Raw genomic sequence first — 72,089 nt, forward strand, 5'->3', positions numbered from 1 at the left:
CAACAGGCTCTTTATCACAACATAAAGTATATCATTTCTTTGTGGTGACATTTAAAAGCACCTTTACATTATCCATAGATGCTCTTATATAAACATACAAATATAATAGGGCTACAAAATTATTTATAATACAAATTTTTTTGTAACAAAATTGTCAGATGAGACATTAACTAAATTACAGTTTAATCACATAATAATGAAAATTGCTACTCTGAGAAAAAAATAAAAAATAATATGAAACAAGTAAAAGATTATTATATAAATTTCTCATTCTATGTATGGAAAAGCTACAAATGAACAAAATGGATACAGGCAGTGTTCGACTTACAACCCAGGTCGGGACTGCGCAAGGGTCATAACACGATTTGGTCTTAAGTTGAGGAGGCTATATGTACAGTTGAAATGGTGCACATTGAGATGGTAGTGCTGCTGGAAGCTGGTGCGCACTGTTGTATGCCCAGCTGGACAATGTTTATGGTGCCAGACACGGAGCAGTCGTGGCTAATGATTGTGGTCCTAAAGTAGAATGGTCATAAGTTGTGTAGGTCGTAAATCAATCAATACCTGTACTATAATAGTGATACCACCAGAGAAATGAGTAGGAGACATTAACAAATTTATTTAGTTATTAGATAAATCAAGATTATTATAATTTACATGGCTGATACTTATGTTATTTGCATGTGGAACATATGTAGAAATATAGGTGTCATATGCAATGACATAATTAAACTATTTATATATATTATACACTTTATAGCATGTCATATAATCTAGCACACCTAGAGAATAATTATTACATACCACACCAGAAAGTAAGTCATACATAAAAATGTACATAATCAATACATGGCCATTGTTGTGATTAACAATAAAGAAATATATTTTAAAGCATTTTATATGGCTTTATGTAAATAGGCTTCTAAATAGTGCATGCTTCTGAGAGGAAATAAAAGTTTACTGCTGACATTTTAAATGCCAAATAATAAATATCTCTATATCAGATGGGAAAAAGAAAAGGCACATATACCATAATTTGAAAATCTTTATTTCTGCTTAGTAGAACATAATGTCCTTGAGACAACCTCATTTGATAATAGAGTAAATAAGTTTAAATATGAACTATACATTTTCCACAAGTATATTGCAAATATCCTCTTTCAAGCCAGGAATAATTCATCATTCTTTTCAATTAATTGAACCATTCATTAATAAAGATTTTTTATTTAGAATAACGTATCAGCATGAGGGAGTAAAGTAGAACATGAAAGGACAGTAAAAGAAAAACTGTTATCAAAAGTGGAAGGAAATGTGGAGGAGGAAAATAAAAGGTTAAAGTTTATGTTGTAGATATTTTGAACTTTTTTTATTATTTATAACTCGCATTTCTTTCAATAATTTTTAAGAAAATGGGTAATCTAGTATCTTCCATGTACAGGCATATTTGTATAAATTATTTTTCTTTTCACTCTAATGTTGTTTACCTCGATTCCACCCCTCTCAGGGGCAATGGAATCTTACTCTCTCACCCAGGCAGGAGTGCAATGGTGTAATCTGAGCTCACTAGAACCTATGTTTTCTGGGTTCAAGTGATTCTTCTGCCTCAGCCTGTCAAGTAGCTGGGATTACAGGTCCATGCCATCACAACCAGCTAATTTTGTATGTGTAGTAGAAATGGGGTTTTACCATGTTAACCAGGGTGGTCTCAAAATTCTGACCCCAGGTGATCCACTTACCTGAGCCTCCCAAAGAGCTGGGATTAGAGGCATAAGCTGACACACCCACCCTACTGCAAAAATTTTGTAAAATATTGATTACAATTTTTAAATAGTAAAATTAGGTGTGTTTTTACAACACTCAGATTACTAGTTTTAATATTGTCAGGAATTTTATTTATTTCTTGAGTTTTGTGGCTAATATCTTTTTTTTTTTCCTTCCTTAGTCCCTTTGTTTCAGGAGATAAAGTCAATTAAAGCTAAATTAGCTCCAGAGAATGGCACAAAATTACTTCATGAACTGTCACTGGGATTAAATCTTTGGCCCTGCAGGAGTGTTTATTGTCCTGCTAGTGCTACTAATTGCTCTGGTTGTTACTAATTCTTTGTATAGATTAGACTTTGAAGTTTCAATTTTTTTTTCATATGTTTGTAAACCACCCTGCAATTTACAGAATAAATACATATATATATATATATATATATATATATTCAGAGTATACATATATATGTAGTCTCACTCTTTTGCCCTGGCTAGATGCAGGGCACAATTTTGGCTCACTGAACTCTGCCTTCTACAATCAAGGAATTCTTTGCCTCAGCCTTCTGAGTAATCATTAAAGGCATCTGCTATCATTCCCAACTAACTTTTGTATTTGTAGTAGAGGTGGGGTTTCACCATCTTGGCCAGGCTTGTCTCAAACTCCTGACCTCATGATCCACATACTTGGCCTCCCAAAGTGCTGGCATTACAGGCAAACACTACCACTTCCAGTTAATTTTGTATTTTTATGTGTTTAATAAAGGGTAACACTTATCACCAGCGACTCCCACTTCTATAAAACAATATAATTGTGTATACATGTTAATATCTTTGAACTATAAATACAGAACTGGCTCAAATTAGTTCTTCCAAAATTTATGATATTAATAAAAATCAGTGTATTGGAAATAAATTGCATAGCTACATTTTGATATTCCAAGTGACAGCTACAAATTCAAAGATGTCTGGAGAATCTACCATTAAAAAGTTAAATCCCTTCAGTTGACAAACTTTATGAGATTACTTTCAAGGCTTTCTGTCTTATGCTACTCTTCTTTCTCAATTTAGGTTTACATATTTACCCCCCCCATAATGATTTAAGATGTCTATTAAGCTGAATGAGAAAAAAATTTTAAAAGCCTAGTATACAATATGTTCTCAAAAAGAACAGAAAATATGACTGATTTATTTCCATTTGCATTTTATAAAATTACTATTATCTTACAACCAATGACAATCACTTAGTAACAGTTTCAAAGTTATGAAAGCAAAATAAAACTAAAGAGGGAAGCTTTTCCATTCAAGAAACAATAATTATGACGTTCTCAATCTTGTTATCCAACTATTTATATTAAATTTTCTTGTTGGAAACAGTGAAAGAGAAACATTTGTGTCACTAATGTCACATAGTTTCTAAAAGAAGAACGTGCCAAAAACTAACACAACCTTATTTCTATTTAAGTCTTTGTTGAAAAAAAAAAATAGGGTAATGTGATCAACAATTGCCCCCCATAATAATAAAGTGTATGGTACATGACATCCAGAATATGTCATTACATTTTTGATAAATAACAAACATATACAAGGCAGAGTCTGCCTCACCACGGTAGAGAAGAGTTGAGAAGAAAATGCTAAAAGTAAAGTTTATATGGGGTCTGTTGTCAAGGACCATTTCTCCTTCCAATGGTGAAACTCCTGTAATTTCTTCATCAGTCTCTTCTAAAGGTGTCCCCATTCTCAGGGTTCTGCTAATTCAAACTCTTGCCAGTGAATCCAGCAGAATTCAGTATACAATCACAAAAGAATACAATGAGATTCCATATAATTCACTCTTCCTAGGAAATGGTAACACATAAATATGGATCACTACTGACAATAGAAAAATCTATGTCTGATTTACAGAATATTCAACCAAAATCTCTAACTTAAGATATTATCCCTTCAGAAAACATTTTAAAGAAATAAAAAATCAAAATTCTCTGAGGCATTAACCGCCTCTTAACACCAAGATCATAGTCCTATCTCCAAGTGGTGTGAAAGAAATATTCATTTCCTATGTGTTTTCTTTTTGTGCCTTTTAATCAATGTCGGCAGCTGACATCCACTAAAACGAAGCAGCACAAAATCTAAGCCAATTGTACTCATGATGACACTATGAAAAGTATCCAGAAGACATTCCAGATCAGAAAGAATACATAATAGTGATCCCTTTAATTTCCACCTATTTTTAGATGTTGGTAATTTTACATATAAATTATGTTCTTTTGTTTTTGTTTTTGTTTTTACTTGATTTAACTCTGAAGTTATTAATCAAGTCATTGGAATTTACATGGATAAAGATTCAGACTGCATGGTAATAGTAGATTAAGAGTTGGTTTTCTGGATGAAAGAAGCTAATTTAAAGTTGTCTTTAGACAAACTGCCAGAAAAATTACATCTATGAAGATCAATTATTCATTATGTATGACAACAATATAAAACAAAATGAATAATAAAGAAAATAAAAGGCAACAGTACTTTCAAATCAAGTAAATATTAGAACAGAAGTCTTAGGCAGAATATTTTTTGACTAAAAATTCTGTTAATATATTGGAAATGCATAAAATGAGTAATAATCTAATGCAAATTTTAAGAAACAAAAGATACTATTTCCATAGAAGATGCTGGTCGTTTGGTAAAATATATCAATGGGAAAAGTAAAAGTAGTAGTTAAAATAAAAATGGAGACAAGAAGGAAGTCATCATCTATTTTATTATTATTTGATAAGATGTCCTTTTCTTGAATTCTCTTTGCATTGTTTCTATTCTCAGAATTTATCGTAAATATTCTTTCCTCCATATTTTTGGTTAAATTTCATGCTGTAGATTATTAAAATCTTCAAATTTTGTTGTTTGTTGCTGTGATCTAAATCACACTGTTTTTCACTATTATTATAATTCTTTTTGTATTGTATTTTAGGTTTCGGGGTACCTGTGAAGGACAGGCAAGATTGTTTCATAAGTACAGATACGGCAGTGCGATTTGCTGCCTTCCTCCTCATTACATTTTAAGATATGTCCGACCCATCTATATGGTCAATTTTTTTTTTTTTATTTTTCCTCATCACTCTCCTTGTATCCTTATCAAACATGTATAAAAATTCCACATTTTATGATACAAAACAGAAACTGTCTTTTATGATACCAATCTTTTTCTCCTTTTAATTTCCAAAGTGAATTTCTACTAGCTATTTCCTTTCCATCAGTTATTATTCTTTCTTAGGTTTTTATCTCACAAGAGTGAACTCACAGTCCTTTCTCACAAGGTAATCCATGACATCCTCATTGTTAAATTTAAAATGTTAAACAACTGTGAAACATATTTACCATTCATAATATGCTCTAATTTAAATTTCCACTTAACCAGTGAGACTTTCATCTAAAACAGTCCACACAAACTATTCTATTTAACATCATCAGCTTATTTTGTGCAAATATAATAGTTTCTTTTTAAATTAGTTGTCATTGTTTGGGGGAAAAAAATGCAATCTACCCATAAGGCAAAGGGCTAATATCCAGAATCTATGGAGAATTTTTTTTTTTTAAATTACAAGAAAAAACAAAGAATCCATTCAAAAATTTGGCAAAGGATATGAACAGACATTTCTCAAAAGAACTCATTTATGTAGCAAACAAACATATAAAAAATGCTCATCAACACTGGTCATTAGAGAAATGCAAATAAAAACCACATTGGGATACCGTCTCATGCCAGTTAGAATGGTGGTCATTAAAAAATCAGGAAGCAACAGACGTTGGAGAGGATGTGGAGAAATAGGAACACTTTTACACTGTTGGTATCATTGTAAATTAATTCAACCCTTGTGTAAGACAGTGTGGCAATTCCTCATAGAGTTAGAAAAAGAAATATTATTTGACCAAGCAATGCCATTACAAGTTATATACTCAACAAATTATGAATCATTCCATTAAAAATATGTATGCACACGTATGTTTATTGTGGCACTGTTAAATCCCCATCATTAAGAATTGGATAAAGAAAATGTGGCACATATACATCATGGAATACTATGCAGTCATAGAAAAGACCATTTCACTTGGTTAAATATAACCATTATTTCTTAGTCTGTCTTTTACTTGAATTGTTCCTGATGTATTTAATCTCAATCTCCTGGTTATCTCTTTCTGTACGATGCATTTATGAATGGTACTATGAGTTCCAAACTTATATCTCCAGTCAGTCTTCCTCTCTTTCTCTTTCTTTTTGTTCTTTTTTTCTTTCTTTTCTCTTTTTTTCTTTCTTTTCTTTTCTTTCTTTCTTTCCTTCTTTTTTCTTTCTTTTCTACTTTTCTTTTTTCTTTTCTTCTTCCTTCCTTTTTTATTCCTTTCTTCCTTCCTTCTTCCCTCCCTTCCTCCTTCCCTCCCTCCCTTCCTTTCTTTCTTCCTTTCTTCCTTCCTTCTTTTCTTCCTTCCTTCCTTGCCTTTCTTCCTCTTTCTCTCTTTCTCTCTCTGTTTCTTTTCTTTCTTTCTTTCTTTCTTTATTTCTATTTTTCTCTTTCTTCCTACTTTCTTACTTTCCTTTCTTCCTTTATAGGTGTCTCACTCTATCTCCTAGCTGGAGTGCAATGGCATGATCTAGGCTCATTGCAACCTCTGCCTACTGTATTTAAACAAGTCTTCTGTCTCAGCTTCCCCAATAGCTGGGACTACATGCCCTCATCACCACACTTAGATAATTTACATGCTTTCAGTATAGACAAGGTTTAATAAAGAAGTCACCTGGAATTATTAGAGACTTACCTGAAGGTGTAGTTCCAATGTGGAGGGGTTTTATTCAATTCATGAATATTAGATATCTTTTCTTTGATTTCAGTGTTCTTCAATTTATTTCAACAGCATTTTAGAGTTATTAGATTATAACTTTTGCACATTTGTTGAATTTACTCCCAAGTATTTTATTCGTGTGCTCTCTTTTCAAAATGTTTTCTTAATCTCATTTTATTTTTGGTTCATCAACATGGTCTTGATCTCTTGACCTTGTGATCTGCCCACATTGGCTTCCAAAGTGCTGGGATTACAGGTGTGAGCCTGCCTGGCCCAAGCACCAGACTGTTTTCTCAAAAAAAAAAAAAAAAATCTCCCTTTATTTCCCAACAAGTAATTGGATGAGGGTCCAAATTTTCCATACATTTATCAACATCTGTTATTTATTTCTGATTGCAGTCCATTCTACTCAATATAAATTAGTATTTCATCGTGATTTGATTTTTATCTTTTCTGAAAGCTAATTATCTTCTCTTATCCTTAGCTCTATGGTGTATCAATATTTTTCTCCCATAATGTCTTTTGTCTTTTAACTTCGTTCATAATTTCTTTGAAGCACAGATGATTAGTTTTGTTGAAGTTAAATTTTAGCTGGTCTTATTGTGTTTTTGTTACATATCAAAGAAATAATTGCCTAATCAAAGTTGCATACATCTACATGTTGTTCTAAAGCTTTGATTTTATAGTGTTTAGCTTCTGAATGTATATTTATAATATATTTTGAGATAACAGTGATGTAATTATGAGACAGGTGTCAACTTCTTGTGAATATCCAAGTATCTCAGCTCCATTTTTTCAGATTTTGACTGTTTCTCCCACATTGAATTATCTTGGCACCATTGTTGAAAATCAATTGATGATTAGTGAGAAAGCTTCTTTCTGACCTCTCAGTTCTATTCCATTGTTGTAACTATTGAGGCTTTGTTATAATTTTTAAAATGCAAAGTGTGAGTATTGTTTTAGTTATTCTGATTCCTATGAAATTCCATAATAATAATAGAACCGGCATGGTAGTTTTTGTAAATCACACCTAGCTTTGATAGAGACTTAATTGAAGCTCTAGATCAATGGTGGAGCGTTGTCATCCAATCTATGAATATTAGATTTTTTCATTTATTTCATGTTAGATGTGGGATTTTCATAGATGCCTTTTGTCAGGCTATTTTCTGCTATCCTTTCCTCTTTTCCTCCCTCCCTCCCTTTTCCGTTTTCTCCCTCCCAACCTCTCTCCCTCCCTCCCTTTCTGTCTTTATAGCTAATTCCCTTTCTTGGTTTTTCATTTCTTTCTTCTTCCTTTTTCTTTTTCGGGTGTGTGTGTGTGTATGTGTGTGTGTGTGTGTGTGTGTGTGTGTTTCTGAGATGAAGTTTCACTCTTGTTGCCCTTGTGAGAGTGCAATAGCATGATTTTGGCTCACCAAAACTTCGCCTCCTGGATTCGAGCTATTCTCCTGCCTCAGCCTCCAGAGTAGCTGGGATTACAGGAAGGCACCCACCTCATCCAGCTAATATTGCATTTTTTGCAGTGACAGGGATTCTTAGGTTTGTCAGGCTGGTCTCAAACTCCAGACTACAGGTGATCAACACACCTGGGCCTCTCAAATGCTGAGATTACAGGCATGAGCCATGATGACTACCCTGAGGTATTTTCTTTCCATTTCCACTTTGTTGAGTGTTTTCTTAAATCATAAAAGTTTGTTTGGTTTTATAAAATATTTCATATCTGTTAAGATTATCATATGGTTATTTTTCTTATTTCTATCAGTATTGCACAACTGATTCTTGAATGTTAAGCTAACCTTGGAACACTAAGTTAAATCCTAGTGGGTTATGACATATATGCCTTGCAATATATTGCTGGATTTGATTTGCAAGTATTTCCTTGAGAATATTGATTTCTATTAATAAGAGATATTGGTCTGTAACATTCTTTCTTCTTAACAATCTCTTTCTAGATTTGTTATCAGAGTAATACTTGCCTCGTGCAACACTCATATGTATCAAAAAGATTTGTTAACTGTTAATTGCAAAGTACTTCTCTTAATTACTAAATGTCTGTATACTGATTAGTCTAGCTGAGGAATATATGAAACACCTCTCACTATAATTGGTATTTTTCACTTCAGTTAAAACCCATGAAATTTACTTCAGATATATTTTGGGACAATGCTACTGAGGCATTTAAATCTGTAACTGTTATGCTATTTTTATTTTTATTTTTTATATTTTGTGTTTTGTCTGTCACATCTTCTGCTATTTGTTATTGTACCTCTATTTTGCTTGCATTTTTTTGTAAAGTTCTCTTTTGTCTAATAAAATGTTAGTGGCTTATCTTTTCAGATAGGTATTTGTTAATTTTCTCTAAAACTTTGTTTTTAATATTTCATTATGATTATTCCCCAGGTATAATTTTCTCAATGTAATGTTAGAGTATTTTATATTTTAATGCATAACTTTAAACAGTTTACATCTAATATAATTATTCTCTAATCTAGATAAATAGTATCTGATCAGGCAGCTTTTTATTTACCCTAGATTTCTTTGTCTCTGGCTTTTTTTCTCTTTCTGTGTGTTTCTAAAATTTTCTTTCCCCACCTCAATCTTTTTTTCCGGTTGTATTGATTTAGTTTTCTTACATTTTTATTATTGCCTTTGAAATCAATCTCCATACGTCTACCTTTTCGTTAGTTAACTATTGACATGCTTTTTCTAAAAAAGTAAAATCTATTACTAACCCCCTTGAAAAACATACAACATTTGCATATCTTTTCTTGAGATTTACAGCTTTGTAATTTTCTCCTTGTAGTTTAGGAAAATAAGTGTAAATGTATAAATCTCAAAATAAAAAATAAGCTTTTAAAAATGTATTGAAAAACATATTTTTTATTTTGTGTTTTTAAAAATATGTTGAAATATGTTGGAAAACATTTTTACTAAATGATAACTTGTATGGAATAATATTATGTGTACCAATTATTTTCATATGTTTTTGTTGCCAGTTTTATACATTTTTTTTCTTCTGGTATGTCCTGTAAATTTATATAAAAGCTTTCTACTCTAGGTCAATTTTTATTAACTCATCTTTCATGTATGGTCAGCAGGTAAAATGTAGAATTTCCAGTTACATTTTTATTTTAAATAGGCAACAAATAAAATGTTAGTGTAATTATATTCTCAATATTGTATTGAATAGCCTATGCTAAAAATAAATTATTTGTTATTTGTCGACACATTTCAAATTAAATTATCACATTATATTCTCATATTTTGCCACTACAACTGGCAAGCTTACTTTCAGATCTACTTAGAACATCACTTATTCTGACTATATTGGTACTGAATATCCTGTATAAAAACTAAACAAAGAAATTCATCTGAGATCCTTTAGTATATGCTTTATTTTTCAATGATGTATAATATTCTATTTAAACAATTCATTTTTGTCCTCTACCCACCTGTTTTTGCCTTTAGATTCCAGTTTTTCATCTCAGAGAACACCTAAACCTACTTATTAGGAAGACTCTTAGGACTCAACTTTTTATCCTTGACTGTGACTCTTAAGAGCATTTTCTTTTGGGCTGTTCCTTAGTGTGTGTAACATCCATCAATGTATTGGCAATGACATCTGTGAGGTGATAAAACCATCTTAAGTTTTTAAAGGCCACATTATTCTTAGGAGGGCAGTTTTATGTTAACCTTTCCAGGTTTTTAAGAACTTAATTTCAATATAGTATTTCATGCCAGTTTCTGCTTCTTAGTTTGTTATATCTTGTAGGTAATATGAAAAATCTGACCTCAGTCTTGAATGTCACACACAATAGAGGTTGAGATATAAATTTGTCCTCATTCCTTTGTATCAAAACCTTATTCTGTGTTAGATCCTACTACCTGTGGGCAATGGTTTTCTGTATTGACTCTCAGATTACAGCTAAATTTCTGAACAAGGCTTTCTTTCACCAAATATTTAGGTAGGAAGACCAGCCCCAATGGATACAGACATGGTCTTTTGCCTGGAAATTATTCAACTTTACTCCTCAGTAGACTATTTCCATAGACTACCAAGTTTAACCTCAAAATAATATTACTGATGTTCTAACCTTAGAGAGGTTTTCTATTTGATAATCAGTTTGATATTTTATAAAATAATCATTCTTACTCTTGGAATCTTTGGATTTTATGAGTTGGTTTTGCAACTGTTTGTTTTGTCCCAGAGAATCTAAAATAAGGCTTGATTTCTATTAAATTATTTGTTATTTAACAAATAAAACCTGTGAATAAGGTGTTATTACTATATTCCTTTTGAAGTTGAAAAATAACATACTTTTTACTTATATTTTCTGAAAGAATTGTCAACTTTACTTTTTTTTTCTACAAGTGTATGGCAGGTATTTTCTTTCTTCATTCGCCTATATTATTTATGGGTAATAAATCATTAACTCCTTTACATATATTCTAAAGACTTTTCTTGACATAAAATTTTTATAAAAATTTATTTTATAAAGTCACTTTATTATAGGCAATTATATCCTATCATTTTCTGTAATGATATCTTTCCATGTTCTGCTTTATGGGATTTTGTTTGCATGGTACTTTGAAAGACTTTTTAAATTTTTGACTTCCTAGGACTTTTAGTTCCAATGCCATACACCAGTTTTTACTCTTAACAACTGAAACACTGCAGACACAGAAAGAAACAAAGACTCTAAAAGATAGAAAGAGGAAGATAATTGTCAACAGACTCTAGGGCTTGAAGCATAATACTATGGTAAATTTACTGGTTTTACTTATTGCCTTCCATATATCCCAGGTGATGGATTGTAGTGGCTTTCATTCTGAATCTCCAATAGGCACAGACAAAAAAAGCTTCAAGTGAAACCTGTTTTTTCTCAGTCAAAGGACCAAGACAGGATGACATAAACACATACCACCACACAAGACCTCTTTAGGGGCAATAACGAAGCTACTTGAGACAAAAATCAACAAAAAACTCCAACTGCTGTTTCTGTGGGGCCATGTACAAAGACAAGCTTATCTCAGGTCAGTGATGCTCTGAGTCCTTGTAAAGGCAGAATAGGTAGCTAATCTTCTATCTATCACATGGAGGAAACAGATGACAATATTCTCATTCTCTAAGCTGTGTTAGCAGAGTCTAGTTACAAGTTGACCAACCAAGTCCAACAAACAATAGTATTTAAAGAACCAGAGCTAAGTAGGGCTAATTACTCGTGTTTCTGTCTGATCAACCCATTAACCTATTCTGTCTGTGGACTCCAGTGCAGAATTAAGCATCTGTCACTACTCAACCTGCTAGAAATTGAACAGAAGTGAATCTAACTAGTCAGCACTCTGCTATTTCACCATGCCAAAGGTCAGCAGGACAACAAATTAGCAACAGTATCATCTACAACTGCTCCAAAGAATATAACATGCTTTGATATATATTGAAACAAAACAAGAGCAAAGACCTGAAACCAACCCAAATGCCCATCACTGATAACCTGGATTAAAAATAAATGTGGCACCCATACACCATGGAATACTATGCAACCATAAAAAATGAGTTTACATTCTTTGCAAGAACATTAATGAACCGGGAACCATAATTCTCAACAAACTAATAATATAATGGAAACAAAACAAAACAAAACAAACTTCTTTTTTTCACTAATAAGTGGGAGTTGAACAACAGAACACATGGACACAGGCAATAAAATATCAGACACTGTGACTCTTTGGGGGTGTGTGGGAGTGGGTGGGAGAGAAATAGCATTAGGAGAAATACCCAATGTGATGATGGGTTGATGGGTGGGGCAAACCACTATGGCACATATATACCTATGTAACAAAATTACACATTCTGCACAGGTACCTACAGAACGTAAAGTACAAACATAACAAAGTAAACAAACAAACAAAATCAAACATTTGTATTCCATGCTGAAATATACAAAACACTGGTGAAAGAAATCAAAGTAGAAATAAAAGGAGATACACTCTGTTCATAGATGGGAAAACTCAATATGTTGAGTTAAGTTTTATCAGCTTGGTCTGTATAGTTGATGAAATTTCTATCAAAATATCAGCAAGAATTTTTGTAGACAAACAAACTTAGCCCCTAGGCTAACTCAGATAGTTGTGTAAAAAAAGTATATAGTGGAAGCAATATATCAATAACATTTCAAAGACTTAATACACATCTAATGTAATCAAGACAGTATGGTATTGACATAGAAATAAATGCATATGAAAAAGAGAGCAAAAGGAAAATCCCAGAAACAGAGCCACAACAATGTAGATATGACAAAGTGATATGTCACAAAGCTGCAAAACACAAATCAGTTATGAGAAAATTGCCTTTCAACAAATGATTCTAGAGCAAATGAACATTCATAGGTTAAGAAAAAACAGCCTTACCATAAATCTCACCCTAGAGAAATTAACTCAAAATAGCTCATGGATCTGAATGTAATGTAAAATTATGCTTTTAATAAGACATTTTAGAAAAAGAAGTCATAAAGAAAATTCAAGCCTCTTAGGGGTAGCAAAGAGTTACCATATTTGATTTCAAAAGTATAAGCCATAAAAGTTATGCTGATAAATTGGATCAAATTAAAAAAAAAAATTGTTATGTGAAAGAACTTATGAAGAGACTACAATACCAATCTGTGGATTAAAGAAAACATTTGTGAACCATTGTATTCAGTTACCATAGCTGGATAAAAAACAATTAGAAAATGATAAACAGCACAAGGACATTTTATCAAAGAGGATATAAACATGGGAAAAAATGAATAAGCCATTAAATATTATTAGCTGTATAACTTCATCTACAATTTTAAAAGTAGTGACAGCACAAAATGCTGGTGTAGATGTGGAAATAACAGGCCACTAATGCATTGCTGAGGGGCAATTAAAATGGCAGTGTCACTGCAAAACTAGCATGCAGTTCTCAGACAACCTTGCAACTAAGTGCAGTTATCCTAAAGAATAAAAACTTATGGAAAAAAAAAAATCTGCACATGAACATATATGGCAACTCAATCAAAAGCATTTCTTATGTTCTTAAATGGTGAATGGTCAAACAAGCTGTAATACATTTACACGATGTGGTGCTAATCAACAACAAAAAGCAACTACACTATTAACATGTGCAATGAAAAATCCTAGGGAATTAAAAGGAGTGGTAACTTGGGTTTGAGTGCTACAGCTTCTCGATTTGTCTCTAAAGCTCTGACAAAGGTACTGTGGTTCATATATTGTTATTGATTGACTGGCTCTGTGAAGAAATGAAGGCCTGACACTTCCTAGTCAACCATCTGCTTATTGTTCTCTCCAGTACATAATACTGAGAACAGTCTTTCATTAAATCACTACCTATGTTTATTTACCAAAATAAATAAATAAATAAATAAATACTTGTATGATTTCTAAGAAATAACAAAGTAGTCAGGAAAGAATTCTGCTGAAAGATAAAAAATGCATGCATTTTTAAAAACAGATCGGATGTTACCCCTCAAATACCATAAAAAAATATAGAGGAGAAAGCAAAACAGATTAATACCACCTTTTCATGAGAAAACTATTTTTGTATTTTGAAACTAAAACACAAACATCACTAATAAAACAATTATGACTAAGACAAATAAGATATATAATGGGCATATATTTCAAGTTAATTAAAATATTATATACAATTTTTATAGTTAGGTTAGTCTTGAACTCTGTTGTCATTTGATTCCTGAGTTAAACTATTAAAATTAATGGATGTCTACATGCTTGAGTCACAGATTCATCTTTCAACCCTCAATTTAAGCATAAAATGTAATTTTCTTTTTTTTTTTAAATTGCATTTTAGTTTGAGCGTACACGTGAAGGACATGCAAGATTATTGCATATGTACACACATGGCAGTATAATTTGCTGCCTTCCTCCTTATCACCTATATCTGGCATTTATCCCTATGTTATCTCTCCCCAACTCCCCAACCCCTGCTGTCCCTCCTCTATTTCCCCCAACAGACCCCAGTGCGTGATGCTCCCCTCCCTGTGTACATGTGTTCTCACTGCTCAACATCCACCTATGAGTGAGGACATGCAGTGTTTGATTTTCTGTTCTTGTGTCATTTCCTATGATAGAATTGACCTAAGCTAAAAAAAAAAAAAAAATTAAAAAGCAAAAAAAAAATAATAAAATAAAATAAATATGTATGTTAAAGTTGTTAAACAACTTTACTTACCTCCCTTCTAGAAAACTCCATTTATGACAGTACAGCTAAAACTAAAAAAAATCAATAGAAAAAATACTGAAAATAATTCTAACAGATTATTGAAGCATCTCCAAAATCAGAAACTGAAATTATAGGAAATATCATTGACTACAGGGGTTAAGTACCTAAAAACAACAGCAACTGTAGACAAAATTAATTGGCTTTTCATGTATATTGACGGTGAACAGGTACAACTGCTCAGAATTTTTTAAGGTGCTAAATATCAATATTCAGCAAGAATTGGCAGGTAAAAAACAAACATAGCAGACATTTTTACCTTGTTTTTTCTCTCATACTAGATACTAATATAAGAGACAGTAGTAGAGAATTTCACTGATATGTTCTTCAGAACTTAGAATTTCAAATTACTGTCTGACAAAAATAATGAGAGAGAATAAGATTCTAACTCTGTAGACACCCAGTATCTAGGAAATCTAGTGCTTTAATTTTGTATAAATTTAATTTATACAACATTTTGTAATTTTTTTTGGACTTCAATGAGGTTATGGCATGTGACTTGCAGTTCAAACAAACTATGCTATAGCTCTTGGATGCTGTTAGACTTAAGTTTTATGACATACTGTGTATTTTCATTACTTTTTTACAAGCTAATAATTATAAGAAATATAAAAGTCAACATAAAAACTTTAAAAATTTGATTATTATTGTATCTACAAATAGAATATTTCAATTACTATAATAGGGGCCACTAAGATATAGCGGGTTTTATAAAATGACAGAAAAAAATGACAATTATATGTGTAAATCTTAAATGTAGTCTTTTAATCAAATCTATTTTTTTTTTTTTTTTTTTTTTTTCTGAGATGGAGTTTTGCTCTTGTTACCCAGGCTGGAGTGCAATGGCGCAATCTCGGCTCACCGCAACCTCCGCCTCCTGGGTTCAGGCAATTCTCCTGTCAGCCTCTTGAGTAGCTGGGATTACAGGCATGCAAACCATGCCCAGCTAATTTTTTGTATTTTTATAGAGACGGGGTTTAACCTTGTTGACCAGGATGGTTTCGATCTCTTGATCTTGTGATCCACCCGCCTCTGCCTCCCAAAGTGCTGGGATTACAGGTGTGAGCCACTGCACCCAGTTAATCTTTTAAAAATTAATTAATAAAATAATAAAGTATTGTAGGTCTATAATTTTAAAAAGTGCATGTAGCACAGAGGCCAAGAGAAAAATAAATTTCATTTTAATATTCTAATATTGCCCAAGGAGAAGTGTAATATCTTTTCAAGGCAGGATACGTTAAGTTTGGGGTGTCCACTATAAATCTTTAAACAAAGTCTTAAATAACATTTACAGGTAGCAAGCCAACAAATAATATAAAATAAATTTAAAATACTTGAGAAATTGAAAATGAGACCTATAAGAAAAAAATGGAAGAAATAAAATTTAAAAATGGGGCAAACAAAAAAAAAAACAACATCAGTGAGTATAGCAACTGTAAGTAGCTTACATAACCCAACTAAAAAGTAGACCTTATAAGTGGAATTAAAAAAAAAATTAAATCCAATTATATATTGCCTACTTGAAACATACATTTGGCATAAAGACACAGATTACTAGGAAAGAGATGAAATAAATATATGCACTACTATTCCTATCATAAGGCACCTTGAATAGCTATACTAGTATCAAAAAAAGTAGAGAGAGGACAGGCATGGTAATTCATGCCTGTGATTCAAACACTTTGGGAGGCCAAAGCTGGTGGGTCACAAGGTCAGGAGATTGAGTTTGAGACTTCAGTCTTGAATAGATGGGAAAAAGTCTCATCTGAATTAATCTATTCAATGTCATAGAAAAGAGACAATGTGTCATATAAAGGGGTATGATATAAAGGGCACTCTTGTAAACAGAGAAGAACACAATGAAGTATCTATTTCAACCTATGAGAAACAAGCCTGTAAGAAAATATGGAAATCATATGTAGATGATATAACTACTTATTTAGAGGTGTCATAGAATATAATTTTTCAAATAATGTCAACTAGGATTAAAATGTTAAGAAATGAACAATGTCATTTTTAAAGAAATTGTCAAATACTTAAACAGGTGAATTCAATTAAGAAAAGCAGAAATAAAACAATTAAAATAAGTTATAGCTACCAAATACCCATGAAAAGGCAAAAACAAATTAAAGAGAAAAGGAAGGAATGGAGGTAGAGATTACAAGTGGCAAGAAAAAAGTGGAAAAACTGGAGGATGGTAGAGAAAAAATTTACAGCAGTAGGTGAGTATAAAGGAAAACATAAGAAAATAACTACAGGAATAAATAAGCCCAGTTTCTGGGCTTTGGGATAGAAAAAAAAAATGCATCCAACATTATAAGTAGCAATATGCACTTTCTCCCCATAAATCCATTAATTGAATATCTTATACACACAGATTTCATCTTTCTGCCTGCCCCACCCACCCCTTTCTCCTTGGGACCCACATGATGACTCTACAGTTCATATTTGGAAAATACTTATAAATATATCTACATTACAACAGGCCTCAGCATTTAGAAATGTTCCTGCATAGTCTAAAATTCAAGGAGGAGAATGAAAGTAAAGTCTAGGATCAACAGGCAATAGCCTTTATGCATGTTTTGTGATTAAGCAAACTTATTTTTTGTACTCACATAGAGCGTGCCTCACTGCATCTGAATAATAAAGTGTATGGTAGATTTCTGCTACTTTCTTCAAGGGGACACCCCCTCCCCATCTCCCTCCCTCCAGGCCTCAACCTCTTCCCTCTGAATAAGAAGGCAGGGTAAAAAATATAAATAAATAAAACACAAAAGCACTGGAATACGGGTTCAATCAGTTTTCTGAATGCCAATGATCAGACCATAATAAGATCCAAGGCCTCGGTTTTTTGGTTTCCAGCTTCCAAGCTCTGTATAAGCCTTGAAAGTGTAACAAAGAATGTTTTCACTACTGGTCAGACCCCAGAACTGGCTCACGTCCTCCAGATTTGCAAATCCAACCTCCACCTTAATGTTCCATATGCCACCAAGTAATTTTCTTCCTTTGTTCAGCTCCTGTAACCTTTCTCCTTCTTTCTTTTCCACATGTAATAAATATTAATTAGCAAATTAATGAAAGCCAAAGACTGTAAGGTCCACTGTCTGGCCAATATGCAATGACAGAGTTTCTCTTCTGCTCCCCCCTCCCCAATCGCCTTTAGAGCTGTAAGCCATTAAAAAAAGAAAGGAAGTACTCTTCAGGGAGCTCAGTGAATGAGACTGTAGCCACTCCCCCCACCCACAGCTCCTGGCTAAATAAAAAGCCACTTTCACACTTCGGTTTGAAAGATTTATTTCTTGCAGCTCCTGCTTCATTCCCGCTCCATTGAAATCAGTCATTTCTTTTCTCTTAAAAAAATAAAAATAAATAAAAATAAAAACAAACAAACAAAAAACAGAATTAACAGACAGAGTTTCTAGTCTGAAGAATGTTGGAAAGACACCTCTGGATTCAATAGATTTATGTTAAGACTCAGCTGAGGCACGCAGAGAACAAGGAAGGTTAAAGTAGGTTGTTTACTGAAACTAGGGGCAAGGAGGCAAAACAATGAGGAAGCTAAAGTTTAAAAGAATAAAAAACAGGAAAGTTGAATATAGAACTATTTGATATTTTATTTGAAGATTTCCTACCCCAATTTGTGTTTTTATAAATTAGAGAAACTTTAAGAAGTTTCTGGAAAGTTTGGTTTTTCAAGTTGAAATAATTAAAGTGAAGTCAGGTCTGTTAATTTATGATTATAAAAGGTTTATTTTCCCTCTTCTCTGACATTAAATTTTTAGTATTTCTGTACAACATTAATACAGCAAACGAAATTCTAGTCAGCCTCTGTGGTTGTGTTTTTAGAAAAAAAATAGTCTTGGGATTTGGGGAAGAGTTAAACTTGGCTACAGCTGGAAGGCATACATAACATACATGCGTGCATGTGTATTGACACACCACATTATGTATACTATACTCTCACTCCATTATGTCTGTCTGCTTCCAGCACCTGATTTAATCTCAGAGCAAGTTTTCAGCCAAGACTGAGCAGTGTTGCAGTCCAGCCAAGTATATGCATGCTTTGAGCATTGCTGGTAAACCTGTCTCGTGGCACCTCAGCACACTTCAGACTTTGGGGAGAAACAAACATGGGAGAAGCCAAGAGCATGCTGAAGAAAGCTCCATACTTACATGCAGGCATCACTTGATGCAGATAACCTGGGTACCTGAATAATAACAGAAACCAGATAGGCTCCTGAAAGACATATGTACATCTTCACTGAAGCCCCATCTTCACTCAGTTATAGCCTGATGTCTGGGGACTAGATTAATGAGCCAGAGTAGGAAACGATGGTTCTTTCTTCAGGACCTTCTATAGTCACCCAAGAACAAATGAGCATGCATTTTCTTTACTATTAGGCACATAAGATCTCCAGACTTATCTACACAGGTGTACATGTCATAGTACCAGGGACTCTTCCCTGCTGAGAACTGAAGATGTGTTGAAAGTACCAGCTGCAGAGAGAGCTACCTAGCACAGGCTCTGTTTTCTGTGGAGAGCTGGAAAGACAATGAGATGACCAGCTGCAGAGAGAAGTTACCCACTTGAAGGTCTCCTCTGTGATGAAAGCTGAGCAGATGTTGGGACCACCAACTATGGAAAGGAGGTACTCACTTCAGGGTCTCTATTCTACTGGGAGCTGAATACCTAATAAGTTAACGATTTGGAAAGATAAGCTACCCACTTCAGCATCTCCTCTCTGCTGGGCACTAAACATTCATCAGGACACCAGCCTGTGAAGCAGTACCACTCATTCCAGAATTCTCTCTCTTCTGAGAGCTGAATACTCATCAGAACACACTGCCTGTGTATCTTCTTAGTTCCATGAGCAATTAAAGCTTATCTTTCCCTTTATCATTCTTCACTTCCCTATGTACCTCATTCTTCCTAAATACAGGACATAAATTTGAGATTCTCTGAATGATGGGGCTGCAAACTATAACACAAACAGGCCTGAAACCTGCCTTTTGCTCACCACATTGTGGGACACAGAAAGACAGAAGAGTAACAGGGAGGAGAGATGTAGTCTTTAAGATTGCACAGACATAGAAAATCCCAAACTCAAGGTTGTGTTATCCCATTTGGGGCTTTTTAGTTAAAACATCTTCAAACTTCTGGTTATCACTGCATTTTTCAGTATCAATTCTGGAAGCTGCTAGCCATACACACTATCAAGCTGCAAGTTCTCAGTCTACTGGTACACCTGCTGGCACTAAGCTGCCTGTTTTATAGCTGTTATGCCTGGCTGTGTGTAGTGGTCAGAGCCCAAATTCACTCATTTACCTTTTGCCAGCGTTTGCTATTCTTACTCTTGCCAAGTGTGGAATTCACACTGCTAAGTTCAAGCTGAGTGCACCCTACCAGGTAGAGTGGATAGAAAAAGCTTGGCAAGCCCCAGCAAAACTCGGGCAAAGGCATCACTGGCTGCTGAAATGTATGTCTGCCCAGGTAATTCCCAAGGTATCTTATGATAAAAGAAGCATGGCTAATGTTGTTTAAATGCTTTACCTCTTTTGAAAGTTGGAATCCTGGTAAACAGTTTCTTATATTTTGATACATTTCTACTATTTTCTGAAAATTATTATATTTGAAGACTTTTTAAAAATTAAATTTGAGTGATTGGTTTTTCATTAAACCACCTCATCTCTTACTTACAGTAAGTTCTATGTGAATATACTTTTGAAATGTATGGCTTTGGGCTTCAGATTCGCATTACTCTAGTAGAATATGAAGTTTACTTATAGAGAAAGACATCTGAACCCTGGCTTTTGACATTTTGTTCTAAGATAACAAAATATTTTGCACTGTAGGATGCTGAGCAACATTTCTGGTCTCCCCACTAATGTCATAGTGACCTTTTCCTGTGATTTAAACAAAATATGTTTGTATCTTGAGAGAGAAAGTAATTTTACATGTGCTTTTCTAGAAAGTTATAAAGAAATGTGAAACTCCTTGAAGTTAAAAGTTCGTGGAAATTTTACAGGAGACCTGATTTTCTTCAACCTCGTTGCTCTTCTAGCTTTCTGACCTATTCCATCTTCAACTTAAAAGTTTGCTTTATCTTATAAGATGTCTATTTTATGAGTCAACTGTATCCTTTGCTCCCCAAAACTTAAATGTTTGCTACCTGTTTTGAAAAGTGTCTGTTTATATTATTTACCCACTGTTGAATGGATTTGCTTGCTTCTGCTTGTATATCTCTTTTAGTTCTTTATAGATTCTGGATATTAGCCTTTTGTCAGATGGGTAGATTGCCAATATTTTTTTCCATTCTGTGTATTGCCAGTTCACTCTACTAATTATTCTTTGTCTGTATAGAAGTTCTGTATCATACAGGAATGAGCAAAGACTAAGAATTCCCTTTGAAATCTAGCACTAGACAAGGATGCCCTCTCATCACTCCTATTCAATATAGTATTGGAAGTTCTAGCCAAAGCAATCAGGCAAGAAAATGAAATAAAAGGTATACAATTAGGAAGGAGGAAGTTAAATTGTCTCTACTCCAGGCGACATGATTGCATATTTAGGAGACCCCACTCTCTCAGCCCAAAAACTCCTTATGCTGATAGGTAACCTCAGCAGAGTCCCGGGATACAAAATCAGTATGCAGAAATCGTAGGCATACCCATATGCAAATAACAGACAAATGGAGAGCCAATTAAGAGTGAACTCCCATTCACAATTGCTACAAAGAGAATAAAATACCTAAGAATACATTTAACAAACAATGTAAAGAACCTGTTTAAAAAGAACTATAAATCACGCTCAAGTAAATAAAGGAGAACATAAACAGATGGAAGAACACTCTATGATCATGGTTAGAAAGAATCAAAATTGTGTAACTTGTCAGACTGCTCAAAGTAAATTATAGGTTCAATGCAATCTCTATTAAGCTACTAAAGACTACTCTTCACAGAACTAAGGAAAACAATAAACTTAAACTTCATATAGAACTAAAAGAGATACAGAATAGCCAAGACAATTCTAAGCAAAATAAACAAAGTTGGAGGCATCATGCTACCTAACTTCAAACTATACTGCAAGACTATCAAAAATAAAACCAGCATGGTTTTGGTAAAAAAACAGAGATCTAGACCATTGGAACAGATCAGAGGCCTTGGAGGCAATTCCACAAACCTACAATCATCTAATCTTTGACAAAACTGATAAAAACAAGCAATGGGGAAATAATTTGCTGTTTAATAAATGATGTTGGAAAAACTGGCTAGACATATGCAGAAAGCCAAAACCGGATTCCTTCCTGAAATCTTACACTGATAATAAGAATTTTTTAATGTTTATTAGTCACATAATAAACATAAAAATGTGAAAAATATCTTTTCATATTCTTTGTCCACTTTCTGATTTTGTTTTGTTTTGTTTTACTTGTAAATCTGCTTTAGTTCTTTGTAGATTCTGCACATTAACTTTTTGTCACATAGGTGGGGTGCAATTTTTTTTCAGCTGAATAACTTTTTTTTCTTTCTTTTTTTTTATTGCATTTTAGGTTTTGGGATACATGTGAAGAACATGCAAGATTGTTGCATAGGTACACACATGGCAGTGTGGTTTGCTGTCTTCCGTCCCCTCACCTGTATCTGTCATTTCTCCCATGCTATCTCTTCCCAAGTCCCCGTCCCCCCGTTTCTCCCACATTTCCCCCGAACAGAACGCAGTGTGTAGTGCTTCCCTCCCTGTGTCCATATGTTCTCATTGTTCAACACCCGCCAATGAGTGATAATATATGGTGTTTGATTTTCTGTTCTGGTGTCAGTTTGCTGAGAATGATGGTTTCCAGGTTCATCCATGTCCCTACAAAGGACGTGAACTCATCATTTTTGATGGCTGAGTAATATTCCATGGTGTATATGTACCACATTTTCCCTATCCAATCTATCATCTTTGGGCATTTGGGTTGGTTCCAGGTCTTTGCTATTGTAAACAGTGCTGCAATGAACATTCGTGTGCACGTGTCCTTGTAGTAGAATGATTTATAATCCTTTGGATATATACCCAGTAATGGGATTGCTCGGTCAAACGGGATTTCTATTTTTTGGTCCTTGAGGAATTGCCACACTGTCTTCCACAATGGTTGAATTAATTTACATTCCCACCAACAGTGTAAAAGTGTTCCTATTTCTCCACATCCTCTCCAGCATCTGTTGTTTCCAGATTTTGTAATGATCGCCATTCTAACTGGTGTGAGATGGTATCTCAATGTGGTTTTCATTTGCATTTCTCTGACGACCAGTGATGATGAACATTTTTTCATATGTTTGTTGGCCTCCTGTATGTCTTCTTTTGTAAAGTGTCTGTTCATATCCTTCGCCCATTTTTGAATGGGCTTGTTTGTTTTTTTCTTGTAGATCTGCTTTAGTTCTTTGTAAATTCTGGATATCAGCCCCTTGTCAGATGGGTAGGCTGCGAAAAATTTTTCCCATTCTGTTGGTTGCCGATTCACTCTACTGACTGTTTCTTTTGCTGTGCTGAAGCTGTGGAGTTTGATTAGGTCCCATTTGTCTATTTTGGCTTTTGTTGCCATTGCTTTTGGCGTTTTGGTCATGAAGTCCTTGCCTACACCTATGTCCTGAACGGTTTTGCCTAGATTTTCTTCTAGGGTTTTTATAGTGTTAGGTCTGATGTTTAAGTCTTTAATCCATCTGGAGTTAATTTTGGTGTAAGGTGTCAGGAAGGGGTCCTGTTTCTGCTTTCTGCACATGGCTAGCCAGTTTTCCCAACATCATTTATTAAACAGGGAATCCTTTCCCCACTGCTTGTTTTTGTCAGGTTTGTCGAAGATCAGATGGTTGTTGGTATGTAGTATTTCCTCTGAGGCCTCTGTTCTGTTCCATTGGTCTATATCTCTGTTTTGGTACCAGTACCATGCTGTTTTGATTACTGTAGCCTTGTAGTATAGTTTGAAGTCCGGTAGTGTGATGCCTCCCACTTTGTTCTTTTTGCTTAGAATTGACTTGGCTATGTGGGCTCTCTTTTGGTTCCATAAGAAGTTTAAGTTGTATTTATTTTCCATTTCTGTGAAGAAGGTCATTGGTAGCTTGATGGGAATAGCGTTGAATCTGTAAATTACTTTGGGCAGTATGATCATTTTCACAATGTTGATTCTTCCTAACCATGAACATGGAATGTTTCTCCATCTGTTTGCATCCTCTCTTATTTTGTTGAGCAATGGCTTGTAGTTCTCCTTGAAGAGGTCCTTTGCTAGAACTTCCAGTACTGTATTGAATAGGAGTGGTGAGAGAGAGCATCCTTGTCTAGTGCCAGATTTCATAGGGAATGCTTCCAGTTTTTCCCATTCAGTATGATATTGGCTGTTGGTTTGTCGTAAATAGCTTTTATTGTTTTGAGATACGTTCCGTCAATACCTAGTTTATTGAGGGTTTTTAGCATAATGCGTTGTTGAATTTTGTCAAAAGACTTCTCTGCATCAGTTTAGATAATCATGTGGTTTTTGTCTTTGGTTCTGTTTATGTGGTGAATTACGTTTATGGACGTGTGTATGTTGAACCAGCCTTGCATCCCCGGGATGAATCCTACTTGATCATGGTGGATGAGCTTTTTGATATGCTGTTGCAATCGGTTTGCCAGTATTTTATTGAAGATTTTTGCATCTATGTTCATCATGGATATTGGCCTGAAATTTTATTTTCTTGTTGAGTCTCTGCCGGGTTTTGTTATCAGGATGATGTTTGTCTCGTAAAATGATTTGGGAAGGATTCCCTCTTTTTGGATTGTCTGGAATAGTTTCAGAAGGAATGGTATCAGCTCCTCTTTGTATGTCTGGTAGAATTCAGCTGTGAACCCATCTGGACCTGGGCTTTTTTTGGGTGGTAGGCTTTTTATTGCTGCCTCGACTTCAGACCATGTTACTGGTCTATTCAGGGTTTCGGCTTCTTCCAGGTTTAGGCTTGAGAGGATGCAGGTGTCCAGGAATTTATCCATTTCTTCCACGTTTACTAGTTTATATGCATAAAGTTGTTTGTAATTGCATTTTTTTTCCCATTCCGTTGGTAACCAGTTCACTCTAATGATGTTCTGTTTTATTTTTCACACCTATGCCTATGTCCTGAATGGTTTTGCCTAGGTTTCCTTCTAGGGTTTTTATAGTGTTAGTTCTTATGTTTAAATCTTTAATACATGTGGAGTTAATTTTAGCACAAAGGTTTTATTTCAGGAAGGGGTTCAGTTTGTGCTTTCTGTACGTGGGTGGCAGTTTTTCTTATTTATTTATTTATTTATTTATTTATTTTTTATTGCATTTTAGGTTTTGGGGTACATGTGATGAACATGCAAGATTGTTGCCTAGGTACACACAAAGCAGTGTGGTTTGCTGCCTTCCATCTCCTCACCTGTATCTGTCATTTCTCCCCATGCTATCTCTTCCCACCTCCCCACCCTCAACCCCTCCCCCATTTCCCCCCAACGGACCTCAGTGTGTAGTGCTCCCCTCCCTGTGTCCATATGTTTCATGGTTCAACACCTGCCTATGAGTGAGAATATACGGTGTTTGATTTTCTGCTCTTGTGTCAGTTTGCTGAGAATGATGGTTTCCAGGTTCATCCATGTCCCTACAAAGGACGTGAACTCATCGTTTTTGATGGCTGCGTAATATTCCATGGTGTATATGTACCACATTTTCCCTATCCAGTCTATCATCGTTGGGCATTTCTGTTGGTTCCAGGTCTTTGCTATTGTAAACAGTGCTGCAATGAACATTCGTGTGCACGTGTCCTTGTAGTAGAATGATTTATAATCCTTTGGATATATACCCAGTAATGGGATTGCTCGGTCAAATGGGATTTCTATTTTTAGGTCCTTGAGGAATCGCCACACTGTCTTCCACAATGGTTGAATTAATTTACATTCCCACCAACAGTATAAAAGTGTTCCTATTTCTCTGCATCCTCTCCAGCATGTTGTTTCCAGATTTTCTAATGATCGCCATTCTAACTGGTGTGAGATGGTATCTCAATGTGGTTTTCATTTGCATTTCTCTGATGACCAGTGATGATGAGCATTTTTTCATATGTTTGTTGGCTTCCTGTATGTCTTCTTTTGTAAAGTATCTGTTCATATCCTTTGCCCATTTTTGAATGGGCTTGTTTGTTTTTTTCTTGTAGATCTGCTTTAGTTCTTTGTAAATTCTGGATATCAGCCCCTTGTCAGATGGGTAGGCTGCGAAAAATTTTTCCCATTCTGTTGGTTGCCGATTCACTCTACTGACTGTTTCTTTTGTCGTGTAGAAGCTGTGGAGTTTGATTAGGTCCCATTTGTCTATTTTGGCTTTTGTTGCCATTGCCTTTGGCGTTTTGGTCATGAAGTCCTTGCCTACACCTATGTCCTGAATGGTTTTGCCTAGATTTTCTTCTAAGGTTTTTATGTTATTAGGTCTGATGTTTAAGTCTTTAATCCATCTGGAGTTAATTTTGGTGTAAGGTGTCAGGAAGAGGTTCTGTTTCTGCTTTCTGCACATGGCTAGCCAGTTTTCCCAACACCATTTATTAAACAGGGAGTCCTTTTCCCATTGCTTGTTTTTGTCAGGTTTGTTGAAGATCTGATGGTTGTAGGTATGTTGTATTTCCTCTGTGGCCTCTGTTCTGTTCCATTGGTCTATATCTCTGTTTTGGTACCAGTACCATGCTGTTTTGACTACTGTTGCCTTGTAGTATAGTTTGAAGTCCGGTAGTGTGATGCCTCCCACTTTGTTCTTTTTGCTTAGAATTGACTTGGCTATGCTGGCTCTCTTTTGGTTCCATATGAAGTTTAAGGTGTTTTTTCCAGTTCTGTGAAGAAGGTCATTGGTAGCTTGATTTGAATAGCGTTGAATCTGTAAATTACTTTTGGCAGTCTGGCCATTTTCACGATGTTGATTCTTCCTAACCATGAACATGGAATATTTCTCCATCTGTTTGTATCCTCTCTTATTTCGTTGAGCACTGGCTTGTAGATCTCCTTGAAGAGGTCCTTTACGTTTCTTGTTAGTTGTATTCCTAGGTACTTTATTCTCTTTGTAGCAATTCTGAATGGCAGTTCGTTCTTGATTTGGCTCTCTTGAAGTCTATTACTGGTGTATAGGAATACTTGTGATGTTTGCACGTTGATTTTGTAACCTGATACTTTGCTGAATTTGTTTATCAGTTTCAGGAAATTTTGGGCTGAGATGATGGGGTCTTCCAGTTATACACTCATGTCATCTGCAAATAGAGACAATTTGATTTCCTCCTTTCCAATTTGGATACACTTTATTTCGTTTTCTTGCCTGATTGCTCTAGCTAATACTTCCAGTACTATATTGAATAGGAGGGGTGAGAGAGTGCATCCTTATCTAGTGCCAGATTTCAAAGGGAATGCTTCCAGTTTTTGCCCATTCAGTATGATATTGGCTGTTGGTTTGTCGTAAATAGCTTTATTGTTTTGAGATACGTTCCGTCAATACCTAGTTTACTGAGGGTTTTTAGCATAAAGAGTTGTTGAGTTTTCTCAAAAACCTTCCCTGCATCAATTGAGATAATCATGTGTTTTTTGTCTTTGGTTCTGTTTATGTGGTGAATTACGTTTATGGACGTGTGTATGTTGAACCAGCCTTGCATCCCCGGGATGAATCCTATTGACCATGGTGAATGAGCTTTTTGATATGCTGTTGCAATCGGTTTGCCAGTATTTTATTGAAGATTTTTGCAACTATGTTCATCATGAATATTGGCCTGAAATTTTCTTTTCTTGTTGAGTGTCTGCCGGGTTTTGGTATCAGGATGATATTGGTTTCGTAAAATGATTTGGAATGGTTTCCCTCTTTTTGGATTGTCTGGAATAGTTTCAGAAGGAATGGTATCAGCTCCTCTTTGTATGTCTGGTAGAATTCAGCTGTGAACCCATCTGGACCTGGGCTTTTTTTGGGTGGTAGGCTTTTTATTGCTGCTTCGACTTCAGACCATGTTATTGGTCTATTCAGGGTTTCGGCTTCTTCCAGGTTTAGGCTTTGGAGGATGCAGGTGTCCAGGAATTTATCCATTTCTTCCAGGTTTACTAGTTTATGTGCATAGAGTTGTGTGTAAAAGCCTCTGATGATGGTTTGGATTTCTGTGGAATCTGTCGGGATATCTCCTTTATCGTTTTTTATTGCATCAATTTGGTTATTCTCTCTTTTCTTTTTTATTAGTCTGGCTAGTGGTCTATTTTGTTGATCTTTTCAAAAAACCAGCTCCTGGATTTGTTGATTTTTTGAAGAGATTTTGTGTGTCTATTTCCTTCAGTTCTGCTTTGATCTTAGTTATTTCCTCTCTTCTGCTAGGTTTTGAGTTTTTTTTATCTTGCTCCTCTAATTCTTTCAATTTTGATGATATGGTGTCAATTTTAGATCTCTCCTTTCTTCTCATGTGGGCATTCATTGCTATATATTTTCCTCTAGAGACTGCTTTAAATGTATCCCAGAAATTCTGGTATGTTGTGTCTTCATTCGCATTGGTTTCGAAGAACATCTTTATTTCTGCCTTCATTTCATTGTTTATCCAGTCAACATTCAAGAGCAAGTTGTTCAGTTTCCATGAAGCTGTGCGGTTCTGAGTTAGTTTCTGCATTCTGAGTTCTAACTCGATTGCACTGTGGTCTGAGAGTCTGTTCTGATTTCCATTCTTTTGCATTTGCTGAGGAGTGATTTATTGCCAATTATGTGGTCAATTTTAGATTGGGTGTGATGTGGTGCTGAGAAGAATGTATATTCTGTGTATTTGGGGTGGAGAGTTCTGCAAATGTCTATTAGGTTTGCTTGCTCCAGGTCTGAGTTCAGGTCCTGGATATCCTTGTTGATTTTCTGTCTGGTTGATCTGTCTAATATTGACAATGGGGTGTTAAAGTCTCCCACTATTATTGTGTGGGAGTCTAAGTCTCTTTGTAAGTCATTAAGAACTTGCCTTATGTATCTGGGTGCTCCTGTATTGGGTGCGTATATATTTAGGATCGTTAGCTCTTCTTGTTGCATTGATCCTTTTACCATTATGTAATGTCCTTCTTTGTCTCTTTTGATCTTTGTTGCTTTAAAGTCTATTTTATCAGAGATGAGAATTGCAACTCCTGCCTTTTTTTGCTCTCCATTTGCTTGGTAGAGCTTCCTCCATCCTTTATTTTGAGCCTTTGTGTATCCTTGCATGTAAGATGGGTTTCCTGGATACAGCACTCTGATGGGTTTTGGCTTTTTATCCAATTTGCCAGTGTGTGTCTTTTGATTGGGGCATTTAGTCCATTGACATTTAGGGATAGTATTGTTATGTGTGAATTTGATACTGTCATTTTGATGCTACCTGGCTGTTGTGTTGGTTAGTTGATGCAGATTCTTGATTGGGTTGATGCTCTTTTACCATTTGGTGTATTTTTGGAGTGGCTGGTACCGGTTGTTACTTTATATGTGTAGAGCCTCTTTCAGGAGTTCTTGTAGAGCAGGTTTGGTGGTGATGGAATCTCTGAGTGCTTGCTTGTTCACAAAGAATTTTATTTTTCCTTCACTTATGAAGCTTAGTTTGGCTGGATAGGAGATTCTGGGTTGAAAGTTCTTTTCTTTAAGGATGTTGAATATTGACCCCCAATCTCTTCTGGCTTGTAGGGTTTCTGCTGAGAGATCTGCTGTGAGCCTAATGCGCTTCCCTTTGTGGGTAACCCGACCTTTCTCTCTGGCTGCCCTTAGCATTTTCTCTTTCATTTCAACCCTGGTGAATCTGACGATTATGTGCCTTGGGGTTGCTCTTCTTGAGGAATATCTTTGTGGTGTTCTCTGTATTTCCTGGATTTGAATATTAGTCTGCCTTGCTAGGTTGGGGAAGTTTTCCTGGATAATATCCTGAAGAGTATTTTCCAGCTTGGATTCATTCTCTTCATCACATTCAGGTACACCTATCAGACATACATTAGGTCTTTTCACATAGTCCTACATTTCTTGAAGATTTTGTTCATTCCTTTTTGTGTTGTTTCTCTGTTCTTGCCTTCTCATTTTATTTCATTGAGTTGATCTTCGACCTCTGATCTCCTTTCTTCTGCTTCGTCAATTCGGCTGTTGAAGCTTGTGCATGCTTCACGAAGTTCTCGTGTTGCATTTTTCAGCTCCATCAGTTCACTAATACTCCTCTCTATGCTGTCCATTCTCTTCAGCAGTTCGTCCAATCTTTTTTCAAGGTTCCTCTTTTCTTTGCGTTCGGTTAGAACATGTTGTTTTAGCTCACTGTAGTTTCTTACTACCCATCTTCTGAAGTCTGATTCTGTCATTTCATCACCCTCCTTCTCCATCCAGTCTGGTTCCCTTGCTGGTGAGGAGTTGTGATCCCTTTTAGGAGGAGAGGTGTTCTGGTTTTGGGAGTTTTCATCCTTTTTGCGCTGGTTTCTTCCCATTTTTGAGGGTTTATCCACCTGTTGTCTGTCTCTGTCCCAGGGAGTTGGAGCTTTATGAGTTTCCGTTGCACTACTGCCTTTTTTGATTTTTCTTTCAGGTCTGACCTGCCCAGCTAGCAGCAGGCCTAGCCACTGCCTGCCCACAGGTGCTTTGCTGAGCTGCTGTGGGGTCTGCCCAGCTGCCCTGAGCTCTTCCCTGTAGTCCTTTTTATATGGGCGTAGTTAGAACTATCTTGGCAACGGTGGTCCCACCTCTGTTATGGCGGACTCTCTCTGTTGTGACAGGTTGCCTCGGCAACAGCGGGTTGCCTCGGCAATGGCAGCCTGCCTCCGTAGTGGTGAAGAGTCTCAGTAATGGCGGAAGCCCCTCCCCCACCTAGCCGGACTGTCCAGGTTCAGCTGTGCTTGGTTTGAAGGGCTCAACCCAGAGGGTTTCCAATTACTGTTTTTATTTTCGTTGTTGTTGGGGTGGAGGGGTGGGACCAACCGAGCCTGATCACCTGGCTCCCTGACTCAGAGTCTTTTCTTTTAATTTGAACGACCCCGTGTTCCAGTCGCTTGTTGAAAAGGCGCCAGGATCTCCCATGCTGCGACTCACGGAGTCTGCTCAAACTGCGGCACCAGCTCCTGGCGGATTTTTTGCCTAGGAATCTCCTGGCCTGACTCGCTATTTCAGATGAGTGGGGAACTCTGCCGTCTCAGGGCTCTGCTGGCCAGCTAAGAGGGCTCCCAGACCAGTGGCTTTTGTACGGAGAACCGCAGCAACAGGGAGTGGTCACAGCAGCCGCGCAGGCAGAATCAGCCCCATGGGGGCCCAAACAGCTGCACTGGCTGGGACTGCGACGCTGGCGAAGCCTCTGCCTGGGTATCTCCTGATCTGTGGGCAATAAGAGTTCGTCTGGAAATGCGGCGTCCACTCACTCTCTGCACTTTCACTGGGAGCTGAAGTCCTGCACTGTTCTTAGGTGGCCATCTTCTGGGTGGCAGTTTTTCTAAACCATTTTTTGAACAGGGAATATTTTTCCCATTGCTTGTTTTTGTCAGATTAATCAAAGATCAGATTATTGTAAATGCGTGGCATTTCTTTGGAGACTTCTGATTTTTTCCCCTTTGGTCTGTATTTCTATTTTGGTACCAGTACCATGCTATTTTGATTTTTGTAGTCTTGTAGTGTAGTTTGAAGTCTGGTAGCGTGATGCCTCCAGTTTTGTTCCTTTTGCTTAGAATTGTCTTAACTATGCAGGTAGTCTTTTAGTTCCACATAAAGTGTAAAGTGTTTTTTTGTTTGTTTGTTTTGTTTTTTGTTTTTAATTCTCTGAAGACAGTCAATGGTCTTGTGGATAGACAATGTGGATAGCATTGAATCAGTAAATTACTTTGGGGAGTAAGGCCATGTTCACAATATTCTGCCTAACCAAAGCATGGAATGTTTTTCCATGTTTTTGTCCTTTCTTATTTATTTGAGCAGTTGTTTTTAGTTCCCCAGAAGAAGTCTTTTGCTTCCTTTATTAGTTGTATTCCTAGATATTTCATTCTTTTTGTGGCAATAGTGAATGTAGTTTAATCATAATTTGGCTCTTTAGTAGTCTGATATTGGTGTATAGGAATGCTTGTAATATCTGAAGCATTGAAAGTAACTATAAAATCTATGACTCACTTTAACAAATTTTGTAAAGTAATTGCAAATCAGAGTTGTGATAAAAGGCTTCAAATAGTCAGTAAGTAGTAAATATCAGTTGTTATTTAATTGAATATCTTTTTTTTTTTTTTTTTTTTTTTTTTTTTTCTATTTTTGCTTTGATAGATTACCACAATGTTTTTCAGGCTGAAGTAGAGTGGTGAAATTCTAGTGCTATCCAACCTTCTGTCTTTCAAATTCAAATGATTCTTCTTATTTATTCTTCTGATTAGGTGAAATTACATGTCTGCACCTCCACATCTGGCTAATTATTTGCATTTTTTTTAATTGAGTCTCACTCTTTAGTTCAGGCTAGAGTGCAGTGGCATAATCTCAGCTGACAGTAATCTTCACCTCCTGGTTTCAAACAATTCTCCTGCCTCAGCTTCCCAAGTAGCTATGACTACACGTAGATGTCACCACACCTGACTTTTGTATGTGTGTGTGTGGTGAGAAGAGGTTATACCGAGCTGCTCAGGATGGTCTAGATATCCTGATCTTGTAATCTGCCCACTTTGTCCTCTAAACTGCAGGAATTAGAAGTGTAAGCCACTGCTCTCAGCCAATTATTTGTATTTTTAGTAAAAACAGGGTTTCACCATATTTGCCAAGATGGTCTTTAACTTCTGGCCTATGGTGATAAACTCACTTTGGCCTGCTAAAATTTGGAATAATAGGCATGAGCCATGTCACTTGATTGAACTTATAAATAAGAAAAATATTATGCAAATCTTTATTTTATATCAAATATCTTGACATTTATTTAATTTCTCATGTCTCAAAGTTATATAATTTTAATGGATTCTACTTCTATGTAAAATAAATTTATTTCCGTTTAAATGTAATTAAAAGTCAATTTGTTTAAAATAGTATTTTCATGTATAAAATTCTCATCTTCTTAAATTTACTTTAAATATCTAATCTGGGAAACTCACAACACAGTGATTATACTGAGGCTTTTTCTTTTGCAAGTAAATTCAAATGTCTCAAACTATAATGAAATATTTCATTTTGTCAAATAAACTTAAAAAGTATATTTTAAGTTTACTTGATATCTATTAACATGCCTATTTTCTTTGAATGTGTTTATCTGACCCATGGTTTCTACTAATATTAAGGGATGACAGTTTTTAGCTTACTAAAATTTAATTATCTTATTTTTTCTGCATTCAAATTGGCCTGCAATACATGAAAAGTGAAGAACTACCACCTGAGCAGGCTGTTTGAGTCTGTAGTTCTGAAGCTCAGCTGCTACATTCAATCCTGGTTTTGAACTACTTATAGCATTAACTATTGGCTGTGTAAGAAATCTCAGATAGTAGAGTGACTGAAACATACTACATAGACACAGCAATAACTACTGAGTATTAACATTATAAATCTGTATTTGCTAATTAATAATAGTTTAATTGAAATTTTATTTCATCAACAAGTTTAACATTTTGAAAAAGTCAGGTACATAATTAAAATCATTTTAGATAGAGGGCATTAATTAAGAGAATAAATAGTTATGTCTTTTAAATGTTCCTCTTTGTTGGCTTTACTAACTTTCCATAGTAAGTTTTATTTAATTAAATGTAGAATAAAGACACAACTTTAGAGTAACGAAGCTAAATGTAATGATATAAAAATTTTATGTTCAAAATATATTTATTGAATATATATTTAAATCCCCCAAACATTCAAATTGTTTGTAATTTTATTTTAATTCTAAGAAAAGTATTCTTTTGAAGATCAGAATGTAGAAAGATAACATTTGAGTGATTTTTTAAAATACCTCTCTTTCTCTCTCTCTCTCTCTCTCTCTCTCTCTCTCTCTCTCTCTTCTTCTTCTTTTTTTTTCTTTTAAGACAGAGTCTCACTCTGTCACCCAGGCTGAAGTTTACTGGTGTAGTCCAAGGTTAATCTCAATGCAGTCTCTACCTTCCAGGTTCAAGTGGTTCCCTTGCCTCAGTCTTCCTAGTAGTTGGGTTTACAGGCACCCATCAACACACTCGGTGAGGCTTGGCATTTTTAGTAGAGACAGAGTTTCATTATGTTGGCCAGTTGAAGTTGAATTAATAACCTTAGGTGATGCACCTGTCTCAGTGCCCCAAAGTCCTGGGATTACAGACATTCCACGGCACTTGGGCTTGAGTACATTTTATTAAGTTGGACTCAAATGCTCATTTAAGTCCAACAAAGTGGATAGCTATGTTCAGATCTTTCAAAAAACTGAAACTCAGATGTGATGATGTGGAAGAAAAAAATAAGAAATTTGTAACAAAAAATTTATTTCGAATGAAAACTAGTAATTAGAAATAAAATTAACAATAGGATTCAGTATAAATCTTTAATTAGTGAATGTGAAATTATCTTTGCTCATGTCTTTCTCGGTGTGAGGATAGTTTTCATCATGTAGTAGGAGTTTCTAACTAAGCTCACATCTTAGAAATTTAGATCTGTATTTGTCCTGTATGTTTTATTGAGAGAGAAGAGTATACTGTGAAATTTGTTTTGCTAAAGTTAATTTATTTAGCAATTGTATTTTAAATATAAAAGAGATATGTTCTAAAATTATAAAGCTTCTACTAATTTTATATTTCTGGACCAGAGAATAATTCTGCATATGTACTTTTAGATACATATAATAATTTTTTACACAAATGAGAATATACAATATACAGTATTGTTAACCTTGATTTGCATTAGTAACCTGTCTGTACATAAAGATCTGTTTAATACAATTATTTTCCGTAATTACATAATTTGCAGTTGAATGTCATACAATTTATTTAAGCTGCTCCTAATATGGATTAATGCATAATTTTCCTTCAATTTACACAGGTGGAGAGAGATTTATAGTTTTTAAAGTGATTGAAAATACACAATTCTATTGACCTTATTTCACAGTAAAACTGTGAATATAGGTCGAACAGTTATTGTTGTTTACAGTGGAAAGAAGTGTATTTCTGTGAAGGCTATTGTATGGGTCAGAACAATGATTTAAACTTAAATTAAAATTAAAATTAAAAATAATTGCAATGTTTTATTTAAATAAAATTTTGACCACAGTAAATTGAATACACTTATTTCAAGTAGAATTTTTTTTTGAAAAATAAACTTATAATGATTAAATGTGTCTGTTTCACATATGAAAATTTTTTATTATACCATCATGTATGAGTCTATCCAAGAAAACTGTCACATGTAAAGCACTGTTAAAATATGGACTTAAGAAGTCTGTAGCTAAGGATATGTATAATTGTTCATGTTAATATGAAAATTTAAAGTATTATTTCAAAGTAACTTTTAACAAATGAGTTGTTAACTTTAATCTGTCAGCTTAATGGAGAGAACAGTGGACAGAATTATTATTTTCATAACACAAGTATTATTTCTTCTTTTTATCTCAGCTTGTGTAGGTCTCTTGAGTAAAATCATCTACTCCCTGTTAGATCTTACCAACCAGAAAAATGTGTGAGACTGAAAAATGCTGGTGCTGTTCACCATATGAATTCTGTGATCCAGCAGCTGTACATTTTTTTTTTTCCATGCTAGTCTCATCATAGTGAACAAGTCTCATAAGATCTGATGGTTTATCAGAAGACCCCACTTTGCTTTTTCCTAATTTTCTCTTGATGTCATCATGTAAAAAATTGTATTTCACTGACTGACATGATTTTGAGACATTCTAGCTATGTGAAATTATAACTCTAATTAAACCTCTTCCTCTTCCCAGCCTCAGGTATGTCTATATCAGTGGCATGAAACAGACTGATACAACAAATAGCTGACAAACAGACACCCTTGTTCACTACATTGTGTACAAGACTAGAAGAGAGAAAAGAAAAGATACAGACTTCCTGGAAGACTAGACCTAAAATTTTCCAATCCAGAGCTTTTCACCACTTTTGGGTGTCTGCAGTCTGGAATCTTTAATGTTGTTGATGCCTCTGCATTGCCTAGCGCCTGCAGTTGAAGCACCTTTTGGTATGCCTGACGCAGCCACAGAGTTTCAGAAAGCTGGCACCCTTGTAAGCACCTAAAACTTCTTATTCTGCCACATTCTGTGTGCCCTGCAATGCATAGTGGCCGAACGCAACAGTCACTCCCACATGTACCTCTTTCTTCTCTAAGCCTGATTCATCTATAGAAAAATTAGCTCCAGGACCACAAGGAAAGCTAAGCATGTCTGTAAGGCCGAAGGGAGTGAAATAGAACAGAAAGCTTCATTAAAAGTTGGACAAAAATAGCACTGATTATAGAGGCTTATGACTGATGAAGTAACCACCTAAGTATTCTGTGACAGAGATGACATGGATCACCCACAGCCAGTGGATTATTAAATCATACCTATTAACAAAGTTTTTTTAAAAAAAACCCATCTGTACAGGCTACAGAGAGCTACTGAATCACAGAATATGTAGAGTTTTCTTGAAAATACTGTGCACATAAAGGCTAAAACCAGTCTTTTAAAATGTCAAATATCAGGTAAATATTTTATTTTGGCTTCTTTTGAAAAGAGTTTCTATTTAATTATGTGTCCTGAATTTTAACTTCTTAAAACACTTCAAGTTAATCTAAAAACTGCATGTGATAAACATTTTCACTTAGATATTTCTACCAAAATTATTTTATGACTCATGAATACTGCACAGAAAACTTTATTATCAAGATAAAATGGTTTCTGTAAGTTAAATAAGTAAGAAACAGGAATTTTAAAGTAAAAGAAAAATCTACTGATATCTCAGTATAAATCTTTAGCACATGTTTTGCCTTGGGTAACGATACTCAGTGAATTGTTTGTTAGAAATATTTGTCCTGAAATATAATATTTTTCATTCAGAATTTTCTATCTCAACTATTTGTACCTTAATAAAAACAAATGCAACATCTCATGTTGTCCTGTGTGTATATTGTGAAATGGAAATAGCAGCTCTCTCATATTCTTTAAGACTTTCCATTCTGTGGAAAAAAATGTTATTTCAATATTTTTTGTAATTCAAAATTAAAAAAAAAACACTTTTTCTATTTTATGAGCCATAGATTTAAAAAATTAGAGCTACAATAATTCTAGTGCTTATCAGTTTATACTTAAATGTGTGTATTTGTACATAAAACAATGACATTTGAACAAAAAAACTTCTGTAATTGTTGTTTGTTTATTTTTGTAATGGAGATTTTCTCTTTTTGCCCAGGTTAGTATACAATGGCACAATTTTAACTCACTTAATCACTGCCTCTCGGGTTCAAGTGATTCTCATGCCTCAGCCTCTGGAGTAGCTGAGATTACAAGTGCCCCAAACAATTCCCAGCTAATTTTTTTAAATTTTTAGTAGATATGGAGTTTCACTGTGTTGGCAAGGCTAGTATAGAACTTCTGATCTCAGGCAATCTAGCTGTCTCAGCCTCTCACAGTGCTGAGAGACATGAGACACCAAGTCAGCTGTTTATTTTAAAGTTACAGTGCTTAAAATTGTGTTGATAATAAGTAATCTGGATCTTTTTAGTACTCCATTCAAGCATTAGTTATGGGTGAAGTTTTCTTGGGCCATGAAAACAAAGTAGAGCATCTTGTATCTAATGGTGAACTCTGCTCAGCCTAGTCTGGTGTCATGAGCAGACTGACTGATATAATAGGTTTCTGAAACTCAATGGAAGTATTCACAAAGTTTTTGATGGTGTCCACTAATTTAGCGCTTCATTTGTCCTGTCATGTTTTAAATGCTTCACAAAGCTTTCAAAATTAAGACCACAGCAAAAGACACTGCCAACCACAATAAGCAGCACAAGCTTACTATCCAGAACACTGTGTATTTCATTCCTTATCTCTCTATTCAATGTGTTGTTATCCGTTGATCTTGTTGGTAGCAAGATCTGAGTGAAGCCATCTTTCTTCCTCAACATGGTATCTCTGAATCTGCTGACACTTTTTATTAGCCTCATGCTGAAACACACCCTCTTGTCAAGAGGCTGGTGTTTCCATCATCCATAGATGTTCATTTTTCTACATCTCATGGTTGAAACATGATTTTATGTTTGTTGTTCCATTGGCTGTTAACCAATCCATGAATGGCACTGCATCCACTGCTCTACTGAGCACTGAGCACAAATAAGTCTCTCTCCGTTTGTATGCCTGGCAGGATAGAAGTTGCATGAAAAAAATATGCAATATGTGTCTTTGGCTCTCCATTTTTAATACCTAGTGGTACAGTTGAGGCTTCAACCCATGGTGCTTCTATGCAAAACTAAAAGCTACTGAATTCATGGCTTCCGTTTTTAAGTACAGTGCAGAAAATTTTCTAGTGGTCTGACAATATACTTTGTCATTGTAATAATAACAAAATTTAACATTCTAAAGTTAGAAAACCTGTATTTATTTACTTATTTTGTTATTATTTTTTAAATTATACTTTAAATTCTAGGATACATGAACAGAACATGCAGGTTTGTTACATAGGTATGTATGTGCCATAATGATTTGCTGCATCCATCACCCATTCATCTACATTAGGTTTTTCACCTAATGCTATTCCTGTCCAATACTCACACGCCCGCTATGCCTTCCCTAGGCCTTACCCCTCAATAGGACCAAGTGTATGACGTTTTTCCCCCTGTGTCTATGTGTTCTCTTTTTTCAAAACACTTACTTATGAGTGAGATGATGCAGTGTTTGTTTTTTGTTAAAAAAAAAAAAAAAAAAAGACAGATTTAACTTTCTGCTCTTGTGTTTGACTCTGATTTTTTATGTTTGAAGATTTTTGGTGTTCTTAAATTCATAGATTTACATACTATATCCAGTTGTGAAAAATTTTATTCATTAATATTATTAGATATTCTTTCTGTCTTTTGTTTCCATGAAGATATGAGACACCAATATTGCATATATTTATCAGCTAAAGCTTAGGCTTTTTGAACATCTTTAATCTGTTTTGCTTAATGTTCTTATACTGGATTTTTTTTTTCTTTTTAAGATTGAATCTATGTCTGCTCAATTTTTTGTTAACCTTCTTTACTGAATCTTTTATTTTCATGATAGCAGTTTTTTTCTATATTTATTATATTTTCCTTTTATAATTTGTGTTTCTGAAACTGTCATGTTGTTCTTTTATTTTTCTTTTGGACATACTTGCAAATATTTTCTTAAAATCTTTGTCTAAAAAGTGTGGGACAATTTTAGTTTCTGTTTTTACTTCATATTGACTATACTTTTGTTATTGTTTTGTTTTGTTTTGTAGAAATCTTTATCTGGAATGTTATAATGTACTAACTGGAAGTTAGGCTTTATTTCTTCAAGGTGTGTTCTTGGTTATCGAAGGCTTAGCTTGAATTCTGGCGGTATATTTTCTGGATTAAACATAGAAATGTTTAGTTTTTGAAATAGAATATGTCTTATATAATACTTTCTAGGACAAACACAATTAGTATTGTACCAAAAGTCTTCTTTACTCCTTCCACAATCAGAGGTTAGGCCTTCCCATTGGGAATGCTGATTACCGTTTTGGAAACTTCAGCTGTGCCTGAGAGGTTATATGACACCACAGTCTTTTCTATAATTTTTAAATTGCCTTTCTTGATTCAGTGTTTGCATGGTTGTTACAAACTATTTTTTTTTTAGGGTCCAGGTTGAGACAATTTTTAGCTGGTAAAATATTTTTCTTGAGACTTTGAGGTGGCCTGCCCTGCAGTTTTGCGTTTATTAATATTTCTGAAGCACTCACATTTTTAATGTTAGAGTTTATTTATAGTGAAAAGAATACTTAAATAGTTTGTGAAGATGCTATTTTGATTCCTGAATGTTAGATTTTATATTAGTTCTTACAGCAGACAGTTGTTTGGTATGTTTTTGAGTTAGGTTATGAATTGTATATAAAATGCATAAGGCAGAATTATTTATTATAACATGCCGTTTAATTTGTTATATAAAATGACATAATAAATTACTAACAAGGTTACCTTTAAGTAACTATTTAAAGGAAACACTAAAAGCATAATTATGTGAGTATGACGCCAAATTAGCAAGTATAAACGTCCCTGGGATATGCCTGCTTAACCTATTAAAATAACAGCAAAGTCACAGTCACTAGAGCAGAGTAAGAAAGAGAAAAATATGGATTATGAGCTTACAAAACTGACAGACAGTCTGTGTAATTGTGTACAGTTTTATACACATCAATAGGCTTTATTTTACATTTTACTCTAAGCCTGGCTCAAAACTGGAAGTGGGATTGGAAAGGTCGTAACTATATCAGGTGGAGAGAGGCTAGAAAAGCTTCCCAAAATACTAAAATCTGCAGTGGAAGTCATCTTTGAGAAACTAACAGTGTTCAATCAGCTCTTCAGAAAATTGTGAAGACAATCATACATATGACTGATATAGTTTGAGTATATTTCTTAATTCAATGTATATTTCTTAGAAATCACAGAAACTTCAGAAGTTTTTGAAAAGTTTAGTTTATTCAAGTATAGATAAGTGTTACTACTATAAAGTCCATTCAGGTAATCTATGATTAAATAAACTATACAGTATTTTTTTCTCTTTTTCAGTTTTTTATGACTTTTTAATATAATAATTGAATAATAATATAATAATATGCAAACCTAGGAGCTTTTGATTGTAGGGTATTAAATAATTAATCAATGATATTTGTAAAACAGTAATCTTCACAAGAGTTGGAAGGCATGCATAATATAAATACACACTTGTCCATTAGAACACACTATGAGTTTACATTACAAAGTATAAAATTTTAATGGCAAATATTAAAATTTGTCGTATGACATAAAAGTTGAAAATATATTTCAATACTCAAGGCAATGTAAGTGAAGTTTTCAAGTAATGTATCTGTAATTAAAGAATTTGAGTTTTCTTAGAAGTTGTTGAATATAATTAATATTCAAGTACCTCCACCTTTCAAGAAAAATACTGGATAACAGAATGTTCAGTGGGCATCTTTGATTAGCTATAATGGGCTTTCAAACTCCTGGAAAAGGTAACACAATTGTAAAAATGGAGGGTTTTTTTTTTTCTTTTTTTTTTTTTTTTAGTAAGTTTTAAGTTGTGATCCTTAACTAATTATTATTATTTTATGCATATTTGTTAACAATTATTTGTAGGGCTGTATTATGTCTTTGAAACATATTCTAGAATTTCACTTGTTTTATCTACTTTATTTTTAAAAGACTTTTATTTCTGAAAAGGTTACAGTAACTTCAAACTGTAAGACTCACTTTAAGAGTTGTAATAAGCAATTACAAGTCAGGGAGAGGATAAACTGCCATGAAAAATCAATGAGCAGTATTATTTAGCATATGGAAAACTAAACAATATTGCTTATTGATTTTTCATGGCGGTTTGGAATATATATGGAGTCTTTGTATATAAATATATATATATATACACATATATGTATATATATGCATATATGTGTATATATATATACACATATATATACATATATGTGTATATATATATATGTGTGTGTGTTTATGTATAAATATGTGGAATACTTGGGATATATATTGAAAACTAAACAATTCCATATATGTCAGTTTTACTTGATTTACATTTTATTTTATTCTGTTTTATTATTATTATTATTATTATTCCTTTTTAGGTTTTGGAATACATGTGAAGAACATGCAGGATTGTGGCCTAAGTACACACATGGCAGCATGATTTTCTGTCTTCCTCCCCTTCACCTATATCTGACATTTCTCCCCATGAAATCTCTCCAACTCCCCAATACCTCACCGTCACTCCCCCATTTCCCCCCAGCAGACCCCAGTGTGCAATATTCTCCTCCCTGTGTCCATGTGTTCTCATTGTTCAACACCCACCTATGAGTGAGAACATGCAGTGTTTGATTTTCTGTTCTTGTGTGAGTTAGCTGAGAATGATGGTTTCCATGTTCATCCATTTCCCTACAACGAACACCAACTCATCCTTTTTGAAGGCTGCAAAATATTCCATGGTGTATATGTGCCACATTTTCTCTGTCCAGTCTATCATTGATGGACATTTGGGTTGGTTTCAGGTCTTTGCTACTGTAAACAGTGTTGCAATGAACATTCGCGTGTATGTGTCCTTATAGTAGAATGATTTATAATCTTTTGGATATATACCCAGTAGTAGGATTGCTGGGTCAAGTGGGATTTCCATTTCTAAGTCCTTGAGGCATCTCCATACTGTCTTCCACAATGGTTGAACTAATGTACACTCCCACCAACAGTGTAAAATTGCTACTGTTTCCTCACATCCTCTCCAACATCTGCCATATCCAAATTTTTCAATGATCACCATTCTAACTGGCGTCAGATGGTATCTCAATGTAGTTTTGATTTGCATTTATCTAATGGCCAGTAAAGATGAACATTCTTTTCATATGTTTGTTGGCCTCATGTATGTCTTCTTTTGTAAAGTGTCTGTTCATATCATTTGCCCACTTTTAAATGGGATTTTTAAAAAATTTTTAATTTTTATTTTATTTTTATTTTTTGTAAATCTGTTTTAGTTCTTTGTAAATTCTGGATATCAGCCCTTTGTCAGATGCGTAGACTGCAAAAGTTTTTTCCATTCTCTTGGTTGTCAATTCACTCTAGTGACTGTCTTTTATTTTATTTTTTTTATTTTATTTTATTTTATTTTATTTTATTTTATTTTATTTTATTTCATTTCATTTCATTTTATTTTTTCTATTCTATTCTATTCTATTCTATTCTATTTCTATTCTATTCTATTCTATTCTATTCTATTCTATTCTATTCTATTTTCTAATTTTTTGCTGTGCAGAAGCTGAGAAGTTTGATTAGGTACCGTTTGTCTATTTTGGCTTTTGTTGCCAATACTGTTGGTGTTTCTGGTCATGAAGTCCCTGCCTACGCCTACATCCTGAATGGTTTTTGCCTAGATTTTCTTCTAGGGTTTTTATGGTGGTAGGTCTTATGTTTAAGTCTTTAATCCAGTTAATTTTAGTGTAAGGTGTCAGGAAGAGGTCCAGTTTCTGCTTTCTGCACATGGCTAGCCAGTTTCTCAACACCACTTTTAAGCAGGGGATCCTTTCCTCATTGCTTGTTTTTGTAAGGTTTATCAAGGATCGGATGGTTGTAGATATATTGTGCTTCCTCTGTTGTGTTCCATGGGCCTATATCACTGCTGGTACCAATATCATGCTGTTTTGATTACTGTAGCCTTGTAGTATAGTTTGAAGTCCTGTAGTGTGAGGCCTCCTGTTTTGTTTTGTATGTGTGTGTGTTTGTGTGTGTGTGTGTGTGTGTGTGTTTGTTTGTTTGTTTGTTTCAAATTGAGTTGGATATGTCAGGTTTTTTTGGTTCCATATGCAGTTTAAGGTGTTTTTCTCCAGTTCTGTGAAGAAGGTCATTTGTAGTTTGATGAGGATAGCATTAAATCTGTAAATTACTTTGGGTTGTATGGCCATTTTCACATTCTTCCTAACAATGAACGTGAAATGTTACTCATCTGTATGTGTCTCTTCTTATTTTGTTGAGCAGTGTCTTGTAGTTCTCCTTGAAGAGGTCCTTTACATTCGTTGTTAGTTGTATTTTTAGGTATTTGATTACCTTTGTATCAATTGTGAATGGCAGTTTGTTCTCAATTTGGCTCTCTTTAATTATGTTATTGGTATATAGAAATGCTTGTGATTTTTGCACATTGATTTTGTATTCTGACACTTTGCTGAAGTTGCTTATCAGTTTCAGGAGATTTTGGGCTGAGACAATGGGGTGTTCTAGATATACAATCATGTCATCTGCAAATAGAGACAGTTAGACTTCCTCCTTTCTTATTTGAATACTCTTTATTTCATTTCCTTGCCTGATTGCTCTGGCTAGAACTTCCAGTACTCTATTGAGTAGGAGTGGTGAGAGAAAGAATACTTGCCTAATGCCAGATTTCAAAGAGAATGGTTCCAGTTTTTGCTTGTTCAGTATAAAATTGGCTGTTGGTTTGTCATAAATAGCTTTTATTATGTTGAGATACTTTCTGTCAATACCTAGTTTATGGATGTTTTTTAGCATAAAGCGCTGTTCAATTTTTTCAAAGGTCTTGTCTGCATCCATTGACATAATCATGTGGTTTTGTCTTTGGTTCTGTTTATGTGGTGAATTATGTTTATAGACTTGCATATGTTCAACCAGCCTTGCATTCCCAGATGAATCCTACTTGATCATGGTGAATAAGCTTTTTGATGTTCTGTTGCAATTGGCTTGCCAGTATTTTATTGAAGATTTTTGCATCTCTGTTCATCATGGATATTGGCCTCAAGTTTTCTTTTCTTGCTGAGTGTCTGCTGGGTTTTGGTATCAGGATGATGTCGGTCTCATAAAATAATTTGGGAAGGATTTCCTCCTTTTGGATTATTTCAAATAGTTTTAGAAGGAATGGAACCAGCTCCTCTTTGTATGCCTGGTAGAATTCGGCTTTGAACGCATCTGGACCTGGGCTTTTGTTAGGTAGTAGGCTCTTAATTGCTGCCTCAACTTCAGATCTTTTTATTGGTCTATTCAGGGTTTTTATATTTTCCTGATTCAGGCTTTGGAGGAGGCACGTATCCAGGAATTTATCCATTTCTTCAAGGTTTACTAATGCATGTGCATAGAGTTGTGTGTAATAATCTCTCATGATGGTTTCAATTTCTATGGAATCTGTGATAATATCCCCTTGTCATTTTTTATGGCATCTATTTGATTATTCTCTCTTCTTTTTTATTAATCTGGCTAGTGGTCTTTTTTTTATCTTTTTGAAAAAACAGCTCCTGGATTTATTGATTTTTAAAGGGTATTTTGTGTCTCTATCTCCTTCAGTTCTGCTCTGATCTTAGTTATTTATTGTTTTCTGTTAGGTTTTGATTTTTTTGAATTTGCTACCCTAGCTTTTTCAATTTTTATAATAGAGTGTCAGTTTTAGATCTCTCCTTTCGTCTCATGTGGGCATTTATTGCTATATTCTTTTTCTCTAGAGAAAGCTTTAAATGTGTTCAAAATTCTGGTATGTTGTGTCTTCATTCTCATTGGTTTCAAAGAACATCTTTATTTCTGCCTTCATTTCATTGTTTATCCAGTCAACATTCAAGAGCTAGTTGTTCAGTTTCCATGAAGCTGTGTGGTTCTGAGTTAGTTTCTGAATTCTGAGTCCTAACTCCATTGCACTGTGTCTTGAGAGACTGTTTGTTATGATTTCCGTTCTTTTGCATTTGCTGTGGTGTTATTTACTTCCAATTATGTGGTCAATTTTGGCATAGTTGTGATGTGGTGCTGAGTATATCTGTGGTTTAGGTTGGAGAGTTATGTTAATATCTATTATGTTTTCTTATCCAAGTCTGAGTTCAATTCATGGATATCCTTGTTAATTTTCTTTTTTGTTGATTTGTCTAATATTAACAATGGGGTGTTAAACTCGTCCACTGTTATTGTGTGGGAATCTAAGTCTCTTTGGAAGTCACTAAGAACTTGTGTTATGTATTTTGGTACTCCTGTATTGGGTGCATATATATTTGTTATTATTAGCTCTTCTTGTTGCATTGATCTTTTTACCATTTTGTAATATTATTCTTTCTCTCTTTTGATCTTTTCTGGCTCAAAGTCTATTTTATCAGAGATGAGAATTTCAAATCCTGGTTTTTTTGTGTGTTTTGTTTTTTGTTTTTCTTTCTTTTTTTTTTTTTTTTTTTTTTTTTTTTTCCCCCTCTCCATTTGCTTGGTAAATCTTTCTCCATCCCTTTATTTTGAGCCTTTTTGTATCCTTGAATGTGAGATGTGTCCTCTGGATACAGCACACTGATGAGTTTTTTTTTTTTTTTTTTTTTTTTTTTTTTTTTTTTTTTTTTTTTTTTTATACAATTTACCAGTCTGTGTCTTCTGATTAGGACATTTAGCCCATTTACATTTAGGGTTAATATTGTTGTGTGTGAATTTGATCCTATCGCTTTGATGCTAGCTGGCTCTTTTGTCGATTAGTTGATTCAGTTTTTTCATTGTGTTGATGATCTTTACCATTTGTTATGTTTTTGGAGTGGCTGGTACTGGTTGTTCCTTTCTATGTTTAGTGCCTCTTTCAGGAGTTCTTGTAAAGCAGGCCTGGTGGTGATGAAATCTCTGAGTAGTTGCTTGTTCACAAAGGATTTTATTTTTTCTTCCCTTATGAAGCTTAATTTGGCGGGATATGAAATTCTAGGTTGAAAGGTCTTTTCTTTAAGGATATTGAATATTAGCCCCAACTTTCTTTTGACTTGTAGCGTTTCTGCTGAGAGATCTGCAGTGAGTCCGATGGGCTTCCTTGTTGGGCTTTCTGTGTTTCCTGGACTTGAATATTGACCAGCCTTGCAAGGTTGGGAAAGTTTTCCTGGACAATACCCTGAAGAGTATTTTCCAGCTTGGATTCCTTCTCTTCATCATATTCAGGTATACCTATCAAACATAGATTATGTCTTTTCACATAGACCGGTATTTCTTGAAAACTTTGTTCATTCTTTTTTACCCTTTTTTCTCTAATCTTGCCTTCTCATTTTATTACATTGTGTTGACCTTCAACCTCTGATATCCTGTCTTCTGCTTGGTCAATTCGGCTGTTGAAACTTGTGCACACTTCACAAAGTTCTCATGTTGTGTTTTTCACCTCCATCAATCACTTATATTCCTCTCTAAGTTGTCTATTCTCATTAGCATTTCATCAAATCTTTTTTCGATGTTCTTAATTTCTTTGCATTGGGTTACAACATGTTATTTTAGCTCACAGAATTTTCTTATTACCCACATTCTGAAGCCTGATTGTGTCAGTTCATCACACTCATTCTCCATCCAATTTTATTTCCTTGCTGGTGAGGAGTTGTGATCCCTTGTAGGACAAGAAGCATTCTGGTTTTGGGTGTTTTCATTCTTTTTGCACTTTTTTTTTTTTTTTCCATCTTTGTGAAGTTATCCACCTGTCATCTTTGAAGTTGTGACTTTCAGACTGGGCCTCTGAATGGACGTCCAGTTTGTTGATTAGGAAGTTATTGTCTTCTGTTTTTTAATTTTTCTTCTAACAGTCTGGCCCCTCTGCTGTAGGACTACTGAGGTCTATTCCAGGCCCTGCTTACGTGGGGATCACCTGCCATGGCTACAGGACAGTAAGTGTTGCTGCCAGTTTCTTCTTCTGTTATCTTTGCCCCTGAAGGATATTCACCAAATGTCAGTATGAGCTTTCTTTTATGAGGTGACTCTTTGGATATATGGGAGTCAGGGAGCTGCTTGAGGAGAGAGTCTGTCCTTTATAGGAGCTCAAATGCTGAGCTGTGATCTCTGTTGTTCATTTAGAACTGCTGGGCAGGTACATTTATGTCTGCTGCAGCAGAACTCATAACCCCACTTTCTTATACTATTTTATATTATTACATTTTGATATGGAGTCTCACTCTGATTTTCAGGCTGGAGTGCAGTGGCTTAATTTTGGCTCATTGCCACGTCCTGCCTCTAGGTTTAAGTGATTTTTATTTGTCAGCCTCCAAATTAGCTAGAATTACAGGCTGTTGCCACCATGTCTCATTAAGTTTTGTATTTGTAGTAGAGATGTTGACCAAGCTTATTTTAAACTTTTGACCTGGAGTGAAAAACTTCCTCTGAAGAACATATAGCCCAGTCTTACAAACAACTGGGATTACAGGTATGAACCACTGTAACTGGTTCTATTTTCATATTAAAAATAACCATCTTCCTATTATATGTGTACATATACATACATATATATATATATATATATATATATATATATATATATATATACACACATATATATATATACATATATATTTTCTTAATGAATTTTGTGTCTTATAAATTAATAAAAATAATTCAATTCTAATGCAAGTTGTTTTTATTTAAAATATTTTTTATATCTGATTCAACTTGTGCAAGATTCTGAGCTTTTAGAAATCACTTCAAAATTTATTTTCTGAGAAAGTAGTCACATTTATTAATTGTACTCAGTGTTTTAATGAGTATTGTTTTTGTAAGAAAATCTAAAATTATTTTGACATAATCAGATGTATATTTTAAATAAACTTAGAACTGTTTCCTTTGAAAAGACATGTTTTTCAATGCTGTATTTTATACTAATATATTGTATGTTTTTCTCACTTAGTAGTCATAAATTAATGCTTTCACCTTCCTGAATCTAAAAGTTACAAGCAATGTAAAAGAGAAAACTTCTACCTGAGCAGGCTTTCTAAGGCTGTAGTTCACTATTTATTTCTAATATAGATTTATCCTCTTTTTGAACTAAATATAAAATTAGCTATTAGGTGTGTAAGAAATTTCAAACAGATACTAGACTGGGATATATTACACAGAACAATATATAGTGGGTATATAAAATTATAAGATTGTTTTTGTTCATTACATTTCATTTTGTTATTTACAGAAAAAGTTTACTTTTTAATTTTTTGTTTAACTAGAATAACATGTTTTACCAGTTAGGTATAAAATTAAAACACTTTCAGCCAGAAAACATTAATTCAGAAAAAAGTAGATATATCTTTTAAGTACGCTGCTATAATTGGGTTAGGTAACTTAGCACTGTCAGATTTGTTTAATAATATGTGAAATGAACCTAAAATGTTAGGAAAACAATAACCAAAACAAAAATGGTATAAAAAATTATATTTAAGAGTAGATGCATAGAAATTACATTTATAACCTAAACATAAAATTGTTTACCATTATTTTAGTTAAATATTAAGAAAGGTATTGTTTTAAATATCTGAAAAGAGGACATTTTAGTATATTTTATTAAGTTCTAAATGTACTTGTATGTGGGAGGGATCATTACCACAAAGCTATCTTCAGATTTTATTCAGAGCTGAAACACATTATAGGAGGTAGTCTAAGTAAAAAAAAAAAAAAAAATTAAATACAAGTTAGTACATCCTAATAGAAAAACAATGATTAGGAATATAATTGATAACAACATTCAGTATAAAAATTTTAAATACTAAGTATGAAATTATCTTGTTTGATGTCTTTCTTTGTTTTAGGATAGTTTGATCACATTGTAAAAGTTTAGCACTAAACTCACTGCTTAAAAGGGAAGATTTTTACCTGTCCTGTAGAATCTATTTAGGCAGAAGAGTTTTTATTTTTTTTTTATTTTTGCTACAGAAAATGTATTAATGTATTGAGATAATAAATTTAAATTGTAAATATATGATTTTAAAACAGTTTATTTTTCACAAAGACATTTGTTGTTAATTTATTTACCTAATATTTATCCATGTTGAATATATATTTCAAAAAATAAAATATGTATAAAAATTATCTTTCCACCAATTTTATATTCTTAGTCCAGGGGTTATCTCTGTGTATGTACATTTATATACATACAGCTTTTTGTTTATAATTTCTTTTACAAATACAAATATGTAAAGAAGAGTATTGTTAACTTAGTTTTGTACTTAATAACACGCTTGTCAGTAAATAAAAGTCTGTTCAATTCTTTTTTTGTCTATTAACTTGCCGTTCAATGTGCTCCAAGTTATGTAATCTGCCTCTGAGATGGTATTTGATGTTTAAGTTTTGTTTAATTTTACAGAGAGGGATTTATAATCCTCCCAGTGATTTTAAATACATCACCTCATTGATCCCTTTTCACAATAAAACTGGGAATACAGGCAAAGCAATCGTCATAGTTAATAAAGAGAGAAACTGCTATTTATACTTATATTGCAGTTTTAAGAGTCAGAACCACGTCTTCAACTGAAGTTGTCATATATACAATTAAAACTGATAAAATGTGACGTTTTACATATATACAGTCCTAACATCAGTTAACTGAATACCTAAAGTGTCAAATTTCTCTGAGTTAACTTATAATAATTAATGCTGCTGATAGCTATCACATAGAAATTTTACATTATGCCACCTTGTATAACTCTAACAAAAGTTTTGCAGAAGAAATGTCATTAAAATATAGTCTTAAGGTATCTGTAGTTAAGAATCTGTATAATGATTCAGGGTGTTGATGAGAAAAATTAAAGTACTGTTTAAAAGCATCTGTGGTTTTAAATGAGTTGTTGCTAATATTAATTTGTCAGCTTATAGAGTAAATTATACATAAATCAGTAAATATCACATTTTAATTAAGTGTTAATATGCAATGTGTCCTAAAATACAAGCAGTATCACACACACACATACACACACACACACACACACACACACACATTCTTAAAATACACTGCAAACTTACTGTGAAAATGTAATGATTTATATATATTTATATATAGTCAACATAGTCATGTTAACAGAATAGGCATAATTTTCTGCTTATTTTAGCTTGCAAATAACTTACTTAGTGGGAATATCTGTTCTCTGTTGAACCCAGCTCAGCAAAATAATTAGTAGAACAACAACAACAACAACAACAACAACAAAAAAAAAAAAAAAAAAAAAAAAAAAAAAAAAAAAAGCTGTGCTCCTAGACACATAATTTCTGAGATCCAGCAGGTATACCTGATATTTTGATCGGAGCCTGTATCCCTGCAATTGAAGACACGGGTAGTGATGTAAATCATGATCGTTCCAGGATGAGAAATAAATAGATGAGTAAAATATTTCTGTATTGTCATTTCTTTGTTTGAAGAAACTGATAGCAGATACTGTTGTGAATTCTGAGATTATTGTAATTTCATAATATTTTGTGACTGCTACACTTTGATGATACTAGAATCACTAAGTATTACGACTGCTATATTTGTAGTGCTATGTAATAACTTAAAAATTCAGTTGATAATGTCTCTGACATTTTTTATCATGGTTAATATAATTACATTTTTATGACATGGTAAATACAATTTAGTAATTAAAAATAATGAATATTTACTTTTAATATATTTTTAATTTTTTCTTAAATTTACATTTTAATTTTTATTCTCATTATTTTGTCTGTTTAATTATTTTACCTTAATTTCTTTCACATTTTATGTTGCCTGTCTTTCAAAAGTTGTGCTTACATTCACAATTCTCTCTCTTGGTCTCCACTTAACGCCTTTGTGCTAGGAAACCTAGTCGTTTCTTAAGTAAATATACATGAATGTTTTAATAATATCAGTGAATGATTACAATTATGCTGCCTATAAAAGTAATCCAGCTAAAAATAAAGCAACAAAAATGTTAGGTTTTAGTGTCAGATCAAATATTTAGGACGTAGGTCTTAAATAAGTGCTTATAAAAATCTTTAAATTTGCTAGCGCTTATACTCAGTTTAATTATTTTTACTTATTTTTATACATGTTGAGAGAAACTAAATTGAAAAAAAATTACGGAATGTTACTAATTGTGATTTAAAAAGTGTAAAAGTGTATACTGATTCTTGGCAATTAAAATTAGTTTCACGTGTATTATAAACAACAATGTGCTTTCTATGAGCAATTAATGTCTCAAATTAAATTGTGCAAAACAAAATTTATTTTAGTTCTTAAGTTTGTTACATTTACATTTTAAAACATGGATAGTCACGTTTTGCATTCCAGATTCTAGCTGGCTCTCCTGGCTTTCCAGCAGCTGGTTGTAGGTGGCAATCTTGATATTCAGGGCCAGTTTGATGATCATCAACTTCTGGTATTCACACAGCTGCCACACCATATCCTTCTTAGTGTCCTGCAGGAGGCCTACAACTCAGCTTTATGTTGGCATCCTTAATAGGCAGTTCCCCACACTGCTAGGTGTCTGTGATGGCAGCCTCCAGGAAAGCCCTCTGGTCTTTGAGCAATGTCTGTAGTTCCTTATATTGCAATAAAAAATTTGAAGATTTATAGTGACCAATAGGGCTGGAGATATATTTTATTAAATATGAAAACAAACTCTGAGGAATCATTTCCTAATGATGAACAAAGCACAGAGAAAATGGAATGCCTTTATGCACTTAGTTGGTATCAGATGACTAAGCCAGAAGCAGCTTTATAGCAGCCAGAATAAAGAACAGTTAATTAACTTGTGACACGTTTTGTGATGCACTTTATATTTCATAAGTAATATTTTGAGAACACATTCTGCTGTTTAAAGCCTGTTTTTTCACGTTGCAGCTGTTGAATGGAAGAGGCACAGGAACTTTTTGTTGCCTGGGAACTTTGCTAACAATAGGGGGAGGATAGGTAAAGTGTAATGGTTTGCAGGAAGGCAGTTAATATTTTGCCTTAGACAGAGCTGGAAGGTATTATATTAAATAGCACACTACACTGGAAAATTTATTTTATAGCAACTGCAAACCGTAAGATGTTGTTTTACTATTATTGCTATTATTTAATTTCTTCTTCAATACCTGGTCTGGTATGTGATCTCAGCCTCAGACTGACTGTGATTGGTGATATCTTACTGTGCCTTTACATCAGTGATAATGGTGTCCATGGAGAACACCACAGATGTGTCCAAGCTCCGGGATTGTAACTCTTGTATCCCCTCTGTATACAGCTGCCTGAGGAAGATTTGAGGAAGTTAATCTTCCTCAGGCAGCTGTATACAGTCAGAACTGATCAGTCAGAACTTCCTGGTGAGACTCCAGCTATACTTTATTCATGTAAGCTTCATCCACATTCTTCTTAATAAGGACAAATTTATTCTCCATCTTTGTATACTTATTGATCTAATTCTCATACTTGTACTTGAACTACTCCATCAGCTCCTGCACGTTGTCATGCTCCACTTCCAGCTTCATCTTCTCCTGGCCCAGAGTCACCAGTTGCTGCCTAAGTTTGTTGATGTAGCTCTCCAACATGTTGTCCATGTTTCTCTGAGCCATCCTCTGCAGCTGCAAAAGCTCCACTTGGTCTCCTGCATTTTTTTCCTGCTGCTCCAGGAACTACTTTGGCTATGAAGGACATGAATTTGTTGTTGAGGGTCTTAATCTGCTGTTTTTCCTGGGTGCACATTGCCTGGAAGTTAAAGTCCACCTCCTAATTAAAGGGGCTCAGCAGATTCTTGTAGACCATGACTTCCGGTGATGAGTCATCCTCCGGCCCCACCATAGCCTTCACTCGGCCTGTAAGCTGCTGCTGCCCACTCAGGAGAAGCCTAAGGAGTTCATATGAACACCAGACCCATTTGTATAGAAACAGCTGCTAAAGATTGACAGGCCAGAGGTGAGCACAATGTAGGATTTCTGGGTCACCCTGATGGACGTGATAGAAGCTGAACTGGAGGCAAGTGAGTAGAAATAGGAGAACATTCCAGAAAAAGCAGAGAGGCCGCTTCTTGATAAACATTCTTAAGCTATTTATGAGAAACCCACAGCCAATATCATATTGTATGAGCAAAAACAGAAATGATTCTCCTTGAAATCTGGCACAAGACAAGGATGTCCTCTCTCACCATTGCTATTCAATATAGTATTGAAAGTTCTATCCAGGGTAATCAGGCAAGAGAAAGAAATTAAGCATATTTAAATAGGAATAGAGGAAGTCAAATTGTATCTTTTTGCAGATGACATAACTGTATATTTAGAAGACCCCATTGTCTCAGTCCAAAATCTCCTGAAACTGATAAGCAAGTTCAGCAATGTCTTAGGATACAAAATCAATATGCAGAAATCACAAGCATTTCCATACACCAATAACAGACTAACAGAGAGCCAAATCAAAAGTGAAATCCCATTCACAATTGCTACATGTGGAATAAAATGCCCAGGAATACAACTAACAAAGAATGTAAAGAATCTCTTCTAAGAGAACTACAAACCACTGCTCAATGAAATAAGAGAGGATACATACAGATGGGAAAAATACCTTACTCATGGTTGAGAACAATCAACATTGTGAAAGTGGTCTTATGGCCCAAAATAATTTATATATTCAATGTTATCCCAATCGAGCTATTAATGACCTTCTTTACAGAATTGAAAAATACTTAAACTTCATATGGAACCAAATGGGAGTTGCCATAGCCTAAACAAAATGAACAAAGCCAAAGGAATCACAATGTCTGACTTCAAACTATACTGCAAGGCCACAGTAATCAAAACTGCATGTTACTGGTACCAAAACAAAGACATAGACCAATGGAACAAAACAGAGGCCTCAGAAGCAAAAATACACATCTACAATCATTTGATCACTGACAAATCTGAGAAAAACAAGCAAGAGAGAAAGGATTCCCTGTTTAATACATGGTGTTGGGAAAACTGGCTAGCAATGTGCAGAAAGCAGAAACTGAATCCCTTTCTGACGCCTGACACTAAAATTAACTCCAGATGGATTAAAGATCTAAACATAAGACCTAACACAATAAAAACCCTAGAAGAAAACTTAGGCAAAACCATTCAGAACATAGGCATAGGCAAGGACTTCATGACCAAAAACACCAAAAGCAGGCAATCGAAGCCAAAATAGACAAATAAAATCGAATTAAACTCTGGAGCTTCTGTACACCAAAAGAAATAGTCATTAGAGTAAACTGGCAATCAACAGAATGGGAAAAACATTTTACAATCTACCTATCTGACAGAGGGGTAATATGCAAAATCTACAAAGAACTAAAACAGATTTACCAGAAAACAAACAAACAAACCCATTCAAAATTAGGGGAATGATATGAACAGACACGTTAGAAAAGAAGACATACATGAGACCAACAAACGTGAAAAAATGCTCATCATCATTGGTCATTACAAAATGCAGATCAAAGCCACATTGAGATACCATCTCACACCAGTTAGAACAATGATTATTAAACAATCTGGAGACAACAGACACTAGAGAGGATATGGAGAAACAGGAACACTTTTATACTCTTGGTGGGAGTGTAAATTAGTTCAACCATTGTAAAAGACACTGTGGCAATTCCTCAAGGACCTAGAAATAGAAATACCATTTTACTCAGCAATCTCATTACTAGGTATATATCTAAAGAATTATAAATTGTTCTAATATAAAGATACATGCACATGTATGTTCATTGCAGCACTGTTTAAAATAACAAAGGCCAGGAACCAACGCAAATGTCCATCAACAATAGACTGGATAAAGAATATGTGGCACATATATACCATGGAATTCTATGCAGTCATAAAAAATAATGAGTATGTGTCCTTTGTAGGTACATGGATATATCTGAAAACCATCATTCATAGCAAACTGACACAAGAACAGAAAATCTAACAGCATATGTTATCACTCACAGGCGGGGGTTGAACAATTTGAAGATGTGGACACAGGGAGAGGAGCACACAATGTGGTCAGTAAGGTGTATACGGGAGGGACAGCAGGGTGGGGAAAGTGGGGAAAAATAATAAGAGGAGAAATACAAGACATAGGTAATAAGTGGATGAAGGCAGCAAATCACCTTGCCATGTATGTAACTATAAAACAATCCTGCATGATCTGCACATGTACTCCAGAACATAATTACAATTTTAAGAAAAGGAATTTTCAAATGAAATTTTATATACAGACAAGCAAAGCTTAATAAGCAAAGGAGAAATAAAATCTTTTGTATAAAAGTAAATGCTAATATATTTTGTTACCCGCAGGCCTGATTACAAGAGCTTCTGAGAAAAGAACTATGAAAAAAACAAGCCAAACCAAACCAAAACAAACCAAACCAAAACAAAACAAACCTGGTACTAGCTACTGCTAAAACTTACGAAGTGGCATACATCATTGCCACTATGAAAAACTATGTGAACTAATAGGAAAAATACCGAACTGGAATAATAACTGCAAGATCAAATTTACACATAACAATATTAACTATAAATGCAAATGAGCTAAACACCTCAAGTAAAAGACACAGACTAGCAAATTGGATGAAGAGTAAAAAACCCATTGCTGAGCTGTATTTGGGAGACACATCTTACATACAAATGCATAAACAGTTTAGAAGAAATTATGGAGAAATATTTACAAACAAATGGAAAATGAAAAAAATAAAAAGAACAGGGGTTGCAATGTCAGTCTCTAATAGACAAATTTTAAACCAACGAAGATCAAAAAAGACAAAGAAGGGCATTACATAATGGTAAAGGAATCAATGAAACAAGAAGAGCTAACTATCCTAAATAGCTATGCACCCAATATGGGAGCACACAGATAAAGCAAGTTATTAGATATCTACAAAGACTATGCAGAATTTTACACAATAATAATCTACTTAGACTCTTACACAACAATAATGAAATATGGGATACTTTAACACATTATTGTCAATATTAGACAGATCAATGAGAAGGAAATTAACAAAGATATTCAGGACTCGAATTCAGGTCTGATAGACAAAAGTACAGAACTCTCAATCCCGAAAGAGATCCAAGATGGCTGATCACTAGCAGCTCGGAATTGTAGCTCCCACTGAAAACGCAAAGAACGAGAGGACGCCACACCTTCACATGAATTCTTGTTGCTCACGCACCAGGAGATTCCCAGCGGAGGAGCCCCACGGGTCGCCAGCGCGACTCTTGTGACCGGCGAGGCGGTTTTGCCGGCGCCTCGGAGCGCCGGTTCTTGGTGCAGAGTCAGAAAGGCACCATCCATATTAATGCCGCTGATTTGGTCGGCACAGTGGGTTGCTCAGATTTCGGCGCTGAGAATCAATAAGTTGGACGTCCACTCAGAAACCCAATTACAAAGATGGTAATTATAAAGACCACAGATGGATAAATCTACAACGAAGGGAAGAAAACAGCCAAAAAAGGCTGAGAATACCCAAGATCAGAACGCCTCTCCCTCAGCAGGGGATCCCAGTTCCTCATCAGCAACGAAACAAGGCTTGATGGAGAACGAGTGTGTTCCAATTACAGAAGCAAGCTTCAAAACGTGGATAATAAGAAACTCCTGTGAATTAAAAGAACTTATGCTAACACAATCTAAAGAAACTAAGAACTTTGAAAAAAGGTTTGATGAAATGTCAACAAGAATACAAAATTTAGAGAGGAAAATAAGTGAATTGATGGAACTGAAAAACACAATACGAGAACTACGTGAAGTATGCACAAGTTTTAACAGCCGAATTGATCAAGCAGAAGGAAGGATATCAGAGGTCGAAGATCAACTCAATGAAATAAAACAAGAAGACAAGATTAGAGAAAAAAGGATAAAAAGGAATGAGCAAAGTCTCCAAGAAATATGGGACTATGTGAAAAGACCTAATCTACGCTTGATAGGTGTACCTGAATGTGACGAAGAGAATGAATCCAAGCTGGAAAATACTCTTCAGGATATTATTCAGGAAAACTTCCCCAACCTAGCAAGGCAGACCAATATTCAAATCCAGGTAATACAGAGAACACCACAAAGATATTCCTCAAGAAGAGCAACTCCAAGGCACATAATCGTCAGATTCACCAGGGTTGAAATGAAGGAGAAAATACTAAGGGCAGCCAGAGAGAAAGGTCAGGTTACCCACAAAGGGAAGCCCATCAGACTCACAGCAGATCTCTCAGCAGAAACCCTACAAGCCAGAAGAGAGTGGGGACCAATATTCAACATTCTTAAAGAAAAGAACTTTCAACCCAGAATTTCACATCCAGCCAAACTAAGCTTCATAAGTGAAGGAAAAATAAAGTTTTTTGTGAACAAGCAAGCACTCAGAGAATTCATCACCACCAGGCCTGCTTTACAAAAGCTTCTTAAAGAACCACTACACAGAAAGGAACAAACAGTATCAGCCTTTCTAAAAAATACCAAAAAGTAAAAAAAAATCAATATAATGAAGAATTTACATCAACTAATGGGCAAAATAGCCAGCTAATATTAAATGACAGTATTAAACTCACATATATCATCATCAATTCTAAATTTAAAATGACTAAATTCCTCAATTCAAAGACAGGCAATTTGGACAAAAAAACAAAACTGTATGCTGCATCCAGACCCATCTCACATTCAAGGATACACAAAGACTCAAAACAAAGGATGGAGAGAGACTTACCAACCAACCAGAGAGCAAAAATAAATAAATAAAAAGCAGAAGTTACAATTTTTGCCTCTGATAAAATAGTATTTAAAGCAACAAAGATCAAAAGAAGCAAAGAAGGACATTATATAATGATAAAAGAATTAATGCAACAACAAGAAGAGTTAAAGGTCCTAAATATACACGCACCCAATACAGGAATACCCAGACATACAAGACTTATAAAGAGACTTAGACTCCCACACAATAATAGTGGGAGACTTCAACATTAATATTAGACAGATCGATGAGACAGAAAATTAACAACGATATCCAGGACTTGAACTCAGATTTGGAACAAGTAAACATAATTAACATTTATAGAACTCTCCACTTTACACAAAATATACACTCTTATTAGTACCACATCATATCAACTTAGAAGTTTAAACGAAATGTTGGTTGGCTCCTTGTTTGTTACTCTCTTCCCTCATTTTCTTTCATGTCTCCATTATTAAGGACAATTATAGGCATACCCATATGTAGACTGCATTCTAGCTCGGGCAGCAAAGCAATACCCCCATTCTCTCTCCCTCTTCCTCTTTCTCTTTCTTCCTCTTCTTTATTCTTAAAAAAAAAAAAAAAAAAAAAAAAAAAAAAAAAAGAAAACTAGCTTTCTTCTCAACAATATTTAATTGGTAAAAGCCAAGAGGGCCACTGAATTAATTATATATTAAGTATTTCTACAGTAAACTTTTACTAATATATAAGCTATTTCCATAGCTTAAGTTTAGTTGATGTAAAATATCGTATTTTTATATGATAAAAAGAATTATGGAGAAAAAGTGAATGGGAGAGTACTCAGTCTCTTTATAATTTAATTGGTAAAGAAGAATGTTCACTTTAATAGCTGTAGTCCAGAGGACTTCTAAGTAGGCCAGCAACAACTTTTTTAAAAGGCAAAATATAAACATAAAAAAAAAAGAACTCTCAATCCCAAAATGAACAGAATATACATTCATCTGATGACCACATCACACTTATTCTAAAATTTAGCACATAAGTGGAACTAAAACACTTCTCAGCAAATGCAAAAAAAAAAAAAAAAGGAAATCATAAAAGTCTCTCAGATTATAATGCATTCAAATTAGAACTCAGGATTAAAAATCTCATTCAAAATCATACTGCTACATGGAAACAGAAAAATCTGCTACTGAATGACTAGTAGGTAAATGACAAATTTATGGCAGAAATAAATATTTGAGATTAATAAAATAAAGAATTAATAATCTTTGAGATGTTTAATAAATTAGAGATTGTTAAATAACATTTGAAATTGTTGAAAACAAAAAGACAACACAGGAGTTTCTAGAGCAAAGCTAGAGCAGGTTTAAGGGGGAAAAATATATATATACAAAGGATTATAAATGATTATTTTATAAAAGCACGTGCACACATATGTTTATTGCAGCACTGATCACTTCTCCAGTACAAACATTTAAGCAGCAGAAGAAAGAAAGAAAGGAAGGAAGAAAGAAGGAAGGAAGGAAGGAAAGAAGGAAGGAAGGAGGGAAGGAAAGGAGGAAGGAAGGAAGAAAGGAAGAAAAGAAGGAAAGAAGGAAGGAAGAAAAGGAGACAAAGAGAGAAAGGAAATGAGAGAGAAAGAGGTAGAGAGAAAGAGAGAAGAAGACAGAGAAAGAAAGAAAAAAGAAAAAGAGAGGGAGAAGGAAAAAAGAAAGAAAGAAAGAAGAAAGAAAGAAAGAAAAAAAGAAAGCAAAAGAAAACAGAAGTATACCTGTGTGTATGTGCTGGGTATAAGAGAGACAACATGCATCCACACACTCCCATTTATGGAAAGCCACAAATGGGCAAAAAGCATGGTGCTGTCATTGGGAAAGCACACAGAAAGGGAAACTCAAAGTCTAATCACATGACAGTACCCTTACCAATTACTCAGATAGGCAGAAGACATTCTATGTTTGACCAGAGCTGCCAATTTAATTTTGATTTTACAAACAGATGAAGAAAGCCTGTAAATTTTTTTTTTTCAGTTCTGTCAAGGAAATTCTGACAGGTGAAGCAGAATTGAAAACCCTGGGATAAAATGACCCCATTGTCTCAGGAAGGGAATAGCTGAAATCATTTAGCAAATACATGAAATTATCAAGCAAAGTGAGACACACACTAGAATTCTGCACTGTCCAGTCTGTGAAAATTTCTGAAAGCAAGCAAATATTCTACATCTGTGCTGTCCAATATGAAATCTAGTGAGCATTAAAAATGTGGGGATGAATGTTTATCTGCCAGGGCACATGGGTTTTAAAGGACTGTGGAGAAGGTGTTGTGCCAAGGCAATGATGCATGAAGCTGAAGCATCTGGAGCAATACGAGAATAAGAATGTGAGAATGGAGAGGGGCTGGATCTTCTCCACTGTATATCCTCAACCTCTAACATAGAAACTGGTACAAAGTAAGCCCTCAATGCGTGCAGAACAGAACTTGAGGGTGGAGACAGGAGCGTCCGGTTAGACAGTGTTGCCTGAAATTCAGTAACAGGTTGGATTTCATTGTTACATAGTAGACTCAACCGTTCTAAGAACCTTCTGAAAGTCACAGTGGCTTCAGAGACTTCAGAGACTTCACTGTGGCTTCAGAGGTTTCAGAGGCTCCACTGTAAACACAGGTGGTAAACAGCATCTTTGATAAGTGTTCAGGTGGTAAGCATCACATTTGTGAGACGTTACCAAAGTTTCTGTAAGGCACCTATGAACAAATCCTCCACCATAAGGAACTGGGCTTGGTGGCTGATGAGAGGAAGCCAGGACACTTACTTGTGGTGGAAACAGCAGATGTGCCCAGAGGCTAGGACAACCTGAGCTTTTTGAGAAGTACAATGTTATAAAAACAACTTGGTGATACGAAGAGCTCTCTAACTCTCTTACACTTAAAAGTCCACTTAAAAAAAAAAAAAAGGAAGTAAGACATTAACTAGTAATGAAAATAAACACAGCGCCAGAAATCAGTGAGACTAGCATCAGGAAGGCAAAGGTTTGCAGTGAGTTGGTGTGTGTTACATATATATATATATATATATATATATACACACACACACACACATATATATACATATAAATATATATATACACATATACATATGAATATATAAATATATATGTGAATATATAAAAATATATAAAATACATAAATACATATATATGCATATATAAATATATATATGAATACATATATATATGAATTTACATATATATACATAGATATGTGTATATATATATGAGGATTTTTAGGCTACAGTTAGTAAAAATTAAGAGAGAACGCCGACTGCTTCAAACACTTGGTACACACTGAAATTACGGAGTATTCCAATCACTTTACTTCCACTGTCTCTGATAAATAACAAAACAAACTAAACAAAAAGTGTTTTCTTTTTATTTTGGTCTCATATTTGAATTCTTTGAAATTCATTTCCATTTGTAGAGCATTTTCATTCTTTCAGAAATTTACACAGATTGGACAATGCAGAATAATCCTAGTGTGTGTCTCACCTTTGCCTGACACCCTCAAATATCTTCTAAGTGATTGCAGCTATTCTCTTCTCAAGACAACACCATCATTTTCTCCCAGGATTTTCAGTAATTCAATATGTTTTTTTTTCTTTTTATGACAGAAGCCAATAAAAATTATAGTCTTACTTGATTTCTCAGTAGTTTATAAAATAAAAATCAAATTTGTCGGTCAGCTAAAACACAGGGTGTATATATAGAAACTGCTCTCTTATCCTCTGCTTATCTGAGTAGTGGGTAAGAGTATTCTAATACAATTTGTCTTTGAGTTCCCTTTATCTCTGTCTTGCTGCTAGCCTAGAACCATCTTGTTCAACCTGCTCTGGCCTTCTGTATACGGGAGTGTGGGGATGCATGTTATTTTCCTTATACATAAACAGACATCTACTCATACAGATGCACAAACATATATTTTTTTCTTCTTCTTTGTTGTTATTCTCTATTACATTTGTAACACAGGAACAGTTAAAAACAAAGAAATAAAATTATAGCACTTTAAATTTTACTGGTAGCCAGAAATATTTACCTATGTAGGCAGAAATGAGTGACATATTTTTGAAAAACAAACTTGAGAGACTTTAACTTTTTTAATTATTGTCCTACTTGAATACATGTGCTGAATGTCCAGGTTTGTTACATATGTGTCACAGTAGTTTGCCGCACCTCTTAACCTGCCATCTTGGGCTTAAGCATGCATTAGGTATCTTTCTCAATGCACTCCCTACCCTTGTCAACCAATCTCAAACATTCCCTGCTGTGTAATATTTCTTTCACTGTGTTCAGGTGTTCTCATTGTCTGATGTCCACTTACAAGTCGGAGCATACAGTGTTTGGTTTTTAATTCCTGTGGTAGTTGGAGGAGTATGAGAGTTTCCAGTGCTATCCCTGCAAAAGACATAAACTCATTCTTTTTTATAGCTTCATAGTATTCCATGATGTATATATATATATATATATATATATATATATATATATATATATATATATGTGTGTGTGTGTGTGTGTGTGTGTGTGTGTGTGTGTGTGTGTGTGTGTCATAGGCAACCTAAAGAATGAGTCAAAAAAATCTGCAGTCTATCTGTCTGACAAAGCTCTAATATCCAGAATGTAGAAAGAACTTAAACAAAATTAAAGAAACATAAAAAATAAAAAGCCAGAACAACCCCACCCCAAAGCAGGCAAAGGATATGAATAGACGCTTCTCAAAATAAGTCATTTATGTCACCAACAAACATATGAGAAAAAGCTCGTCATCACTGGTTACTAGAGAATGCACATTAAAACAAAAATGAGATACTATTTCATGTCAGTTAGAATGGTGACTACTAAAAAGTCGGAAAATAACGGATGCTGAGAAGGATGTGAACAAATAGAAATGTTTTTCACTGCTGGTGGAAGGGTAAGTTTGTCCTTTCCTTAAAGAGTTACAAGGGAAAATACAATTTGACCCACAAATTATTTTACTGTGCATACACCCAAATAATAATAAATGACATTTCAAACAACAAGCAAAGAAGAAACAAGATTAGGCACATTGTAAGCCTCAAATTATAGGTATATTAACCAATTTCAATAGATATTTCAATAAATCCAAGTCATCAGTTCCTGGCAGATTACTTGTCTTGGATTAACAAATGTATCACATAACTTCAGATCAGTGACATTTAAGATATTGCAGAAAACAAAATGCGATATCATCCACTAGGTTAAATGCCTTTTTCTATTTTCAAAAACAGAAGGTAGAGGCTTATATCCTACTCTGTAACAGAGCACATTCAGAGTGACTAAAACACCAGCAAAAACAATTATTGAATGCCTCTTTTCAGTCAGATGCCATGCCACTCTTTTATTATACATTAACTCATTTAATATAAATTCCTAGATATGAAGAGATTATTACTCCTTCACATACTCCTGGTTGTACTGAGAACAATTCATCCCAAATGTAGTTTTTAAGGGGGATATGGTATGTAAACCGAAATAACTTTATGAAACACTTGGATCTACTTAAGAACAAACTGGAGACCTGGAGCCTGGGTGAAAATATAAAGTTTTGCCAGAATGGTGCCCTGCACAAGAGCAGATTCACCATTTATCTCATTTACTGTAATATCTCTAGCACTAGAATGATGCCAGAGACCCCAAAAGCACTCATCATTTGTCGAATGTGGCATGGCTCATAGCTGACTTGAGTGTCACTACTCAGAGTACATTGGGAACATCATGTCAAGGTATGGCACAGGGTCTCTAGAAGGTTTTAACACTGAAGTTAACCTAGTCTAGCTCAGAATTTAAATCAATAACTTCAGTGAAGACAACTTATAACATTCAAAGATGACACCAAGTTCAGCTAAGTTATTAGAAGGCAGAAGTTAGGATTCAAAATTATCTCCATTTGTCGAAGAATAAGGTATAATAAACAATTGAGAAGTTAAGATGATAAGAAAGCCCTGTACTCGGGCTAAAAGTCAATGGTACAACAACAGGACATGAGAAACCTAGATTAATAACAGGCTGGCATGGTGGCTCATGCCTTTAATACCAGCATTTTGGGAGGCCAAGGCAGGTGAATCACCTGAGGTCAGAAGTTCTAGACCAGCCTGGCCAACATGGCAAAGCTCTGTCTCTACTAATAATACAATAATTAGCCAGGTGTGGTGATATGTGCTTGGAATTTCAGCTGCTCAGGAGAACTGAGGCAGGGGAATCACTTGAACCAGGAAGGCAAGAACTGCTGTGAGCCAAGATTGCATCTCTGTACTCCAGCCCAGGTGACAGAGACTCCATCTCAAAAAAAAAAAAGAAAAAAAGAAAAAAAAATCAGCATCAACCCAAAAGTGTTAACTTACAGTAAGCTCAGTAAGAAGTGAGAGGCAAAAGTCCAAGAAACAGCTAATGCAATTCTAGGTAGTATTAAAAGGAAGATCAGGGAGAATGATGATGTTCTCACTGAGGGAATGACTCAGTACTGGGAGTCATATAATCTTTGGAGAAGGGACTCAGTTCTGTGAATGTATTATGAGAAGTTCAATAACTGACCTGTGTGTGTTCTATGGGTAGGGGATACTTTGAAAAGGTGACAAGAGCAACTGAAAGAACTGATGATGTTTAAATGGGCCCAGGGGACTTTTTTGGATGGAAAGGGGCAGGGCAAAGCAAAATACTATCTTTAATTACAAAAATCTGTCTAATGGAAAATAGATTTGACTCAAGATGACAAATGACATTCCTCTCATTAGCTAATTCTAAGAAACTGGTAGTGACTGCCAGGAACTGGTGCTGAGAAAGATTCTGAGACTAAGTGTGGTAAACAGGAAGTGTGGTAAGTAGGAAAGAATGTTGTGATCAACTATCAGTCTTTTGATTTAGGGAAATGAAGTGTCTATATGAAAGCCAAGTATTTGTTGACCCTGGACTAGACAGACGTATTTCAAACTGTTTCATAGGTCAAGCCCAGGGCTGTTCATTTTGAATCACTAAAAACTAGAAACTAAGGAGTGGCTGGAACACCACTAGTGCCAGATTGAGAGAATGGTCAATGATCTTGGAATTTCCTGCTCTTATTTTAAGAAGCAGGCAAATGCATGATGAAACTCATGGAATTCAGTTTCAGAGAACACATTTTGAAGAAGTCTCTTTAGAGCATGTATAGAAGAGCTTCTAGAAAAATTACACAGTTCTTCCTGCAGCAGTGGGTTTAGTCATGCCGTATACATGGGTTCATGCGATTAAACTGGTGTGCCATGGGACATGTCTGTTGCAATGAGAAGAGGCATTATAAATACTACTGATAAGTCTCTAATGTGACATTTTGTTGTTAATATTATAAGCAATTCTCCCACCCCTAGGAGAAGTTATGAGGGGTTTTGGATAATATTTTATCTAATTATACTCATATAATCAATGGTGGGACCAAAGGTAGGGGTGGAAGTGAGGAGGTCTTAAGACACAGTATTTGTCCTTAATTAATTAATAAGTTAATTAATCTTTTTTTTTTTAAATGTTGACTCACTCTGTCACCCAGGCTGTGGTGCAGTGGCTCGATCTCAGTTCAGTTCAACCCCTGCACGCCAGGTCCAAGTGATTCTTCTGCCTCAGACTCTCAAGTAGCTGGGATTACAGGTGCCTGACACCAAACCCTGAAAGATATTTTTAGTAGAGTCAGGGTTTCACCATCTTTTCCAGATTGGTATGTAAGTCCTGACCTCATGATTCACCTGCCTTGGCCTCCCAAAGTGCTGGGATTTCAAGTGTGAGCTACAATGCCTGGCCCCATATTTATTATTTTATAAACAGTCGACTGGTGATTCTACCTAACAGCACTTACAAACTGTCAGCCTATTTGTAGAACACCATTTTCTTTATTCCTCTCAAAAGCCTTGATGTGTCTCAGCTACAGGATCATGTACTGGTATTCAGAATGGAAACCCATATTGTTCCACGTTTTTTTTTTTTTTTTCTCAGACCTGTTGTTCCACCTCTGCTAGAGGTGAGTTGTTTATTTAGTTTTTCTCCAAGTTGACATTGACTGCATCCATTTGAAAACTGCTATTATTTCTCTTGTCATGACTGCTTTGTTCTTCCTGATTCTGCTGGCACCACCATCTATCCTTTAAAATCCAAGTAAGTCTCTGCTCCTTTTTGATTAATTTTAACAAAAGTTTACAGGTTCTCCACTTCCTATGAAGTCCTGTCACTCTTACTGCCTCTTAAAGACTTTGAACTTTTCACAGTCAGAAATCAAAACTCATTGTACTTTTCTTCTATGCTGTGAACAAAGCTGACATTGACCCAATTTTGTCCTCAAATAACTTAAATACTTTATCAGGCTTATTTCACAGCACACAACTCTGGAGTCCATAGATTCCTCATTGCCCCTAAAATGGTGCTGGATTTTGTTTTTTGTTTTTTTTTTTTTTTTTTTTTTTTTTGTATTTTTTTGCTTGTTTCCGCCTTGCTGTGATGCTTTCTTTTTTGCCCGGCACCCAAATACTACACATCAAAGCCCTGATGGAGTCACACTTCTTCCAAGAGATGACCTGAATCACTTTCATCTGCGACCACTTTTCCTTTACTTTTTACTCAGTTTATAGTGTTATCTTAGTTCTTGCTCAATTCTCTGGCTGTAACATTTTCATTATTTCTTCTGAAAAGTGTTTAACTCTGTGGATCTCAACCCAGAATCATCCTGATTTTGAGATGACATAAGGCAATATTTGAAGATCTTTTTGATTATCACCCTTGAGGAAGGTGTTAATAAAATGGAGACAAAACAAAAACAAAAACAAAAACAAAAACAAAACAAAACAAAACAAAACAAAACAAAAACAAAACAAAAACAAAAACAAAAACAAAAAACAAAACAAAACAACAACAACAACAAAAAAAACAGCTAAATCTGCGATACACAGAGCCTCCACAATCAAATAATTTTCCCTCTCCAAAAGGCCGGTGGCATCATTAGGAAACCATGGGTCTGCTGAATGAATCAGTGAACCACCAAAGCAAAGCCTCCTGAGAGGGCAAACACTTGCAAGTGGAAGTTTTCCCTTCATGGATGAGCCAGCCAGGGATGAGCCAGCCAGGGTCTTACAGGTCTGGCCCCTGCTACCCCAGGGAGTGGTGGAAATACGGCACCAACCAAAGCCTTAGGGCCTGTGAAGTTCCCCAGAGACTCAAAATCCCGGCTTTCAACAGGCTTCGTACCCTACCTGCAATGAGAGGCCTACAACGGAAGCATAATGGCGGTCCCCTCCGACGATATCCACCCTGGTAATGTCAGCAGGGTCAGGGACAGCCAAGCAAGTCTTGTGATAGGCTACAGATGTGCTCTCGAAAGATGTGGGGGGAGCTTCTGGCCAGGGCAGGGGAACAAATTGCATGCCCATGTCTCTTCACACCCGCAGTCTGCAGGTGGCAGCTTTTTGGGAGTTTCAGGATGGGATGTGAGGGTTTCAAACTTAAAATCTTGCCTCACCACCTTCTGTCCCTCATCTCTGGGTCCCCGCCGTCCAGCTGCCCACGCTTCAGAACAGCGAGGAGAGGAGGCTGAGGTGATTGGTAGAAAAGCTAACTGCGAGTGCAAGGCAGGCAGCGTTCAGCACACTTGTTCCTCCCCGAGGACCGAGACAGTGCTCTGAAGACAGAGATTGCCCCTTGTCTTGGCCTTATAGCCCAGGCTGGTTGCTAAACTCATGCCACAGCAGGGAGAACAAGGTGGATGAGGAGGAAGGTGATGCCTGATGATGGCTCAGGTAGAAACACGTGTCCCTCCTTGGGAACAGAAGGAAATGTTTTATGTTCCTTAAATCTGCTTTTCTCGTAGGCCTCTTAGGGCATGCCTGGACCACTGGCCTCCAGGCAAGTCCTAAAACGTCATTCACTTTCTGTCTGCCAATCCCAGGTAACATGTAACCATTTTTCCTCTAGTCCAACATACTCCCTGTCTGACGTGTTGAGTCATGATGGGCTTCGTGAAAATCTGTCACAGACATTGAATGATCAGGGTATATTGGGCACAGTCAAGGTGTGTGAGTTAAACATAGCTCTGTCATAGGTTTTTCAAGTGTAGCCTGTAACAGATATTTCACATTTTAATTCATCCAAAGTTCGTATTTTAATGATTGTATGATACACAGACTGTGTTGACAAATTACATTTTTACATTTCTGAATAAGTCTGTTCTGAAGTATTACAGTCTAATTGAAAACTCTAGAAAATGCTGAGTTTGGGTCGACCTGAAGGGGCATCTTCAAATAATTGAACTCACAATAAAATAAGAGAAAGAAGCTTTTATATAATCAACACATTTTAGTAAGGTTAGATTTCTTTTATAAATCTGGCTTGCAGGTTCCTATACTAATAACTGGCTTCTAATACATTGGATGTGGGACATTGACACCACCTCAACAATATTAATATAATGTTTAATAATAATGTGGGAATGAAAAATTTAGCCTTTACATTATACTGAAATGTTTGAATATATAATTAGGTCAGCAAATATCTATTAGTATACTTTGCAATTGGATTAACAGCCAGGACTGTGATTAACTCAAAGTGTTTTTATTGCAATATGCATTCAGAAAGCATATTTCACATTTAAGATATGCAGATATATCCTGCGTATATATTACTTTATTAATTTAAGTTATAAGGGGGACCATTAACCTGTTTTCTTGGAAGTTTCTTTTTCTTTAAAATCCTTATTTTGAGTGGCAACAAGCTTATCTTTCTATATTTTTGTAATATACATGGTAGTTCTTTATAGTTGAATATTTTGATTATGTTATTCTACAATCTACAGAGGTGTGACAAATTGGAAGAAATTTTTTGTATACTTCATATCCCAATTGCAAGCTGCTGAATTAGGCTTCTAGAGAAGTGAAGAGTGTACAAGAGAGCCTAGCTAATGACCAGTTTCACTTGGAAACTGGGGAAAGAAAGCTTTTTTTCTAGAGCTCACTGGGCTGCTTGTTTCATGGGGTCCAATGTGTGCAGGGGAAGGCACCTAACTTCTGGCCATGGAACTAGAACCATTTGGGGATTGAACAACAACAACAACAACAATAACAACAACAACAACAACAACAACAAAAGGTTTCTAATGAATGTAATGTATACATCTGCATTTCTACTGAGACAATCCTGCTGAGATTCCTTTCTCTCACCTCCTATCCCTTCTTCTCCCCTCCCCCCTCCATAGTTCTCCCCTCCCCTCCTCTACCTTTTTTCTTTATATTCTTTTCCTTTACTCCCACCCTCCCTCACTTTCTCCCTCCCTCTTTTCCTCCTTTCTTGCTTCCTTCCTTTCTTCTTTCCCTCCTTCCTTCCTTTCTTCCTTCCTTACTTTCCTCCCTCTTTTCTTTTTTCCTTCCTTCCTTCCTTCTTGCCTTCCTTTCTCCCTTCCTTCCCCTTTTCCGTCCGTCCTTTCTTCCTTCCTTCTTTGTTTTTTTGTTTCTCCCTTTCTCTGTTTCTTTCTTTCTCTAGACACAAGTTTGAAAGCAACTAATTGATGAGTTAATGCAACATATAGTAAATGGAGAACTGCAACTTGAGACCATTTCAGTGGAAGGAGCTCCCTCTTACTAGTCACCTCTAACTCTTTACTTACGGATCACTTACAAAGATGTTGCTATGAATATTCATTTTGAGTTTTCTTTCCAGAATGTGGCCTAGCAAAATAAAAAACAAAGTTTTTCTTTTCTGTTTTTAATTTTTTTGATTAACAGTTTCTTCCTTTGCTGATTGTAAAATGCTGCATTATAGCAAAGTGTTTCATGACTAGGTCCATTTTACATTCCTCTTTTAATTCACATTTTACCTGCATATTTATACTTATGCTATATGACAAGAGAATATTAAATTTGAAATCAATCTATTGGTATCTCACTTAGTCTTTTGTAAAATCATGATATGAAATCTCTATTTCAGAGCTAAAATTGGTCTATCTTCCATGTTGCCTAATAAGACTCTGTCAATCTGCTGAATATATGCTGTGAGCTTGGCACTGTGACAGGCACACTGGAGATATTTCGTTAGTTACAGATTAGGAATAAGACTCTGGAGACATGAATCAAGTAACTTTTAAGTAACAATGCAGAGCAATGAACTTAGATTTCTAAAATTAGCTCTCTTTTTCTTCCCTAATTACTTCAGACGTTTTTCTTCTTTGTAATAATTATATGAGAAAAAATATAATTTAAAAAATCTATAATGATCTCAAATATTAAATAGGCTTTACTTTTATATTTTAGTACATTTCTAACTTTTTAACTATATTTCTTCACTGTTACTGTTGAACATGAGTCTTGCTTTATTATTTTCAAAGCAAATGTAGCAATATTTGTGGGTGTGTGTGTGTGTGTGTGTGTGTGTGTGTGTGTTTAGTAGACATTATTTTTTGAGGAAAATTTTGAGTTCACAGCAAAGTAGAGTAGGAATTACAGAAAATTCCTATACATCTGCTATTTCTACACAGGCACAGCCTCCGCCACTATCAACATCTTGAACCAAGGTGGTATTTTTGATACAATCAATAATCCTACCCAGAAAAATCATTATCTCCATTAGCCTATAGTTTAGATTAGCTTTCACTCTTGGTGTTGTTCATGATTTTATGCTGTTTATGTTGTTTATAGTTATCCCAAAGTTTCACATTTCAATGTGTGTTTTTTGTTTCTTTGTTTGTTTTTTGTTTGTTTGTTAGTTTTTGAGATGGAATTTCACTCTTGTTTCCTAGGCTGGAGTGCAATGGTGCAATCTCAGCTCACTGTAACTTCCATCTCACAGCTTCAAGATATTCTCCTACTGCAGCCTTTCAAGTAGTTGGGATTAGAGGCATGCACCAGCTAATTTTGCATAATAGAGATGGAGTTTCTTTATGTTGGTCAGGCTGATCTCCAATTCCTGACCTCAGGTGATCCACCCACCTTGGGCTCTGAAAGTGCTGGGATTATAGGCGTGAGCCACTGTGTCTGATCATGTTTCAAAGTTTTAAGGATGTGAGAAGCTTAGTACAATATTGTTTTCTTTTTCTTTTTTTAAATTTATTTATTTTACTTTAGGTGCATACTATATCTGGCATTTCTCCCCATGTTATCCCTCCCCACTCTCTCCTCCCTCCCCATTCCCCATTGTCTCTCCTTTACATTCCCTAATGGCCCTGTGTGTGATGCTCCTCTCTCTGAGTCCATGTGTTCTCATAGTTCAACACCCACATATGAGTGAGAACATACGGTTCTTGGCTTTCTGTTCTTGGGTCGGTTTGCTGAGAATGATGGTTTCCAGATTCTTCCAAGTCCCTACTAAGGATATGAACTCATCATTTTTTTTTTTATGACTGCGTAGTATTTCATGGTGTATATGTACCACATTTTCTTTGTCCAGCCTATCATAGATAGGCATTTGGGTTGGTTCCAGGTCTTTGCTACTGCACACAGTACTGCAATGAACATACGTGTGCATGTGTCTTTATAGTAGAACAATTTATAGTTCTTTGGGTATATACCCAATAGTGGGATTGCTGGGTCAAATGGAATTTCTATTTCTAGATCTTTGAGAAATTTCCACACTCTCTTACACAGCGGTTGAACTAACTTACGCTCCTACCAAATGTATAAGAGTGTTCCTTTTTCTCCACATCCTCTGTAGCATCTGTTGTCTCCTGATTTTTTAATGATTGCCATTCTAACTGGTGTGAGATGATATCTTAGGGTGGGTTTGATTTGCATTTCTCTAATGACTGGTGACGATGAGCATTTTTTCATACGTTTGTTGGCTGGTCTCATATGTGTCCTCTTTTGAAAAGTGTCTGTTCATATCCTTCACCCACTTTTGAATGGGGTTGTTTGCTTTTTTCCTGTTTATCTGTTTTAGTTCTTTCCAGATTCTGGATAATAGCCCTTTGTCAGATGGATAGTTTGGAAATTTTTTTTCCCAATCTCTTGGTTGCCAATTCACTCTAATGATGGATTCTCTTGCTGTACAGAAGCTCTGGAGTTTAATTAGATCCCATTTGTCTATCCTGACTTTTACTGCCATTGCTGTTGGTGTTTTAGTCATGAAGTCCTTGCCTATGCCTACGTACTGGATGGTTTTGCCTACATTTCCTTCTAGTGTTTTTATGGTGTTGTTTTATGATTAAATATTTAATCCATGTGAAGTTAATTTTTGTGGAAGG

Source organism: Saimiri boliviensis, chromosome Y, assembly GCF_048565385.1.
Source record: "Saimiri boliviensis isolate mSaiBol1 chromosome Y, mSaiBol1.pri, whole genome shotgun sequence".
Lineage (NCBI taxonomy): Eukaryota > Metazoa > Chordata > Mammalia > Primates > Cebidae > Saimiri > Saimiri boliviensis.